At 41.5% G+C, this 59,228-nt stretch overlaps 1 protein-coding gene and 1 pseudogene across 2 annotated transcripts; both read left to right on the top strand.

Annotated features, from left to right (window-relative positions):
• Positions 1-6,879: 6,879 nt before the first annotated feature.
• On the top strand, positions 6,880-48,777 carry LOC121449487 (Bloom syndrome protein homolog). 2 transcript variants are annotated; one of them, XR_005974532.1, is made up of 12 exons: positions 6,880-6,974; positions 27,922-28,022; positions 29,144-29,823; positions 33,936-34,098; positions 37,145-37,272; positions 40,531-40,663; positions 40,956-41,599; positions 43,664-43,855; positions 45,670-45,788; positions 47,089-47,202; positions 47,366-47,514; positions 47,644-48,777. XR_005974532.1 is itself a non-coding variant. In XM_041653958.1 (11 exons), exons 2-11 carry the CDS (start codon positions 27,925-27,927, stop codon positions 47,381-47,383), a joined length of 2,289 nt encoding a protein of 762 aa, XP_041509892.1. In that variant the 5' UTR covers positions 6,880-6,974; positions 27,922-27,924; the 3' UTR covers positions 47,384-48,777. The 2 variants fall into 2 exon arrangements, 1 of the variants encoding a protein (XP_041509892.1); XM_041653958.1 differs by having other exon boundaries at positions 47,366-48,777.
• On the top strand, positions 14,923-15,064 carry LOC121454963 (annotated as a pseudogene).
• Positions 48,778-59,228: the final 10,451 nt, after the last annotated feature.

The following is a 59,228-nucleotide window of genomic DNA, read 5'->3' as shown; positions in this document are numbered from 1 at the left end:
AGACAGGACTGGACCTGAGGCCCACAGCCTGCTTTAGAGAGGGGTCAGAAGGATAAGGGAAGCAGCTTCACCAGGACGGAGTTCCCCCTGCATCAGATGCCACACACAGCTAGGAGGGCTTCGCTAGGCAATAGACAGATGCCCCATTAGTTTGGGCTTGCAGGATTACAGTTAAGTCTGTTTTTTTTTTTTTTTTTTAACGACTGAAGAGAGCAAAGTGCTTACTGTAATGGGGTAGCTACCAGGACTTGTTTAAAAAGGGGGAAAAACCTTTTAGGCTTTGAGACCAAGGTAATTATTTAATGGTGTTATCTTGGGTTAGCTCTAACAGCGGTTTTGTATTTAAAGCGTATTTTAACATTTCCTGCCAGCGAAGGCCAGATGTGGACAAGAAGGTATGCATTAAGGAAATGGCAGTGAGTTCAGGTCCCTGGAGAACAGCTACTGCTCCAGAACAGAGCGTGTCTGGTTTGCCGATACATCGTGTACACCCAAAGAGCTGGGGACAAGCATAATTGTAATTTATTTTAGCAGCCTCGTGGCCCTTAAGGACACAGAAGAAAGGAAGATTGAGAAATCTTTTTTGAGGCCCCTTAATGAGGAGAAGGCCAACAGAAGGCCACTAACATATTAGATAAGAACACAGTTTCCAGGAAATGCTATCTAAATCATTTTTAAGAAGCAGGGAGTACCGGAGTCCTGGCCAACTTGCAGATTAAATACGCACATCTGAGCTCATTCCTTCCGAGCCCTGCCTCGCTATAGGTAAAGGATGTTCTAGCTGCAACAAATCTACAAGGATAAGAGGAATACATGGGTGATGGGAGCAACGTTGTGGAGGCTCACAAACAGAGGATAGAGGCTGTTGGCAGTCAAGACATGACAGTTCTGGGGCCACGGGCAGGGTGAGGGGGAGCTAGGTCATACGATTACTGGACTGGTAAATTCAAAATCTGTAAAGTGGCCCGGTGGTACAGCAGACACTGAGAGAATAAGTATTCTGGTTTTTTTTTTAAATATTTATTTATTTATTATGTATACAATATTCTATCTGTGTGTATGTCTGCAGGCCAGAAGAGGGCACCAGACCTCATTCCAGATGGTTGTGAGCCACCATGTGGTTGCTGGGAATTGAACTCAGGACCTTTGGAAGAGCAGGCAATGCTCTTAACCACTGAGCCATCTCTCCAGTCCCTGGTTTGTTTTTTTTTTAAGATTTATTTTTATTTGTGTGTGTGTGCGCCTGCACACACGTGAATGTTTATATGAGCATGCACCATATAAATGTACGCCACATGTGTAGGTGTCCACAGAAGCCAGAGAGGGTGTCGGATACCCTGGAGTTAGAGTTACAGTTGACCATAAGCTGCCTGACGGTGGTGCTGGGAACCAAACTGGGGTTCTCTGGGACAGCAGCCAGCACTCAGTCTTTAAGTCTCTATGGCCAGCATTCTGATTCAAAGACCACCGCGAGGGTGGGGATGGAATTCAGTTATTAGACTGCTTGCCTAGGGTCCACAAGGCCAAGGGTTAAATCTCCAGTGTTGCACTAACTAAGCGTGGTAGCAAAAGCCTCTCGCCCCAGCAAAAGTTCAAGGTCATTCTCATCTACACAGTGACTTTAAGACTAGCCTGGGATACATGACCTCTTGTCTATAAGTAAATAGGTAAATAAATTAATGAATACACAAATGTCATCAGGAAAGAAGACCCAGCATGCTTAGTAAAATTTAAGATGGTCTGCTGTAAACTTCCTCTTGTATGAGAGAAAAGCCAATCTTTGGTTCTGACCTGGCTTTCGACTGCTTAGACAAAGCCTGCCCGTGTTTTGGGGATGTTATGGCCCAGGGTTTATGTGTTGAAGCCTCCCCCACAACACACACAGCATAATGACTTTTTCAGGAGGGTATGAGGGATAACTGAATCCCGAGGGAGCCTTCAGGCTGTCTATGTCATAACACACACACACACACACACACACACACACACACACACACACAAAACCAGGTGTGGCAGTCTGCTCCTATAATCCCTGCACCTGAGTCGTGGACACAGGAGCAAAAGAAGTTCAAGGTCACTCTCAGTTATATATAGAGAGTTTGAGACTAGCTTGGGCTACGTGAAACCTTGTCTCAAAAAAAAAAAACAACAAAAAACAAAAAAAATCAAACTTCCTAAGTGTGGGGTTTCAGGCATGAGACACCATACCCAGCTCCATCACCCTCTTTCCAGGATTTCATGTAGTGCAGGATGGCCCCAAACTTACTATGTAGCCAAGGATGACCTCGATCTTCTGAATCTTCTGCCTTTACCTCTCACTCTACTGAGATTACAGACATGAGCCTCCATAATTGGTTTATATGGTGCTGGGGACCAAACCCAGGGTTTAGGGCACACCAGCAAGCACTTTACCAGCTGAGCACCATCCTTAGCCTCAACTTTCTCTTTAAAAATGTTAGGCTTGCCAGGCGGTGGTGGCACACGCCTTTAATCCCAGCACTCCGGAGGCAGAGGCAGGCAGATCTCTGTGAGTTTGAGGCCAGCCTACTCTACAAGAGCTAGTTCTAGGACAGGCTCCAAAGCTACAGAGAAATGCTGTCTCGAAAATAAAACAAAACATCAAGCAAAAAATGTTAGGCTTGCCTAAATTCTGTATTTGTTTCCTTTGCCCTAAAGCTAGCCAATGCCGAACTGGGGTTGTAGCTCAGTGATATAGCACTGGCCTATCACGAGCAAGGCCTTGGGTTCCGTCCCTAGTATTCAGGCGTTTCCCATAAGGGCACAGGTTCTCCAACGCATTGCAATACAGTGCATAGGAAATTCAAATTCTTTGTGTGTTCCTAGAAACAGATATCTCCCCTGAGAGGACTATAATCCTATCAGTTGGGGTCCCACCTTCATCCTCATGTAATCTAGTCTTCTCCCTAAACTCCCAAAACATATAAAATCTCCAAATACAGTCACAATAGAGGTAAGGTCTTCAACACAGGTGGGCTTTGTTTGTTTGGTTTTGGTTTTGGCAGGGATGGAGTGGGGAGATGAACACTCAGTCCAGAGCAAGAATCTCTTTGTGGAAAAACTACAGTATTGGTGGTCCGCTTCCATTCATTAGCATGTCTCCCACCCACTACCCCGAATATTGACTATTCTGTCGGTGGCAAGCACACCGCACCCCTGTTAGCACTTGGCCTCTTGTGCCATGTTCAGTGTCTATTTTTCAACACTTTGCTCCCATCTCTCCAGGGACACAATACACCTTTCCCAGGCAGTGTGGTATGTTATCTCATCAGCTTTGTTAGTGTACACACAATATATTTCTGCATCCACCATTCTGGGTTCCTTTTTGGGTCCTGTCTCTTAATTCCTTTACAAACCAACAAGCCGGGCCTGGTGAGACACAGCTGCAATCCCAGTACTTGGAAGGTGGAGGCAGGAGGATTAAAAGTTCAAGTTTATCCTTAGCTACACAGCCAGTTTGATGCCAGTCTGGGATACGTGAGACCCTGTGTTGAACACACGCAGCGGTGACAGGCAATGCCATCAGTACCTTTAGAAACTGAAGAGGCTTTGGCAACTTCTTATGCCTCAGACTACTTCAGCCTCAGACTACTTACGAGGCTTCTGATGTGAGAGGTCTCATATTGTACATTCTTAAAATGGCCAGCAACTAGCTCCATTTTGGAGAATTCCAGGAAATAAGGGTTCTTATTATCCCCGAGCCTGGGACCTATACTGCCAGTATTGCCAACTATACTTTAGGTCATGAAAACTGCATCCCACAAGCTTGGCACAGTTATGAAGGCCTCCTTAAGTCAGTTCAGAGGACTGGAAATGCAGCCTAGTTGATAGAGCACTTGCCTAGCATGTGTGAGGGCCTGGATTTAGTCTCTAAACACTGCATATAAAAACTAGCCAGCTGGGCGGTGGTGGCACACGCCTTTAATCCCAGCACTCGAGAGGCAGAGGCAGGCGGATCTCTGTGAGTTCGAGGCCAGCCTGGTCTACAAGAGCTAGTTCCGGGACAGGCACCAAAGCTATAGAGAAACCCTGTCTCGAAAAACAAAAAAACAAAACAAAACAAAACAAAAAAACCAGCCACGATGGCCCATGCCCATAATCCCAGCAGTTAAGAGGCTGGGGTAGGAGAATTACAGATCTTGAATCTTGAGTTTAAGGCCCACCTATCCTGCCTTACAGGCCCCTGTCTCAAAGAAACAAAAAGCCAGTGTGGAACCTACCCTGGGCCCTCTGGTGTAAACCCACCTGCAGGTAGCTTTCACCATCCCCAGCTCCTAGGCAGACGCTATGGTGCTAGGCAAAGTCCATCCTTAGGCAAATGCAGCTCCTTGGGATGAATTGGGCAGTACTGGGCATCCATGGCTTATGGGAGGGGACTGCCAGTCACCAAGTGGGGTGAAGCTCAGCGAGTGCAGTGGCATTCCATTTAGTCAAGGTGTCTTCTAAAGGACGGGCTTGGAGGCTTATGCATGTGACCATCTTCTGGCGACCGCCTTAGCATAAGATGCTTTGGTTAACAGATATTTTCACTTTCATATTTATGAGGCAAAAGTGTTTTTTACCATTACTTAAATATTGTCCCCTCCAAGGTAAAGAACTTTTGCTCCCTGGAAGTACGAGATGTAAATGACGATCGCGACCATTTTTACGTATACCAGTCACAGTGCAAGGTTTGACAAACACCCCCTGTTCCCTTTATACCACAGGGTAGTGTTAATAAAGACATTCATTTCTCTTCTTAGAATACATAATATGGGGAGACTGGCGAGATGGCTCAGCAGTTAAGAGCACTGACTACTCTTCCAGAGGACCCAGGTTCAAGTCCCAGCACCCCACATGGCAGCTCACAACTCCAGTTCCAGAGACTCTGACACTGCTACACCAATACACATAAAAATAAAATTAATTTCAAAAAAAAGAATATACAATTATAATATGGGTGTTGCCAACCCCTACTTCCCCCCTCCCATACAAGACAGGCTTTTGAGCATTCTAGACAAGTGTTCTACCATTTAGCGACATTCCCAGCCCTACGGTATAATTTAAATCATCTCTAAATTACAATAAATAACACAACTGGGAGGGTTGGAGGCTTTGTTGTTGTTGTTGTGTAACCTGGTCTCTCTCTCTCTCTCTCTCTCTCTTTTTTTTTTTTTTTTGGATTTTCGAGACAGGGTTTCTCTGTAACTTTTGATTCCTGTCCTGGAACTAGCTCTTGTAGACCAGGCTGGCCTCGAACTCACAGAGATCCGCCTGCCTCTGCCTCCCGAGTGCTGGGATTAAAGGTGTGCGCCACCACCGCCCGGCTTCTTTTTTTTTTTTTTTTGAGACAGATTTTTTTTCTGCAGCTTTGGAGCCTGTCCTGGAACTAGCTCTTGTAGACCAGGCTGGCCTCGAGCTCACTCAAATTGTCAGCACGATGCCAGCAGATGCAGATACCTATATACATATAGATAGTAAGGTTACTATAATGAAACAAATGAATTTCGTCATCATCTGTAGTTCTCCTTTTTTGGTTTCTATAAAGCCTAATCAACAGACATGCAATATACTGGACTTGCATATTGTATACTGGATCTCTGAATATTTTCTCCTTTTATGTCCTTTCACCCACATCTCTCCACCAGTCTTCTTTAGATATGAATTTTGGATTCTTTTTTAAAGATTCCACATATAAGACCACGCAATAATTTTCTGTGCCTATCTTTTTTCACTTAGCACAATGCCTCTCGAGCGCATCCATTTTCTGGTAAGATCTGGTTCTCTTGACAGGACTGAGTCACATTCTTTTACGTGCTAGAGTTTCTCTTTCCACTCCTGACAGCTTATTTTCATAGCTTGGCTATTGTGGATCATAAGAATGAACAAGGAAAGCAGAGAGCTCTGCGAAGGTATCATTTATGTTAGAAAAAATATTGCTGGGTGGCTTAATTTTTAGTATCTCTGAAATCCTCTGTACTGTTTTCCGTATGACCAAAACAATTTGAATTTATTACTTCTTATAAGGGAGTAAGTACAGCAGAGAGGGTGGGAAGAGAAAGGGTTAAAAAGACGACCCCCCCCCCCCCAAGCCTGGTGGAATAAGGCTGTAATCCTAGTCCTTGGGAAATGGAAGTAGGTGGGTCAGAAGGTCAAGGTCATCCGCCTCACAGTTTGTAGGTTTGAGGTCAGCAGAGCTTGGTAAGGTCCCATCTCAGAAACAATAAAAATTATAAAACTAGAAGATCGAGCATCACCCAGGGCCACATCTCTTTCATCATTATTTTATTTGTATTTTTGCCTGTATGTATGTCTGTGTGAGGGTGTTGGATCCTGGAGTTACAGACAGTCGTGAGGTACCTTGTGGGGGATGGGAATTCAACCCCCGTCCTGGAAGAGCATTCAGTGCTCTTAACCGCTGAGCCATCTCTCCAGCCCCAAGGGCAACATTCTTAGTGGCAACTATCCGCTAGAACTGAAGCTTCACACTCAGGCACTGTACAACCCCCCTGAAGCATCTGGGTTTGCGACTCCAGTTCCCCACCAGTGACAGCAGCGGATGACCACCGAAATCTCACAAGAGCAGAGTATCAGATCCAAGAACACAGACACTTCAAGTCTCGGTTGCCTCCAAACACCAGAAAATTCCTATCATGTCAGAGCCTGGGCTTCAGGAACCTTTCCCAACACTAGGAAGAAAAAAAAAAAAAAAAAAAAAAAAAAAACAAAAACAAAAGCCTTACTAGCGCCGGAAGCTCGGTACGTTTGCCATGATCACCTGACCCACCAGCTGGCTTCTGATTGGAGCTACTGGGGTGGGACCGAGTCCCAGAGGCTACGGTATTGGTTAGTCCCCCAGGGCTCGTCCAATCAGAACTCTTCTTCTTGCGGCGCGAAGCGAGCGAAGCGGGGCGCCGGAGGGCCTCGTCGGCGCGCGGAGTTTGGATTTAGGTTGGCGCGGCGTGAGCCTGAGTGAGGTGAGTTCGGCGAACTCGGGGCTGCGGCGACTCTGCCAGGTACTCGGCTCTCCCCGGGCCTGCCCGGAGTCCCAGGCCTCGGCCATTCCCCTAGTCGTCCGCCCCTATTCTCGCTTGTGGCCAGTAGCCCTGGCGGGAGAAAAGCCCCAGAGCCCCAGAAAAGGCCCAGTCGGGCGGCCGATGCTTGAGTCTTGCTGTCCACACATTCCTTAAGGTCCAGGATCTTGCTTTTTGTCTGTCACACGCGAGAAATGGTCTCATCTGTTCCCCGGCGTTTAAGGCTGCAACGACCCCTTATCAACACACAAATTGCCCTGGTTTTAGACGGCTAGAATCCAAAGCTCCGGCCTCATTTGCCTAAAGGGCACGTGGGCTTGGATGCCAGAGAGAAAATCTGAGGAAGACCTGCCCAACTCGGAAGCGTGTCCCACTGCCAACCTATCCATCGGTCACTTGCTGGCTGAGATGAACCCGCCTCCCACTTGACAGCTCCCGGCGCCGTCAGCCACACAGCGCTCCTGTGCCTACCCCATTAAGGGGCAGGGGTAGGAAAGACTGATTGAGAGGTCCCGAGGTGGAGCAGCGGAGAGGCAGAAGCCTGGGGAGTGGAAAATCCATTGGATCTGTAGTGGAACTTGGAAGACTATTCTTCCTCAGTGCTGACTAGCTGAACACCACGCCCAGATTGAATCAACAGTCTGTTAGCCTGGCTGCTATTCTGTCAGAAGGTCGCTTTAAATTTACTTGGAGGAAATGGAGTTTCTAGGTGTCAAATCACTTTTGGGGTTGGGGACGAGGTTTTGAGACAGGGTTTCTCCGTGTAGCCCTGGCTGTCCTGGAACTCACCCTGTAGACCAGGCTGTCCTCAAACTCGGGGATCTGCCTGCCTCTGCTTCCCATGTTGGGGGAGGAGGCAAAGGTGTGCGTCACCCCCACTGCCCCATCACTTTCAATGCTAGTTCCCAAGGCAGGGAGTGGCTATCAATATTTTTTGTTGTTGTTTTGGCTCTTGTCGTCCAGGGTGGCCCTCAAACTTGTGTAGCTGAGGTTGACCTTAGACTCCTGATCTTACAGCCTCACCTCACAAGTGCTGGGGTTACAGGCTCGTGCCACCAACCCAGATATTTTAAATTGTATGTTTTGAAATGTATACCCTTAAATTAAGAGAGCCTAGCATAGAATGTAACATCTTAAGCTTGGTTGATGGGCATATAACTGTCTGTCTGTTTTCTGTACGTTTCCTTTGTCTTTTGTGGGGAGTGGGGATATGAGTGTGTCCTTGTTTATATTCATGCAGGTGTGTGTGTGTGTGTGTGTGTGTGTGTGTGTGTGTGTGTAAGCAGGCCAGATACATCTTCCTCGGTTGTTTTCCACCTTAGTGTTTGGGACAGTCTCACAGTAAACCTGGAACTTACTGATTTAACTAGCAGGCCTCCCAGAGCTGGCATTATAGGTACATGTTACCACACCTGACTTTTTAGGTGAGTTCCAAAGGTCTGAAATCAGATCCTCATGTTTGCACTTAGACTAACTGAACCATTTCATAGGTCTTTTCTGTCTCACTGGGTTCAAAGGGATTGCGAGCCGATGTGTACAATTTAGTGTCTAAAAGCCTCTGAGTGTAGAGTTAAGATCAGCTTCCACAGGAGTGGTGGTTCACACCCGTATAATTCCAGCGCTTTGAGTAAGACAGGAGAATGGAGAGTGAGCAGCTGTATGGAGACTACATGTCAGAAACAAGCTACCTGTGGCAGCTCAAGCCTGTGTCCACACACATGGAAGGGGAGGCAGAAGGGTCAGGAGTTAATTCTACCTCGGGTACATAGTGAATTTGAGACCAGTCCGGAATATATGATGAGACCCTGTCTCCAAATCCCAAAGCAAACATAAAAATGCCCATTGCTTTTTTTTGGGGGAGGGGGTTCGAGACAGGGTTCTCTGTATCTTTGGAGCCTGTCCTGGAACTAGCTCTTGTAGACCAGGCGGGTCTCGAACTCACAGAGATCCGCCTGCCTCTGCCTCCCAAGTGCTGGGATTAAAGGCGTGCGCCATCACCGCCCGGCTGGTTCAGAGATTTTTAATTGAGTGTTATTCTGTATAGCATACAAGGGCTCTAACAATGAACTCTGCTACCAGCTCTTGGTGTTTGAGACAGGTCTTGTTATATAACTCTGGCTGGCCATGATCTGGCTATCCTTGTCTCTGACTCCTGAGTGCTGGGATTATAGTTGTGTGTCACCATGACCAGCTCTATGTGTTTTGCTAGTATTTGTTGTTAATTTTCTGTCTCCTTTTGCTCTGTGTCATGGTAGGAGTTGCGCCTAGGGCTGGTGCTCACCAGGCAGGTGTTTCACCACCACTGAGTCACACTCTAGCAGTTGATGTTTCTAAAATGCGTCTGGTCGAGAGCAGTGGTTCTTTTGGGAAAGTGCCTACTGCACAAGCATGAAGACCTAAGTTCAGATCCCCAGAACCCACATAAAAAAGCCAGTCCAGCAGCACAAACCTGTAATCTCATCACAAAGATGAGACAGGAGCTTGTTGACCAGCAAGTCTAGTCAGACTGACAAACTCCAGGTTCAGTGGAAAGACACCTAATTGGCTCTGGCCTCCACACGCAAACTCACACACTTGCACTTGTGAGTATAACACACACATTGACACACCCACACACCCTATCATGGAAATCTGATTTGCAGCAGGTTGGAGAGAAGTTGTGGATAATATTGGGGTCCCCTATTAGAGTCTGAAACAGATGAAAGAAAGGCATGGGGCCAGGCATGGTGGTGTGCAACTATAACCCTAGTGCTCAAGAGCCTCCACAGTAGGATCACTGGGAGTATAGGCAGTGGTGGCACACGCCTTTAATCCCAGCACTCGGGAGGCAGAGGCAGGCAGATCTCTGTGAGTTCGAGACCAGCCTGGTCTACAAGAGCTAGTTCCAGGACAGGCTCCAAAACCACAGAGAAACCCTGTCTCGAAAAACCAAACCAAAACTAAACAAAACAAAACCACAGAGAAACCCTATCTCAAAAGAAAAATACAAAACCAAAAAAGATGACAGTCCCACCATACAGATGAACCTCGAAGACATTCTAGTAAGCAGAATTGTCAGTTACAGAGGAACAAATACAACATAACTCCACTTACAGTAGGGAAGGTGCTATGTGTAGGGAGATAAGCAAATTCTATTTGATTAGCTTTAGGAGTGAAAGACGAAGATGCCTGGAGAGCTGCAGGACAGCACTCTGCCTATATTGTATTATTCACCTAAAGAAATTTGAGACAAGCCGGGCGGTGGTGGCGCACGCCTTTAATCCCAGCACTCGGGAGGCAGAGGCAGGCGGATCTCTGTGAGTTTGAGGCCAGCCTGGTCTACAAGAGCTAGTTCCAGGACAGGAACCAAAAGCTACGGAGAAACCCTGTCTCGAAAAATCAAAAAAAAAAAAAAAAAAGAAAAGAAAAAGAAAATTGAGACAGCAAGCAAGAGTTCAAAACCAGCCTGGGCTATACAGTAACACCCTGTCTCAAAACCAAAAATGAAACAAATTCATTCAGAGGGTAGATTTCAGGTGTTCTTATCACAATAAAATGAAAACAACTGGTATAATGAAAACAACATTTCAATTTATTAGCAATATATATTTAAATATTTCATGGGCATTGGTGTTTTGCCTGCATATATGTCTCTGTGAGAGTGTTGGATTCCATGGACTTGGAGTTACAGTTGTGAGCTGCCATGTGGGTGCTGAAAATTGAACCTGGAAGAGCAGCAAGAGCTCTTAATCGCTGAGCCCCAATGAAATATATTTTTAAGGTATAAAAATTGGTGCTAAAAAGAACTCGGTAGTTAGAGCACTTTCTACTCTTCCAGAGTACCCAGGTTTGATTCCCAGCACCAACATTGCAGGTCACAACCATTTGTAACTCTAGTTTCAGGTGATCTAATGCCCTATTCTGTCACCCAAGGACACACAGACATGCATGCAGGCAAAATACTCATAAACAAAGTACTTTTTTTTTTTAATATAAAAAAGGGGCTGGAGAGGTGGTCCAGAGGTAACGAGAACTTGTTTCCCTTGCAGAGGATCCTTGCTTGTCATCATTCCGTAAGCCTGACAACCATGAGATCGGATGCAGACGTGTGGGTGTCTGTAACCCCAGTGCAATGATGGGAAGTGATGATGGAGGCAGGAGAGTCTCTAGAAGCTGTCAGCCAGCTAGCCTGGGTTGCACGGTGGTGGGGAAACCCCATCTTAAGAAGGGCAGAAAGTCTAGGAGCCAATAACTGAAGATTGTCCTCTCTATACCTGCCACGTGGCTGCATCCCAGTGTGCACACACTTACACAGTATCAGACTCGGCTATTGAGTTCCTCCAGAAAAACAAAAGTGAGAATTTTGATTGGAATTTTATCAGTTTGGGAAGAAGTAGCATCTTGAGAATAGTACCTTTTTGTCATGAATGTGGCTCATTCGTTCTTTAATTTTTATTTATTTATTTATTATGTATGCAATATTCTGTCTGTGTGTATGTCTGTAGGCCAGAAGAGGGCACCAGACCTCATTACAGATGGTTGTGAGCCACCATGTGGTTGCTGGGAATTGAACTCAGGACCTTTGGAAGAGCAGGCAATGCTCTTAACCACTGAGCCATCTCTCCAGCCCTCGTTCTTTAATTTTTTAAAGAACTTGGTTGTTTCTCATGAGCATGTGTATGTGTATAGACATAGTTTGTTGGATATTGATGTCACTGTACGTAAATCATAAGTTTTCTGGTTTTTTTTGTTTGTTTTTGTTTTTTCGAGATTGGATTTCTCTGTGTAACCCTAGCTGTCCTGGAACTAGCTGTAATCTAGTATTGTGGTGAGCTCTCTTAGTTGATTTTCTAGTGATGAACTAGCCTTGTATTCCCGAGACAACAGAATATGGCTCTGGTTTTATATATAGCTGGGTTTTGTCTGCTGTCATTTGGAATTTGTGCACCTACATCTGTGAATAAGAATTAAAGCCTGGGGTGTTTTCACTGTTGAGCTGGCTTGCAATGTTTGCTTTCAGAGGCAGATGTACATACAGTAAGAGAAGTGAGAAGCTGGTCTGTGCTCTGGGGTTGTCTATGTGAAATCGGAGTGCTTTTTACTGTAAATGTTCAGAACACTTTCTGTTTGCTACTTCCTTCCTCTCGCCTCCCCCCTCAAAAAAAAGACAGGGTCTTATGTGATAGCCCAGACTACCCAGAACTCACTGTGTGGCCAAAGCTGGCCCTAAACTCACAGCAGTGCTCCTGATTTAGCCGCCTACGGCATCAGCCATCACACCTGGCACTCCTGATCTCAATTGCTCACCAATTCTAGGTATTCAATATTGCTTTGGCAGCTTAAGATAATAAAATCAGGTAAGAGAAATTATTCAGAGGCACAAAGTTTGGGGGGAAAAGGTATCACTGTTCTTACCTGCAGATAATAGAAGTGTCTAGAGCACAAATAATAATCAAAATAATTAAATTAAAAAAATTTAGCCTGACCTGATGGTACATGTCTATAATCCCAGCCCTCAAATTTGACTGCATTAGAATTGTATTCAAGGCTGTGCTAGCTGCTACTTGGTGAGTTTGGGGCCGATCTGGACTATGTGAGACTGTTTCCAAAACAGCACACACAGGAGAGAGAGTTTAGTAAGATGACAGTGTACAATTTACATGCAAAACCAATTGTTTAACAAATAAGTTAGACTATATAAGGAAGGGGATAGTCTCATTATAGTAAAAACAGAAAGATTAAAATGTTTCGGAATTTTAAGACATAAATGGAGAAATCTTTAAAGACTGCTAAATCTTACAAAAGTTGACTTAATCAAATGCAAAGTCTTTTCCCAAGATAGAATGACTTAACACCCTGAGAGCACTGGATCTTCATAAGTTGACACAGATTTAATGTAGTCTCAGTAAAGAGATCAGCAAGGTTTCTTTCTGGTGTTAGACATGTTGGTTCTAAAGTTCATGCAAACAAAGTACAAGACCATGAAGCCAGGTATGGTGTCCCACACCTGTAGTTTGAGCACCTAAATCCGTCACTGGAGGAAGGAAAGAAGTAATAAAGACCGCAACAGAGACCAGTGTAATAGAGAAAGTACCCTGGGTGTGGTGGTGCACGCCTTTAATCCCAGCACTCTGGAGGCAGAAGCAGGCGGATTCTGTGAGTTTGAGGCCAGCCTGGTCTATAAAGCGAGTTCCAGGACAGCCAAAGATAAACAGAGAAACCCTGCCTCACCCCCCCCCTCCCCAAAAGAAAGTAAAGCAATAAAGAAATAGACAAAAATCAAGAGTTGGTTCTTTGAAAAGATGTGGAGTTCAGAGGACAGCTTGAGGAAGTTGTTCTTTGTTTCCACTGCGTGGGTTCTGAGAATCTAACTAAGGCCATTGGACTTGGTGACAAGTGCTTTTAATTACTGAGCCATCATCACAGGCCCCTGAAAAGGTATTTTTAAATTGACCGTCTTTTAACTAGATGAACAAAGAAAGTGTCTTAGTTCCTTTTCTATTGCCGTGATGGAACATCACGCCCAAGGCAGCTTATAAAAGAAAGCATTTAGTGGGGGTTCATGGCTACTGAGGGCAGGAGAGCATGTGATTGTCCTGGCAGCAGGGAGGCAGGCAGTTATGGTGTTGGAGCAGTAGCTGAGAGCTTACATCTAACCTGCAAATTGGAGGCAGAGAGAGAGAGGAGAGAGAGCACCAGTTGGAATGATATAGGTTTGAAACCTGAGTCCCCCCAGTGACACATCTCCAACAAGACCACACCTCCTAAGTCTTCTCAAACAGTTCCACCAACTGTGGACTAAGATTCAAACATATGAGCCAATGTGAGGCCATTCTAATTCAAACCCCACAGAAAGAAAAGAGATTCCTATAATTAAGGAATGAAAGGACTGTTAGAACTGACTGTAGAAGTGAAAGGATTTTTATCTTTGTCTGGTAGAACAGGCCTATAACTTCAACTTCTCAGGAGACTGATGCAGGAAAATTGTAGGTCAGTGCCAACCTGGGCTACAGAGTATGTTTAAGGGAAGCCTGAATGACTTAATAAGACCTGTCTCAAGATAGAAAGTGAAAAGGTTGGTTGTAGTTCGGTGGCAATGCCGTACGTAGTTCTGTTCCCAGCATAAGATGAGACTCAAAGAAATAAAATGCCTTTTTATGAAAAAGCTATGAGCAGTTGTGTGTTGGCAACTATGATTTGAGGGCTGGAGAGTGACTCAGTGGTTAAGAGCACTGATTCCTCTCCAGGACCCAGGTTCAGTTCCCAGCACTTACATGAAGGCTCACAACAACCTGCAACTCCAGTTCCAGAGCATCTGCTGCCCTTTTCTGGCCTCTTTGGGCATCAGGCACGCACATGACAAAATACATGGAGACAAAATATTCGTATGCAGAAAACCTTTTTAAAAAACCTTCAAAGGGGTTCAGGTGTCGGCACTTCCATTCCTCAGTATGACTGTTGAGAGGCGGGACCTACTGGGAAATACTGAATCGTGGAAAGAGAGACCTCAGAGTTCATGAGTGTCTTTCTCATGGGAATGTGTCTGCCCCATCTCCTCTTTCCATCATGAAGGGCCCATCAGAAACCGACAGACCCTGGAGCCATGCTCTTTGACTTCCTGCTTTTTGTCACTGTAAGCTAAAATCAACCTTTCCTTTCTAAACTACCCAGTTTCAGGTATTCTGACACAACAGAAAAGCTGTAGCACACTTGATAATGTAGAGCAAATGTACACGCTCTAGAAATGTATAAGTACTGGATCATGAAAAAAAAGAAAAATTGAACAGAGCTAGAATTAGTAAGTAGATTGAATTAATCAGGAATGTTCTTAGACACCAAAAAAAAAAAAAAAAATCTCAGGACCAGATGGCTGCTGGTGATTTATACTGTAAGTTTAAAGAACTAACCCTCGGTACTGCCAATTTAGCTGGTCATGTTCCTTTCCTCATGAGAGGAGAGCCTTGTGTGCAGTGTCGCCAAGCTACTGCCCCTTCTTGGAAGTGTGTGCAGCCTGTTGCTTGAATGTGTTGCCCTCTGGGACCTTGGGGACAGTTTTCTGGTTAGTATTCATGTGTCTGATCTAATTTTGTCTCTGACCTAGGCTTCCGACATGTATGCAGGCTGCCTTAGGGCACATTGGTCAGGTCTTCATGTCCATCCTCACCAAGTTTCAGAATAAGGAACATGTGATTGAGACCTTGTGTGAGCCAAGTTCAAGTTCCCTGGCCACCAGAGATCCACATTGCAAAGAAGTGAGGCTTTACCAAGTTTAATGCAGGTTAATTTGAAGACATGGTAGCTGAGAAGTTGTTTATCCTTGGTGACTTTGGGATCAGGAATGTCCCCAGCTGTGGTCGCATGGACAAGGGATGGGCCCTGTATTCCTGAGAATCTCCTGTGCTGAGTCCACACCCTACCAAACCATGTTCACTAATTAATTTTGCATCCAGCTAAAAGATTAACACTAAAATCATCTTCATACTGTATAAACAAATCATGTATATAAAAACTATAGCTCAGCAAATTAGAAATACCCAGTTTGAAAGGGCATAGGTGAGTTGAGAATTTTATTAGTGGTTGTACCTTTTGAAAGGCCCTGACCTTGCTTCTAGCACACACACACACACACACACACACACACACACACACACACACAAAGCACAACATGGACGAAGGATTTTTCTCGAGAAGATACACAGTGGCCAGTAAACACATGAAAATGCTCATTTTCATAAATTGTTAGAGAAACGCAAATAACAATCAGGATAAAAGAAGACCTTACATCCATTAGAATGTGAAAAAAACAACAACAAAAAAGCCGGAAAATAGCACGTGTTGCTAAGAATGCTTAAAAATTGGAATCTATGCTCACTGTTGGTAGCAGTGTGAAAATGGTGTCATGGAGGGAAACAGTATGGTAGCTCCTCAGATGGTAAGAAGAGAACGGCCTTACGCTTCATTAAATTCACTTCTGGGTTGTATCCAGGACAACTGAAATCAAGATCTCAAATGTAATGGTTATAAATTTTTTAGATTTATTTATTTTATGTGTATGAGTATTTTGCCTGAATGTGTGTATGTGCACCATGTGCATGCCTGGTGCCTAAGAGCTGGAGTTCCAGAGGGTTGCGGAGCCACTGTGTGGGTCCTGGGAACCAAATTCAGGTCTTCTGCAAGAGCAACAAGTGCTCCTACCAGCCAAGCCATCTTTCCCGCCCTGTGGCAATTGGTTTAGTTGTTAGTTAGATTGGATTGGGGAAGGCCTCGGATACTGGTAAAGCACACTCTGGGCGAGTCTGTAATGGTGTTTCCTGAGATCCTGAGGTCTCTGGCCCAGTCAGTGGGTTAGCCAGCCCTTCGATGAATTCATGAGGTGATGGCCTGTTGCGAGGTGGTATCTAGTAGAAGAAGGGCTCACTGGTGGCTATATCTTCCTGCAGTCCCTCATAGGCCCTTTCCTCAGCTCCCAGGCCTATTCCTTCCCCACCATGATGGACACACACTAAAAAACCATAAACCAAACTAATGACAGCTCTTAAGTTGTTAAGGCATTTATTAGGACACAGCAACAAGAAGGTTAGCTAATTTGTCAAGTATTTCTATTCCCATGTTCATAGCAGGTTTATAGTAACTGTGATATAATCCTTGACTGTCAACTTGACTGGAAGTAAGTAAAACCCAAATGGCTGCACACACCTGTGAGGGGTTTTTTCTTAATTAAATCACTTGAAGTGGGAAGATACACTTTAAATCTAGGCCAACCCTTCTGCTGGAAGCCTGGAAGACTATGTAAAGGACATGGAAGAAGGAAACTTTGTTTCCTTGGTTTCTTTATCTGCTTGGTTTCATGGCAAGGCCATTCCTTCACTGGCATTAGAGCCTGCTTTGGAATTCTGGCTTATACAGAAACCAGCTGAGACAACCAGCCTTGTGGACTGAACAACTGCTGGATTCTTGGGCCTTCTGCTGGTAGACAGCCATTGTTGGATTAGCTGGACCACAGCCTGTAGGTCATTCTAACAAATCCCTTTATATGTGCATATCGGTTCATTCTGTAGTTCTCTTCCTCTAGGGAACTCTAATGCAATAACCAACAAGTGGAAGCAATCCAGATGTCCATCATGAGATAAACATAAGCAAAATGTAGTATATACATATTTTAGAACATTGTCTAGCTTTAAAAATGAAGTTCTCACTCATGCTACTTGAGTGAAGATGTTATATTCAGTAAATAAGCCAACTGCAAAGAGCAGGGTCCCTGTGATTCCACTTAACTGAAGAATTAGACACAGCAGACTCTAGTGCAGTGGGTGCTGGTGTCAGAGGAGGGAGAAATCAGGAGATTGTATTAGTAATGGATAAGTGCTGGTGTTATAAAAACCTGAGGAGGTTAGTTGTACAGCGGTGCCACGCTCATGAACACTAACCATTCTAATTCACTTTTTTTTGTTGCCATGATGCACATGTGAATTTTTAGAGTTGGTTTTCTCCTACCTTGGGTTCCAGGGGTTGAAATCAAGTCGTAGGGCTTGATCAGCAGGGACTTTTACCTGTTGCCTGCCTTGACTGCCTTACAGAACACTAAACATTGATGATGGTAATCATGTGTTATATGTAGTTTCATGCAATATCCAAGTTTAAAAAGACAGCTTGAAGCAGTACTTCTCTCATTGGTCAAGTGTGAAATAATTTGTGTGTCATCATTCCTCTATCTATGAGGGATTGGTTTTGAGACACTCTGGATGTAAAGACCATATGTAAAATGACCTCATTTGCTCTTGGCAGGTTACTGAATGTTTATCATTTAGAATCTCTTTATTTCTAATTACTTAAAAAGAAAAAGAAGGCCTTATTTGCTGTATAGCCCTGGCTTACCTGGATCTTTTGAGGGCCTTCTTGCTTCTGCTGCTGAGTGTTCAGATTATAGGTGTGTGCCACTGAGCCTGGCATTTCCTCCTCTTCTTTCTCCTAATCCAGGATCCTTGCGCATGTTTGATAACTCCTTGTTACAAAAAAAAAATACATTTTAATTTATTTATTGTGTACATGTGTGGGAACTTTTTTTGTTTTTGTTTTTGGAGATAGGGTTTTTCTATGTAGCCCTGGCTGTCCTGAGACTCACTCCATAGGTCATATTCCTGCCTCTTGGCAGGGACACCTTTGTTTTTTAAGTAACAGCTTTATTGAGATAGAGTCACATAAAATCCAGTTGTTTGATGTGAACAGTTCATTGACTTTTAGTATACTCATCAAGGTGTGTGCTTATTAGCACAGTCAAGGTTAGACGGTTTTCATAAGCCCAAAAAGTAACCCTAGGCCCTTGTCATTATCCCTAAGTCCTGTCATCCTCCCAACCCTAGACTGTCTGAGACTTGCTATGTAGCTCGAGGGTGTGCTGGTACTTGTTCTGTTGGCCAGGCTGGCCTTACATTTGCAGCACTTTTCCCAAGTGCTGGGACTAGAGGCGTGCACCACAATACCTGGCTAGTATCCTTGACTTTTAGTTATGTTTGTTGTCAGAGCAGGTAGAGTTTCTTCATATTGAAGATAACTATGTTGTTGTTGTTGTTGTTGAAATAAGGTTTTGCTTCAACCCGGGCTGGACTTGAACTCTCAATCTTCCAATCTCAGGCTTCTTCTGAATTACAGATACACACCATACTACCCCCTCTACTGGTGCTTATTGTCCCATTTACATGTTGTGTCTTACAGATACTGCCAAATGTGCCTTTTATTTCTCAAAATCAAATATCTTGTTGTCTGTCCTCAGGTCTGATAGTGTTATCAGTTCACTAGTTATTTCCATGCCTTGTTGTGTGGCTATTGCTGTGCCTGTCCTTGTAAGTTGTTTTTGGAATTATTTAAGGTCTAGAATAAAGGTGTATTTTTCCAGACAGGGTTTTGTGCTTGCCAAGTGACTTGGTGTTAGACTTTAAATTCATACCTTCAAATTTTTTTTTTAAATTAGGTAGTGAAAGTTGCTTAGGTTTGTGGTTTCAGTGTTTTCCTTAGTTAATCCTTTAGAAACAGGTAACTTTACTTTTTCTGTAGATTCTTGGGGAGTGGGACTTAATTAATGTTTTGTTTTGTTTCTTCTTCCCCAAAGAACATAGTTTGTGGGAATGCTCACAACCTTCATGGGCCTTCACCTTGACTTCCTCCAGTCTTTTCCTCCAAAGTGTAAATTGGTGATGCAGTTCTCAAATTAGACAGACATCCTCTGCTCTCATCACCTTTCTGGGTGCCCAGTGCCGTTGAGATTATGGCTTCAAGAATTTTGAAGAGAAAATATAAAAGATTGGATAGATGTACTTCAGATTTTTTTTTTTATCCAGCAATAATCTAGGGCATAAGGCTTTTCTACAAATTACCAGATAGTGAAATTTTAGGCTTTGCGTGGCTGGTGGTCTATGCAGTTCTCCTGTGCATGCAGAAGCAGCCATAGGTCATATAGATTAGATATAGTTTGGGCAGTTTTTAAACTTTTTAATTCCTAAATTCTCCTTTGAACATGTAGATTCTTTATATATTTCTTATCAATTTTTTTGCTTAATTTTGTTAACTAGACATTATTGAAACATAACCTATTTGTAAAAGGCTGAGAATTACTTAACTCTATTTTTAATGTTTTTTTTTTTTACTCTTCCACAGTTTTTCCTCCCTCTTCTCTTCCCAGTTGCTCCCCTCTCTCCCAGATCCACCCTCCCTATTTCCCCTTCCAGAGATATTAACGAAACACAGCATCGTATACTATTATAAGACCAGGCATATACTATCACATAAAGGCTGGCTAAGGCAACCCAGTAGTCAGAAAAGGGTTCCACAAGTAGGCAAAAGAGGCAGCAACCCCCTCCCCCCAATTAGGAATAGCATAAGAACTCCCTGAGCTCTGCCTGTGTTTGACTGTGGGACCCTGCATCATTCGTCAGCTGCTGGATGGAATCTCTCAGGTCTCTTTGATGAGGATTGTGCTAGGCTCTGGTCCAGAACACTCTGCAGGTAGGGCAAGCTGTAGGTATGTGGCTGGTATCCCAGTCCCTCTACTTGAGGCCTTGCTTAGTTACAGAAGATGACCAGTTCAGGTTCCATGTTCCCCATCACTAGGAGTCTTTGCTAGGGTTACTCTTGTAGATTCCATGGAATTCCTTTGCACTAGGTTTTCACCTCACCCCAAAAATGCCCCCCAATTCCATTCATTTCTCTTAGTATTCCACATGCACACACTTGATCCCCTGCCTGTTTCCAGTGCCACCACCCCCAGTCCATCCCCAAAATCTATTCTGTTTCCCCTTCCCAGGGAGATCCATGTGTCCCTCTTAAGCCCTCCTTTGCCCCTCTGGGTCTGTGGACCGTAGCATGATTATCTTTTACTTTACAGCTACTACCCACTTGTGAGTGAGTATACACCATGTTCATTTCTGGGTCTGGGTCACCTCACTCAGGAGGATTATTTTCTAGTTCCCTCCATTTGCTTGCATATTTCCTGGTGTCATTGTTTTTAACAGCTGAGCAGTACTCCACTGTGTAAATGTACCGCATTTTCTTTATCCATTCTTGGTTGAGGGACATCTAGTTTGTTTCCAGGCTCTGGCTATTATAAATACAGCTGCTATGAACATAGTTGAGCAAGTGTTAGGATCGGGCATCCTTTGGGTGTTTGTCCAGAGGTGGTATAGGTGGATCTTGAAGTAGGTCGATTCCCAATTTTCTGAGAAAGCACCATACTGATTTCCAGAGTGTCTGTACAAGTTTGCATTCCCACCAGCAATGGAGGAGTTTTCCCCTTGTTTTCTATCCTCGTCAGTATAAGTTGTCATTAGTGTTTTTGGTCTTAGCAATTCTGACAGCTGTAAGAGAGAATCCCAGAATCATTTTGCTTTACATTTCCCTTATAGCTAAGGATGTTGAATGTTTCTTTAAGTGTTTCTTGACCATTTGAGTTTCCTCTGTTGATAATTTTCTGTTTAGATCTGTACTTCATTTTTAAAATTGTATTATTTAATTTTTTGATATCTAATTTCTTTTTTTCTTTATATTTTTTGGATATTAGCTCTATGTCAGATGTGGAGTTGGTGAAAATCTTTTCCCATTCTGTAGGCTGCCTTTTATCCTCATGATGGTGCCCTTTGCCTTACAGAAGCTTTTCAGTTTCATGAGGTGTCATTTATTAATTGTTGATCTTAATATCTGCACTATTGGTGTTCTATTCAAGCTATCTCCTGTTCCAGTGAGTTCAAGACTACTCCCCACTTTATCTTCTATCAGGTCCAGTGTGTCTGGTTTATGTTGAGGTCTTTGATCCACTTTGACTTGCATTTTGTGCATGGTGATAGATATGGATCTGTTTGCAGTCTTTTACATGCTGGCATCTGATTAAGCCAACACTATTTGTTGAAGATGCTTTTTTTCCTGTTGTATAATTTTGACTTTTTTGTCAAATCAGGTGCCATAGGTATGTAGATTTGTGTCTGAGTCTTCGATTCAATTTTGTTGATTAGTGTGTCTGTTTTTATGCCAATACCATGTGGTTTCTATTACTACAGCTCTACAGGACAACTTGATGTCAAGGATGGTGATTCCTCTGGAAGTTCTTTTATTGTGCAGGATTGTTTAGGCTATCCTGGTTTTTTTTTTTTCCATATGAAGTTGAGTATTATTCTTTCAAGGTCTGTAAGGAATTGTGTTAGAATTTTGAAGGCTCTCCTGCAGCCCAATGGGCTCGTACTTCAGCGACTATTGGCTGAAGAAGTGGAAGGTCCGCCTGCAGCATACTATGCTAGTCCTACTGATCCATTAGTATGAGAGGTCTTTCCATCTTCTGATAATCTTCTTCAATTTCCTTCTTCAAAGACTTGAAGGTTTTTTTTTAATCATGCAGGTCTTTCACTTACTTGGTTAGAGTAATGCCAAGATATTTTATATTACTTGTGGCTATGTGAAGGGTGTTGTTTCCCTGATTTCTTTCTCAGACCATTTGTCATTTGTATATAGGAGGGCTCCCAATTTTTTTTTCAATTAATCTTGTATCCAGCCACTTTGCTGAAGGTATTTATTAGCTGCAGGAGTTCTCTGATAGAATTTTGGGGTCACTTGTATATACTATATCTTAATCTGCAAATAGCAATACCTTGACTTCTTCCTTTCCAATTTGTATCCCCTTGATCTCCTTCAGTTTTCTTATTGCTCTGGCTAAGTTTTCAAGTACTATATTGAATAGATATGGAAAGAGTGGACAGCCTTGTCTTGTTTCTGATTTTAGTGGAATTCATTTGAGTTTCTCTCTATTTAATGTGATGTTGGCTATAGACTTGCTGTAAGTTGCCTTTATTATGTTTAGATATGTTTCTTACTTACCTCTGATCTCTCCAATACTTTTATCATGAAGGATTGTTGGATTTTGTCAAAGGCTTTTTCAGCATGTGATGATATGATCATGTGGTAGGTTTTAAAAAAATGAAATAAATCTATATTTTTAAACAACTGTAAATGAGAAGATTCTTGGGAAAATGGGCTTTGAAGCTCTGATAAGTATAATTAATTCAGGAATACATTTGGACAGCTGTTTTTCTACTTTAGGTTAGAGAGAGTGTTACATGTCTTGTCCCAGTTTCCTTGCTGTTGCTATGATAAAATACCCTGACAAAGCACCACCAGGGAGAAAGGATTTATTTTAACTTGTAGTTCAATGTACAGTCCATCATGTCAGGGAGGTCAAGGCAGCAGGAGCTTGAACTGGTCACGTGGTATCCACAGTCGGAAAGCAGAGGGATGGATGAGCGTTCATGGCTGCTCAGCTGCCCTCTCCACTCACGGCCCGGCCTCCCCAGCCAGGGAAGGTCCCACACATAAGTAGGATGTCTCTTCCTGTTTCACGTGATGTAATGAGTCCATTTTCTCACAACACACCTACAGGCTCATTTCCCAAATGATTCTAGATTCTATCAAGTTGATAATCAAAACTAGCCCTATTAAAGAGACATAGGACATTAATGAAGGTCCTATCTAATGTTTCTGTTCAGAAATTGTTTACTTGATGTTTGGTTTGCTAGACAGCCTCTTATTTCTAGGGTCCCAGTTGAGCTTTATGAAGTTATGATTGTTCACATGTTGAGGCTTACCACTTTTGCCCCAGGGAAGATCACCTTTCCCCACTGGCAAGTCACCTGGTGAGGCTTGCTGAGCTTGGCTGTATTTTCAGCAGAGAACTAGAGTAAGGAATAGTCTTTTTGGCAGTCTACCTCTTGATATTCTGAAGTAGCTCTTGTTGCAACGAAAGGAATAAAAGCAAAGTTTGACCTAGAAAAAGAAGTTGTCCTAATTTTGAGAAATCTAAAAATTGCTCATTTATTTGAAAGAAATGGAATCCTCCACCCCCCAAAAAACTTTTCTTTGTCACGTCTCTGTGTTATTAAAGAGGTTTATTTATTTATCTATCGTTTACAACTTGATTTGATTTGATTTTACTACAGTCTGTGTAATCTGTCCTGGAACTCACTTTGTAGACTGGCCTTAAAGTCACAGAGATCCGCCTGTCTCTGCCTCTGAGTGCTGTTGTGCCACCATGCTTGGCTCATTTTTTGTTCTGTTTTTCAAGACAGGGTTTCACTGTGTAGCTGATTGTCCTGGAACTCACTCTGTACACCATGCTGGTTTCAAACCCAGAGATCCATCTGCCTCTGCCTCCCAAGTGCTGGGATTAAAGGTGTATGCCACCTCTGACTGGCAATACTTATTAAAGGTTTTTTTAAAAATATCTTTCTTTTGTTTTAATAATTATATATTTTCTAGCAGTAGCCCTTTTCTTATTACTCTTTCTTTGTTATTGTTTATAATTTTGTATTATATGGCATGCATGTATAGCATATGGTCTCATGTATACATGCATGAGCCTGTGTGTGCTCACATGTATGGGAGCCAGAAGAAATTGGATGTTTTTCTGTATATCACTCTCTGCCTTATTCCTTTGCGACAGGGTCTTTCACTGATCCTGAAGGTGGGCTGGTGGCCAGCAAGCCCTAGTGATTTTCCTGCCTCTCCCCATTCTCCAGCACTGCTTGTAGGCATGTAGCCACACCTGGCTTTTTATATGGGTGCTGGGATCTGAACTTAGGTCCTCATGCAGACAGTGCCCTTGCCCACTGAGCCATCTTTTCCAGCTCCGTCTTAGTATTTTTAGGATATTTAATATACTTGGCTAACTTAGATAATCAGTTCCTTCTGTTTTATTGGTCGATTGATTGATTTTGGTTTTTCAAGACAGGGTTTCTCTGTAGCTTTGGAGCCTGTTCTGGAAGTAGCTCTTGTAGACCAGGCTGGTCTTGAATTTACAGAGATTCGCCTGCCTCTGCCTCCTGAGTACTGAGATTAAAGGTGTGCACCACCGCCACCCAGTTTAGTTTTTATTTTTTAATTTTTATGTGTATAGATGTTTTGCCATGGGTGTCGAGTTTTCTGGAACTGTAATTACAGACATTTGTGAGCTGCCATGTCAGTACTGGGAATTGAACCCAGATCCTCTGGAAGAGCAGTCAGTGCTCTTAACCACTGAGCCATCCCTTTTTATTTATTTTTATGATCATTGTTGCTTAAATTATTTGGATAATTTTAAATAGCTAGTTTTAAAGATAAGCCTTGAAGTGACCAATGGTTAAAGTCCTTTTCTGCTACTTTAAAACTCCATAAATAGGGCTGATGAGATGGTTTAGTGGATAAAGGCACCTGCTGCCAAAACTGACGACTTGAACTTTATTCCCAGAGCTGGTGTGGTGAAAGGAGAGAACTGATGTTTTTTATAAGTTATCTTTTGAGTTCCCCACACTCAATGAACAGACAAATAGTAAAAAGGCAAAGGGGATGTGATGTCACAGGTCTTGAATCCCAGGAGCCTGTAAACCCAGCACTGTGAGGCAGAAGTAGGCATATCTCTGTGAGTCAAAGACAGCTAGGATTACATAGAAAGACCCTGCCTCAAAACAACAAAATTAGAACAAACAAAAAAGTTAAAGTGTGTGTGTGGGGACTCTTTAGAAGATATTTTCCTTAGAGCCCTGGCTGGTAGCAGAGGCCTGTAGTCCAACTACTGGGGAGGCTTAAGGCAGGAGGATCTTGGTTTCAAGGTCAATCTGGAAAACTTTTTTAGTGCGACCCTGTCTCAAAGTCAACGTTTTTATTTTTATTTTTTATTTATTTATTTATTTATTATGTATACAACATTCCTTCCATGTATGCTTGCATGCCAGAAGATGGCACCAGATCTCACTATAGATGGTTGTGAGCCACCATGTGGTTGCTGGGAACTCAGGACTTCTGGAAAAGAAGTCAGTGCTCTTAACTTCTGAGCCATCTCTCCAGCCCCAAGTCAAAGTTTTTAAAGGGGTAAGAATGTACCTTAGTGAGAGTTCACTTGCCTAGGGTGTTTGAAGCCCTAACTAAATTCAATCGTCAGTACCACCAAAAATTAAAAAAAAAAAAAAAAAAAGACTACCTCTGAATATTATGATCTGGCTGTTAAATAATATAGGCTCCCTCGATTTCTGGTCTGAAATCTTATTAATTTAAGACATAGTTCAAATTAGATTCCTTTATTCATCTATTGTGGGATAATGCCTGTACCCTGTAAAGATTTGTCACTTGTATTGGTTTAATAAAATGGTGGTTCATCAGTAGATAGGAAGGAAGTATAGGCAGGGCTACCAGACTAGGAGAATTCTGGGAAGAGGAAAGGCTGAGTCTGCAGTCACCACCCAGATGTAGAGGAAGCAAGATGAAAATGCTGCACTGAGCTGGGCAGTGGTGGCGTGTGCTTTTAATCCCAGCAATTAGGGAGACAGAGGCAGATGGATCTCTGTGAGTTCAAGGCCAGCCTTGTCTACAGAGTGAGTTCCAGGACAGCCAGAGATACACAGAGAAACCCTTTCTCGAAAAACAAAAAACAAAACAACAAAAAAAGAAAATGTTACAATGGGAAAAGTTACCCAGCCACATGGCTAAACATATATAAGAATTATGGATTAATTTAAGTTGTAAGAACTAGTTAATAATGAGCCTAAGCTAATAAGCCAAACAGCTTATAAGCCTCTGTGTGTTTCTTTGGGGCCAGGCAGGACAGAAACCTCCGTCTACAATCGTGTATTCTTTTCATCATTTGTTTTTGGGGATAGGTGTAGACCATGCTGACTTTGAGCTTACTGTGTACCTCAGGCTGGCCTCAAACTCTGATTCTCCCAAGTGTTGGAATTACAGGTAGGAGCCACCATGCTTGGCTTGGATATGGTTTTCCAGTTTGTTTGACCCTCTATTTTGTTTAAGAAAAAAAAAAAATCACTCACAGGTATGCCCGCCCAGATGTAGTCAAGTTGACAACCAAGAGTTGTCACCATAAGTCTACCACTTGTCAACTTAACACAATCATATCTCCTTATGTCATGCTTAATTTCCAAATAAAAACAATCAGGTCATAATTACATCTAACATGTTATAACTATTCTACATAGAATCACAAAATACATTATATATTTAACCAGGTTATTATTACATGTAACATGATAGAACTATCTATCCCTCCTGAAACAGCAAACACTTCTATCTTAGTCATTGTTCTGTTGCACGAAGAGCCACCATAACCACAACTCTTATAAAAAGAAAGAATTAGGGCTTGCTTAGGTTTCAGAGGCTTAGTTCATTGTCGTCATGGTGGGGAGCATGGCAGCATGCAGAGAGACATGGTGTTGGAGAAGGAGCTGAGAGTTCTACATCTGGATCTGCAGACGGGAAGGAGGGAGGAAGAGAGGGAGGGAAGGAAGTGGGGAAGAGACACTGGGCCTGGCTGGAGCTTCTGAAACCTCAAAGCCTACCCCCAGTGATATACTTCCTTCAACAAGGCCACACCTCCTAATCCTTCTAATCCTATCAAAGAGTTCCCCTACCTGGTGACTAAGCATTCAAATATATGAGTCTATGAGAGTCATTCTTAATTAAAGCACCACACCTAGTGTCAGGAAGAAATGGGGCCTGTAAAGTGGTTCAGTGGGTAAAGGTGCTTGCTCTGTAAACCAAGGACCAGGTTCGATCCCTGGAACCAACATAAAGGTGGAAAGAAAGAAGCAGCTGCACAAAGTTGTCCTCTGACCTCCACAAGTGTGGCAGGTGCCCCTCCATCATGCATGCGTGCAGCTGTACACATATACACTAACTGTAAATGCTGTTTAAATCCAGGTAGAGTGGGAAAGGGGGGTATAGCTTATCTGAAATAACCTCCTTTTAAACTCTTCATAGATGACCACTGTCTTTCTTTAGCTCAGTGATATCCAGGTGGTTTGAGCTGTGCAGTGCAGCGCTTGTTACACAAGGGATATACATGGATGTGACACACTGTTCTAGGCTGCAGCCAGCTGATTATGCAGCACTCTCTCTTGCTGGTCACCCTTTGCACTCACTGCAGATGCTCTTCTATCTTTACCAGATTTTTACCTTTGGACAGAGAATTCACTCACTGGGTGTTCTTGCTAGTTTGCTTTGATTATTCTTCCCCCTCCCTTCTTGTCCTCTTCCTTTTTACTCTCCAAGCCTAGGCCAGACCCCTTTTTTCTTCAGCCCTTTTCTAATCATTGCTTCTCTAACATCTATTGTGTTGATTTTAGCATCTGTTGAGGAAAGGGGGGAAACCAGGCTATTTGTTATTCAAGTAAATCTTTAGCTAGTTAAAAATTATGTTTTAAATGTCACCAGATGTAAATGGTAAAGCAATCTGTTGACCAGAAAAACAAAAAAGAAAAGTAAAAGAAGTAATGAAAGCATGTTACTCTGGGCACGTTTGGAACAGTGACTGAGTCCAGTCCTTTACTGCCTCAATAAATATGTTGAATGGTACAGATTACCTAACTCCACTAATGGTTGCCTTTTTCCTCTTTAGATCATGGCTGCTGTTCCTCTGAACAATCTACAGGAGCAACTGCAGCGCCACTCAGCCAGAAAACTTAATAATAAATTGAATCTTACAAAACCCAAATCTTCGTAAGTATATTTATTAGCATGTGGACAATAACTCGTGTCATACAAATGGAGCTCTTGTCTCTCAGCTCTGTCTAAAGGAGGATCCTATCTATATCTCCCAGTGGCCTAGAACTTACTGTGGTTCAGGCTAGCTTCCCTCACACCTGCAGCAGCCTGCCCTAGCCTCCTGTGTGCTAGGACCCTCTCCACACCTGCTTCTTTCGGCTCGGCCATTTTACAGAGGAGGTGAGGGGCTCGTTGGTTTTCTAACTTTGCACATTGCTAGCAGAGCGTATTCAGGCAGATCTGGGTAGTGATTGCTCTGCAGCTTTACACGGCTCCTGGCACATACTTACTTATTCAGCAAAGTTGGATGAACAAGTAATGAATTTTCTTGAAAATATGAGCAGATATTATACTTGAATATAATCTCATATGATCTGCCAAACTTTGTAGGGAAATGACCACTTTTGTTCTGATGTCTCCTGCAAGCTATATCCCAAGTTTCTAATGGCGCCTAATAATAATTTGTATTTGTTGTGCCCCTAGGGTGCAGGCACTGCTCCAGGTGCACCATGACCTTCGTGCCATTAATTTCAGCACCTAGCCAGGACTCCTGCCTCCCCTATGTCCTTCAGATCTCAGCAGTTTCTTTGCTTTCTTTCTTTTTTAACTCTTTTGTCTCTTAAAAAAAATATATTTTTTATCAGAATAACTAAAGCCAGTTAGAGTACCAACCTTTTTTTTTTCTTCCCACACAGTCTGTCTCTTCCTTCTGAAGGTGTTATTAAGGATTGGCAGCCTGAAAAATAAAGTGTGGGCCTGGCCTAGGAACTCTGAGCCTCAGTAGTTAGCCTCTGAATGGGAAGGATCAGAGAAGCCAGATGCATTTGTTACCTGGGAAAATTTCAAAGCCACAGAGGGAGATGGATTCTGTGCTTATTTGTAATAAAACTAATGCAATTTGCATTTGAAAATATGCTTTATAGGTGAGTGAGTTAAGTAAAATGGAAATGGATCTATCTAGGGGCTGGGATTGTAGCTTATGTTAGAACACTTAGCATAAATGAGGCCCTGGGTTCAGTCCCCAGCATCAGAAACAAATGAATTAATCTAATTTCAGCTTTGTCATTGTTTTTCAGAGGTTTTACTTTTAAAAAGAAAACATCAGAGGGCGATGTGTCTGTAACCAGTGTGTCAGTGGTAAAAACCCCCGCGCTAAGTGATAAAGATGTGAATGTGTCTGAGGCCTTTCCAGTCACGGAGCCTCTGCTGCACACACCAAAGCAGCAGCCTGGGACTGGTGACTCCTTCAAAAACTCCCCAGGAGGACAGCAAACCAAGGGGCCCTGTCCTGAACCGCCACTGCTGGACTTGGCACAGACTCCTCAGGAAGTCTCAGCTATAAAAACCCCAGCTGTAAAGAAACCCCACATTGCTGTTTTCAAGAAATTAGAATTTAGTTCTTCACCAGAGTCCCTCAATGACTGGGCTGATATGGATGACTTTGATATTTCAGCATCCGATGCATTTGTTTCTCGGACCAAAAATCCTGCCGTAAGAGCAAGCACCGCTCAGAAATCAAAAAAGACTAAGAGAAACTTTTTTAAACCACTATCTCATAAAGCAAGTACAGTAAAGGCTTATTTGACACCTTCCCCGGAAAACCCACAAGTGGATTTAACCAAGGACCAGAAGGATGAGTCAGAATGCCTGAGCAGTGATGTGATTGTCATCGACAATGACCCTTGTTCTGAAGAGCTCATGAAGAAAGATACTCAGGAAAGTCAGTCTTTGGAAGCTCATTTGGGAGCTGAAAAAGGTAGCCATCATCTCATCTTCATTTCAGTATGTTTACAGTACTTTTTTAACTGAAAGCTAAGCATTGGGAACAGTGGAAAGCAGGTTTGTTCTTTTTTTTTTTTATTTTTTATTTTTTTTAATTTATTTATTTATTAAGGATTTCTGCCTCGTCCCCACAACCGCTTCCCATTTCCCTCCCCCTCCCCCCGATCAAGTCCCCCTCCCTCATCTGCTCGAAGAGCAATCAGGGTTCCCTGACCTGTGGGAAGCCCAAGGACTGCCCACCTCTATCCAGGTCTCGTACGGTGAGCATTCAAACTGCCTAGGCTCCCACAAAGCCAGTACGTGCAGTAGGATCAAAAACCCACTGCAATTGTTCTTGAATTCTCTTGAGGGTCTTAATATCTGCTATGTCGGGGTTAGCTCTGTGGTTTTATACATGAAGAAAGTAAGGTCTGCATTAATGGTAATATCTAATCATTCTGTTTATTACAGTCACGTATCACTTAGTGACAAGGATATGTTTTGTTTTTTTTTAATTTGTTATGTGTACAGTGTTCTGCCTGCATGTACAGCTGCAGGCCAGAAGAAGGCACCAGATCTCATTACAGATGGTTGTGAGCCACCATGTGGTTGCTGGGAATTGAACTCAAGACCTTTGGAAGAACAGTCAGTGATCTTAACCTCTGAGCCATCTCTCCAGCTCAAAGGATATGTTCTGAAAACACATTATGCCATGTCATCTTGCCAGTACCATAGTGCACTTTAACCTAGATGGCAGAGCCTACTTTACACCTAGGCTATATGGTTTGCCTCTTGATCAGAGGCTCCAAAAACATACGTCTGTGAATACTGTAGGTGTTTGTACACAACGGAATATATCTGTGTATCCAAACATTTCTAAGTATGCAAAAAGTGGGGGCTGGAGAGATGGCTCAGCGGTTAAGAGCATTGCCTGCTCTTCCAAAGGTCCTGAGTTCAATTCCCAGCAACCACATGGTGGCTGACAACCATCTGTAATGAGGTCTGGTGCCCTCTTCAGGCTTGCACCCAGAGAGAATATTGTATGCATAATAAATAAATAAATAAATATTTAAAAAAAAATAAGTATGCAAAAAGTATAGTAAATATAAATATTGTACTGAATAGAGTACATACCACGAATGGAGCTGAGAACAAGAAGCTTTTCTGAGCGAGTGGAAGTGAATGTGGAGGCATAGGATGTTGCTATCCATTTCCGTACATTGTAAACACTGCACTTAGCTTAGAGCAAATTCATTAAACATTTACACTTCCTCAATAATTACTTTTAGCTTGTTGTTATTTTTTTTTTTTGATTTTTCGAGACAGGGTTTCTCTGTAGCTTTATAGCCTGTCCTGGAACTAGCTCTTGTAGACCAGGCTGGCCTCGAACTCACAGAGATCCGCCTGCCTCTGCCTCCTGAGTGCTGGGATTAAAGGCGTGCGCCACCACCGCCCGGCTTCATTGTAATTTTTAAGCTTTAATTTTTGTAGTCATGTTTACCTTAAATAATAAAAAAAATTTGATTATAGAACTATGCAAAATATTACCCAGCTCACTAGGCAGTGCAACCCCTGGGCTGATAGTGCTGGGTGCTATAAGAAAACAGGATGGGCAAGCTAATAAACAGTGTTCCATGGCCTCTGCAACAATTCTTGCCTCCTAATCCCAGCACTCGGGAGGCAGAGGCAGGCGGATCTCTGTGAGTTCGAGACCAGCCTGGTCTACAAGAGCTAGTTCCAGGACAGGCTCCAAAACCACAGAGAAACCCTGTCTCGAAAAACCAAAAAAAAAACAAAAACAAAAAACAATTCTTGCCTCCAGATTCCTTCTGAGTCTCTACTCTGACTACCTGGATAGTGGAGAACATGATGAAAAAAACCTTTCCTCCCTAAATTGCTTTTGGTCATGGTGTTTTATCACAGCAATAGAAACCATAACTAAGAAATAATGTGTATGAGTGTTTTACCTGATTTTGTGTGTGTATGTATGCATTGTGTGTGTGCTTTGTGCCTTCAAAGACCAGAAGGCGTCAGATCCCTCGGAATTGGAGTTACAGATGGTTATAAGCCATCTTATGGGTGCTGGGAACCCAACCCAAATCCTGTGCATGAATTGCAAGTATTTTAAAGTTGTTAAGCCATCTCTTCAGTCCCTGCTCTTGATTCTTGCTACTCCTTCCTCAGTCTCCTGAGTGTTGAAATTAAGGTTATAAGATACCAGACCCATTTCATCCTTTGCTTTTCCTTTCTTTCTTTCCCTGTCCTTTTTCTCCCTCACTCTTTTCTCTCCCTCCCTCCCTTCCATCTTCCATTTCTTTACCAATGTTCTTTTAAACTGGGACATGAACATTAACTTAACACAGGGTCAAGATCGTGAGCATCGTTGCCTTCTCCCATCACATCTCTCCCCTAGAAGGTCTTTAGGGGTCTATAACAGGAAATAATTCTCATCTTCTGTGCATTCTGTTTGTTTTGCCTGCATCTGTGTGAGAGTGTCAGAAGTCCTGGAACTGGAGTCACATGTTAGCTGCCGTGTCGGTGTTAGGAAGTGACCCCGGGTTCTCTGGAAGAGCAGCCAGTCCTCTGATCCACTGATCTATCTCTCTAGTTCCTTGATTGTTTTCTTTTGTTTGTTTTTTGAGACGCGCTCTCTCTACATAGCCCTAGGTGTCCTGGGATTCACTAGTAGACCCAGATGACCTCCAGCTCACGGAGCGGCACCTGCCTCTGCCTTAGGAGAACTGGGGTGGAAGGCGTGCACGACCACACCTGGTTCTTCTGTGCATTCTTATAGAATATCACTTATTCTTTGGTTTTGTTTGAGACAGATCTCACTGTATTGCCCTGTCTGACCAGCAGCTCACTTGCCTCTGTCTCCTAGGAGCCACTACACCCAGTTTAGAACACCTCTTGAAAGGCCTATATGAGAATATTCTCCAGTAGATGGAATGCATTGGTAAATATATGCTCAATATAATATACTGTAAGTAATTATATTACCAGACAGAAGAGTAGGGCATTGCACTATTATTATTATATATATTTTTTTGTTTGATTTTTTTTTTGTTTTTGTTTTTTTGTTTTTTAAGACAGAGTTTCTCTGTGAAATAATCCTGGCTGTCCTGGAACTCACTCAGGCTGGCCTTAAGCTCACTGACTTTAAAATTCTTTTAAGAGTTGGGTCTTGCTTTGTGTTCAGACTTGTCCTGATCTCCTGGACTCAAGGTATTACCACCACCACTCTTCCCTTATATTTTAGGAATTGAATCTAGGAATGTGCGTAGTAGATAAACACTATCACTGACATATATTCTCAGCTTTTTATTTACTGTTTATTTGTGACAGGATCTCACCACATTCTCTACATACACCTTAAGCTTGCAGTCTTCCTAGCCTAGCCTTATAGACCATTCTTCTGCCTCAGCCTCCTTAGCAGCTTAGACCGCAGGTACATGCAACATCCTGAGACTAAAATTGTAAACACCAGTTCTATTAAAATTGCTATACAATGAGAAAGTGCTGAAAAGTAATTGATTTAAAAAAAGAAAACAGCAAAACTCAAGTTTAATCTCCTGTGTTGCTGTTTCTCAAGAGAATACTAAGTGGATGGTAAACGGCAAAACCAGAGAGCACCAGAGAGATGCTTCTATAGCTAAACACCTCTGTGGTGGAGATGGTTTGTCTGTATAGCAGCAGTGTGTGTGCCAGCTCTGGGTGTATGCCACGCCTGTGATCTTGGATGAGGACGTGAGGCTGGAAGATAAAGAGTTCAAAAATGTAGGCTGTATAGCAAGACCCTGTCTCAAAACAAGCCCACAGTGTTTGTGCTGCTGCAAATTACTGAAGTGAAACAAGAGTTTCGTAATTTAACTAGAAATAGGTCTTGAATTCCTAAGCAGATCTCTGGCTTTAGTCCAGCTTTGGACTTCTTCCAGTTGATTCCCTTATTCGTGAAGAAATCAGCCAACATTAACCTGCAGGAGACTCCCATACAAAATGTTCTGATTGTTTCTGACTTGCCCAAAAAAAAGCCTTCATAAGAGCTCATGCATGTTCTGTCTCGTTAATTATTAAAATAATCTGTGTTTACCAACTCTTTTTCTTTAGATAATAGTGAAAAGAAGAATCACGTAGACGAAGTTCATTTACAGTCAACTGAGAAACCTCTATACTTTCAACTTGATGATGATGACTATGATATAGATTTTGTTCCACCTTCTCCCGAAGAAGAAATTATTTCTACAGCTTCTTCCTCTTTGAAATGTTCCAGGTAAAATAGTTAATAATAAATATTATTGTTTGTTTTTAAGATGCCTTAAGTATATAGCTTAGGTATATAATATCATTTCTATGTAAGTATTCTTTGTGCTTCTGTGATTTATTTTGTATTCAAATGAAAGTGTCCAGAACATTGCTATTATTTATTTGGTTGTTTAGAAACCATTCTTTGCTGGGCTTGGTGAGTCATGTCTTTAGTCCCAGCACTGGGAGGCAGTGCAGAAAAATCTCTGTATTTGAGACTAGCCTGGTCTACACAGTGAAACTCTTCAAAGACAAAAACAAGAACAAAACTCTTACTGTGTTACTCAGGCTGGCCTTGAGTTCAGGATCCTCCTGCCTTAGTCTCCCAAGTACCAAGATTACAGGTGGGAGCTATCATAATTGGAGGGAAACAGGGGGGGCTACTATTTTATTTTACTGGTCATATTTTAAAGACCTGCATTGGTGTTTTGCCTGCATGGATATCTGTGTAAGGATGCCAGATCTCTTGGAACTGGAGTTACAGACAATTATGAGCTGCCATATGCGTATGGGAATTGAACCCTGGTTCACTGGAAGAGCAGCCAGTGCTCTTAACTGCTGAGCCATTTCTCCAGCCCCGTTTAAGTCACTGTTTTGACAGAAACAGATCCCTGTAGTCTATCATCTTGATTAGGAAGAGAAGGAAATGTTTTATATGTAATTTCTGGTTTGTGCTTTAAAATTTTTATTATTAGACTTACTCATTTATGATGTGTGTTTTGCCTGCGTTTAAATATATGCACTACCATGTATGCTTTGTGCCCAAGGAGATCAGAATGGGGTATCAGATCTTCTGGAACTGGAGTTATGGGTGGTTGTAAACCATCATGTGAGTGCTAGGAGCTCAACCTGGAATCTCCTCAAGAGCAACAAATGCCCTTAAGCTCTGAGCTTTGTCTCCAGCGCCTGGCTTGTGCTATAACAGCTGTATTGTGATGTCTGAGGAAGTGGTGAAGGTTGAAGTATGATTACTGTTCGCTACAAAACTGAAGAGCCGTACCCGCTCACCTGTCTCCTCCTTTCCTTACAGACAAAGAACCAGACCAGCATAGAAAGTTAACCACTGGAGTGAAAGGTCACGTGTGCCAAGACTCTAAGTTGGTGTTCTCTAACAGCTGAGGCCAGGGAGGAGCAGGAACTCACCAGGGTCAAACAGTTCATAGCATGTGGGCTAAGATCCAGTGTGGCGCTCTCTTCTTACCCTTCTGTTTCCATGTTGAATGCTTAGCTTTATTCTTTATTAAATATATGTATTGCACAAATGACATTGTAGCCACCTTAACTAGAATTTTAATTAAGTGGGAAGAAATATTTTTAGTTCTAAAACCCTAGCAAACTATTTCTTGTTTTTGCTTGGTTCATGTTGTGACTGATAACAGGTATAATTTCAGACTTTGATTCTTTTCTCTTAGCATTATTCTCCATATTGTTGCTTTTAAAATGTGTCCTTTCCTAACTTACTGAGTTCTTCTGCCATGGGTACCTTTGCATAGCATGTCACTTTGCTTATGCTGTGACAGACACTGTGTGAAGAAGGATTTGCTTTGGCTTGCAGTTTCAGAGGGTGCGATCCAGCATGGTAGGGCAGGCATGTGGAGCAGGAGCGTATGATGTTCACTCTCCTAGGGTGGTGGATCAGGATGTAAAAATGAAACTGGAAGTAAGGCTAGCCAAATTCTCAAGATCCACCTCTGGTGACCTCTATCTGCCAGCTAGGCCCTACATCCCAGGAATTTCTACAACCTCTCAAAACAGTGTTGCCAGGTGTTCAAACATGAATCTTTCATACCCAAAGCATAATATTTAGATTTTTAGCAATTGGAAATGATTATTTACAAGGTTGATTATTTTTCCATTATCGCCTAATGTGAATAACTGTATATATTTATTGTGTCTTAATTAGGAATTTTATTGCTGTGAAGAGACACCATGATCAAGGCGATGCTTATAAAGGAAAACATTGAATTGGGGCTGGCTTTCAGTTCAGAGGTTTAGTCCATTATCATTATGGTGGGGAACATGGCAGCATGCAGGCAGACATGGTGCTGGAGAGGTAGCTGAGAGTTCTACATCTAGGTCGAAAGACAGAAAGACTGGGCCCGGTTTGAGCTTCTGAAACCTCAAAGCCTACCCCTAATGATACACTTCCTCTAACAAAGCACACTTGCTAATAGTGCCACCCCCTGATATGAGAAGAACTATTCCAAGGTAAAGCTGCTTGGAATCTCAGAAAACAGTGTCATTAATAACTGCTTTCCAGGGAGAGCAGTGAAGACATGCTTGAGACTCTAAGAACATGTATAGTTTGGGTACAGAGAGCTTGGGATCTAAGAACATGTATAGTTTGGGTACAGAGAGCTTAGGACTCTAAGAACATGTATAGTTTGGGTACAGAGAGCTTGGGATCTAAGAACATGTATAGTTTGGGTACAGAGAGCTTGGGATCTAAGAACATGTATAGTTTGGGTACAGAGAGCTTGGGATCTAAGAACATGTATAGTTTGGGTACAGAGAGCTTGGGATCTAAGAACATGTATAGATTGGGTACAGAGAGCTTGAGACTCTAAGAACATGTATAGTTTGGGTACAGAGAGCTTGGGACAGCAAGTTTTCCAAATTGAGAGAACAGAATCCATGACCCTAGACAACATAGAGCTCATGAGGCATGTCAGTGGTACAGTTTGATTGGAGTCTAGTGTAACTGAAAGGATATACTTGGAGACAGGAGTTGAAAGGGTCTCTTGGGACCAGAAGATAGAAGATGTGAGGCTTAGCTAAAGAGAGATACAAATGTGTTTCCCAGCTAGATATGCAAGACTCTAATCTCAGCAGTTGGAAGCCTTGGGCATAGAGCAAGTTCCTGGTCATCCTGTGCTTCTTGACCCTGTCTCAAAACAAACAAAAGAAAGCCTTTCCTTTGTCTGTTAAATATTTATTGAAAAAGATTGGGAGACAAGGTTTGCATTCATTCTGCCTATAGCATGATTGATTTAGCACTTTTTTTTTTCTTGTAGTATGCTAAAGGATCTTGATGACTTGGATAAAGAGAAAGGCATTCTTAGTACCTCAAAAGACCCTTTGTTGAAATCAGAGAAAACAAATACCCAGGAGCCTGATCCAGGAGCCAGTACAGACTGTGACGGTATAAAAACCATATGTTTCAGTTACTTCTATAAATATAATAATTATATTTGCATACGATAGCTGCATAGTATAAAACGGTATATGTACTATATCCTTTGATCTGATACCATAAATCATCTTACTTCATTTGTTAGCTAGTGTTTTCTTGAACATCTCCTAAACTCAGCATCTCACAAGGTTCATTCTCTTTTGAAAATGCTGCTTGTTGACTTGTTTCTCAGGTAGAGCCAAAATTCGCCTCCCTGTAAGTTTAATCTTTGTTAGATGAATTAAAAACCCGTAGAAATTTTGTGAGTTTTGTTGGTTTTGTTTGTTTTGTTTTGAGACAGGGTTTTGTTATGTAGCCCAGGCAGGCCTTGAACTCATTGCAGTTCTCCTACTTTGGCTTCTTTAGTCCTGAAATTACAGGAAGTTCCTATAAGTTTTAAACACACACACACATACACACACACACACACACGCACACACACACACACCCCTCTAAACCTGTTGAGTCCTCGTCACAGACACATTGATTTCTGTAGATCATTCAGCTCCTCCCTTGTACATATTCTGATCTGGGTCTTGTATTCATTGTAAGTTAATTATTTTTTTGCCTGCTAACTCATTCCTTTCTTCTCTTCCTTTATTGCTGGGGATTGGACCCAGGACATTTGTCTGTATCTCCAGCCCTGTTTCGGTTCTTTCTGCTTCTCTTGTTTTTTCTTTCTGCCCAAGTATCTAGTGTAAATAAGCCAATAGCTCTGGAAGACTTTGAAAAAGAGCAGTCCTTTGGAACACCTTTGATTTCAGCTTCTAGACACACATGCCAGAAATGTGTGTTTTCATTTGGGGAATTTATCTGGTAGTGGTTTTTTTTGTTTGTTTGTTTGTTTTTTGTTTTTTCTGTCTCTACTCTATCTAGAACCTATGCTATTTGGATGTTAGACACACACCCCTCTTTAATTTTCTCATCTATTTCTTATTTTTCTATGAAAAATAAGGTTATTTTAGACTAAGTCTTACTATGTAGATGGGGCTGGCTTCACACTCAGAGCTGCCTGTCTCTACCTTCTGAGTGCCAGGATAAACGGTCAGCACCACCACACCTGGCCAACTCTCTCCGTTTTATCAATAACTTTCTTTAATTGATTTTTTTTTTTATCTATTCAGCTCCTGGAAACCCAGGAGCTCTTTTCTACTCTCTGATCATGTCATGAGAATCTCCTTAGACACATCTATACTCTTCCTGTGTAGTGCATGCGCTTTCGTGTAGATAGTCTTCTCTGTTGGTTTTGTTTTCTCCAAGTTTATTGTATTTCATTTCAGTCTTTGCTTTTCTTGCTGGAAATGTTCCTAAAATATCTTTCTCTCACTCTAAGTCCTACAATACAAACTGTTTAATCTCCATCCCATCACCTTATGGTAGTTGCTCTTACCTTTTACCACAGGCACAAGGAAACTAACATACAGAAGAATTAATAATTAAATGGTTGCAGAATTAAGGCGGCAGCAGAGCTAGACTTTGAACCAGCAGCGTGGAGGCTCTTGAATTCACCCTGACAACTATGGTGCTAGTCAGCTTCTCCATCTCTAAGTTTCCCTGTTATAACGGCTGCACTTACAAGAATGTGGACAGAGTCCTTCAGTGTCACAAGAGACGTCCCTCTTAGCTGACATCAGTTAATTTGTCACCTAATTATGAACCTTTCTTCAAGATACTTCTCTTCCTTCTCCATGGAATTACAAAAGGCTAGGTTATAGGACTCCAGAAAAGTCAGTCTGAGGCAGGAAGAATGAAGGATTGAGCAAGCTGCAGACGGATCTCCTGCTCCTGACAGTGACAGCATTTCAACTAAACCTCTTTGGACCTTACTGAATTTTGGGTTTTTGTTGAATTAGGGTCTAATGCTATAGCCTAAGCAGCTTCTAACTCATAATCCTACTTCTGCTTCCTGAGACTTGGGATTATAGGCATGCAGCACCACCCTGCTCTCAGGTTTTCTTGTAGAAAATGAAGAGAATAATACCTGCCTTGCTGAATAGTTATTAGATTTCAAGTTGTACTGTAGGCCATCAGGAAATGTGAGCTATTCTTGTCTGCTAGTCTAGTAATCCTTCCAAAGAAGGAGCATTAAGATGGCTGTTTTGTTTTTAGGAACGTTCCGTAACTCCATAATTGTTTCCTCTTGGAGAGCTACAAAGCAGCGTTTTGATAGTGTGTTCTAGAGTTTTGCCTTGAGTCAACACCAAGGTCACTAGTTTGTAGCTTTTGGCAATCACTTTTTTCTTCTTTTTCTTTTTTTTTAAATCAGAACAATGTCTTCACTTTTCTTGAAAGCCTTGACCAGGTTTTTCCTTGGAGGCCGAGATGGGATGTGGTCTGTCTAGTAAGGTGCCACTGTGTAGGTATGGTATTTCTGAGCCTGCTTCAGCTTCAATTTTTTAGACCATTGTGAAATCCCTTCTTTTAAGACTGAGACTCCTTATATAGAGAACCAAAATGGCATAGGAATTCAGCAGCTCTCCAATCAATACCTCCCACCAGCGGGTATCTTTCCTGAGTCTTTCTTATGAAGATGCTTGTCCCTACGCTGTTTTGTTTTGTTTGTATTTGAGTTTTTTTGTTTTGTTTTGTTTTGGTTTTGGTTTTCAAGACAGGGTTTCTCTGTGTAACAGTCCTAGCTGTCCTGGAACTCGTTCAGTAGATCAAAGTGTCCTCTAACTCACAGAGATCCGCCTGCCTCTGCCTCCTGAATGCTGGGAATAAAGGCGTGCGCCACCACCTCCCGGCTCCCTCACTGTTTTTGTATGGCCCTGTCTTTCCTTCTTTGTCTTCTTTCTACCCCTTAAACCCATCAGCTGACTGTTTTCTTCTTAGCATTTTTTTTTGTCTGTTCTGATCCCCCTGCCTCCAGAGAGTGCTGTCTCACCAGACCCCGTGTACACTGGCATCTCCTCCTTCATACCATGTGGAGTTGAGTGGGCGTTTTGGTTTTTTTTAATTTATTTATTTATTAAAGATTTCTGTCTCTTCCCCGCCACCGCCTCCCATTTCCTTCCCGTTTTTTTTTTTTTTTTTACTTATATTGCCTCCCCAAATCATTCGCTTTCTTTCCTTCATCGGAAACATCAGCTCCTTTGAAATCCTATCTCTTGTTGTGTGGCTTGATAAAGAAGTCAGGGTGGTTTGTGAGGCAGCACACGGGCAGAGTGCTTGCTGGGCATTTGGGGTTCTGGGTTTCACCCTCATTCTTTATTTCTAATTGCTTCCTAGACAAACAGATGAGTGTACAAGAGCGACTTATTTGTGTGATGGAGCACATCTGTAAACTAGTTGATGCAGTTCCTACTGATGAACTGAAAGCTTTGAGTTGTGGGGATGAGCTGCTTCAACAACTGAACCTAAGGTATCTTGATTGTCCTCCTTGTGGGAGATAACTGATCACAGTTTCACTACTCCAAGTCAAGAAATGGCAAAATGTCCAGGCTTTCTGGCCTAGACAGAAGGATGGTAGTCACATCACTAAATTTTAAATTTATTTAATTTTCAAACCATTTGTTTAATAATTGTCTTCAAATTTTTTAGACTAGAAAAAAATGACATTTTTTCCTATAGTTTCTGTTAGGGTTAAAAATGAAAGTAAACTTTGCGGCTACTATTAACAAACTAGTCACGTTTAATATGTTCTCTTTCTTCAGAAGGAAGCTCTTGGCTGAAGCTGATTTTAACGGAAAGGGTGTCAGTATTCTGGGTTCACTGTGGAGATGCAGGCCTGAATCACCTGGTAACACTGCACAGGGCGATCCCTGCCCTGTGGGGCGTCCTACTAAGGAGTGCAGTTCTTCATCCTTTCCTTCACATTCCCTTTCCACCAAGGAATGTTTACCAACCACCACTCCAGGAAAGACAGGGTTCTTAGCCACCACGAAGGACCTCCTTGAAAGGCCGTTATTGAATTCCCATTTACAGAAGTCCTTTGTAAGTAGCAACTGGGCTGAAACACTAAGGACAGAAGAAAGAAATGAAAGCTCTTATTTCCCGGGAAATGTTCTCACCAGCACCACTGTGAAAGATCAGAACAAACACGCTGCCTTGGGAAATAACTTAGAGAGAGACGTCGAGGCTTCCTTTGATATTGATAACTTTAACATTGATGACTTTGATGATGATGATGATGATGACTGGGAAAACATAATGCACAGTATTTCCGCCAGCAAGCCCTCCACAGCTGCCTACCCACCTATCAAGGAAGGTAGGCCAGTTAAATCTCTGTCAGAGAGGATTTCCTCAGCCAAGACACAGTCTCTTCTAGTGGCATCAACTGCTCAGAAGAGTTACACTGGTAAGTCTAGAGTAAATTGGATGCTTAAATATTATGGGACAACAAAACCATCCAAAATAGGAATTGTATGGTAACAGGCCCAGCAGCAAACCATTGCCCGAAAGCAACGTTGTTTCTGCAAATTTCTACTGATGATGTGAGTTACAAATCACAGTTTGAAGAGCAAGTTGCTCCTTTGTGTCTGTAGCAGCTGTAGGTTTATAAATGTGTAATTAAAACTATTGTAGTAGAGCTCTGAAGTCATCACCGCGCGCTTTGCCTTCAGACTAGCATCTTCTAGTCCCTAAAACAAGGCGCACAAGTGCCAGATTCTTAGTGATGGGGGAAGGCCAAGTAGAAAAGTGAATTCATATGCTCGAAATATGCATAGTTTTAGAATTCTGGATGATGAGAAGTAATTCATTTATAAAGTAGAAAACTGTGTCATGTCTCACAGCATTAAAATGTGAGGCATCATAAGAAGGATATGAAATCTGAAATTCAGCAAATATAAATTAATCATGGTGGGTCTCACCTGTAATACCAACACTTGGGAGGCTAAGGTAGGAGGAAGACAGTGAGTTTGAGGCTGGCCTGGACTATAAAGTGAGACCTTGTCTCAGAACAGATGTCTCTTAAAAGCTCAGAAAAGGCTTACGATGTGTCATGTCCTGAGTTGGGCTCTGGGAAGATTTCAGAGACACTGTATTGGAGCTACAGTTTAATGAGGAATGAACTAAGCTACTGCAGAAGCTCGGGAAAGCCTAAATAAATGTGGAGCCTTATGTCAGCCCTGTAAAGTTATCTCAGAGTGCTTTTACTGAAACAAGAATGCGTGTGCAAAGTTTTAGGAAGTACAACCCTCCCTATTTTTACCATTGATGACTTAATAGCTCCAAGTTTGTTCTTACAGTGATGCAGCTGACCTTTAAAATAGCCACTAATGGATTTATTTTGGTATGCTAGAATGTGTCACACTTGATGTTTGCAATTATCTCTGAGACAGTTGAGTGTTGGAGAGGAGCTGCTAGAGCTGATGTGTGAGAACCTCTTGTTCTCTTGAACCAGAACTGCCCCTGTAAGAATGCAGCGCAGAAAGAGATGCGAGAGAGAGTGAAGAAAGTATCTGAGAAGTTCAGGTGACACTGAGGTCTCAAACCCAGGCGGCTGTGACACCATCCACAGAAGTAGGGAGGTCAGAAGGCAGAGTTGGATATAGAACACAGCTGAGCAGGGCTATTTCAGACTGTTGAACTTGAAACTGGAAGTCATTCCAGTAGATGTGTGTAGAGATGGGCTGTCAGTTTAGAGCATTGGCTGTTCTTCTGAGAACTTGGGTTAGGTTCCCAGCACTCCCATGGCAGCTCACAACTGCCTGTAACTCCAGCTCTAGGGGAGCCAACACCCTCTTTTGGCCTCCTCAGGCGCCAGGCATACATGTGGTGCACAGACATACATGCAGACAAAACTCTCATACCCGTAGAATAAAAATTATATAAATTTTTAAAATGTTTTAAAAAGAAAGCAGTATTGTACAGGCAGTAGGATGTGTGTAGGTTGGGAGCTTAGGAGGACATCAGGAAACAGCTAATCTTTCTCTGCACACAGATTATGTTGACTAGAAAAACTCTAAATCAGAATGTGCCAAGAGCCTAGTCCTAGGTATTTGAAAGACTCCCAAAGTTAAGGAGAAGTGGAGCCAAGGAAGGGAATTGAAAGCCAGTAGAGTAACTGGGGTGTGGTCACTGTGTCCCGATGATGGTGCACTGCAGCCTAGCGTGTGCAAATCATAGGCTTGCTTGCTAGCACAGAAGAAAAAATAAAACAAATAGAAAAGATATGATTATCTTGAAACCAGGGGAGGAGAGGAAGGATAAAGAAATTGTGTTGATGGGAACTACAGAAGAATCAAGGAGAGACTAGATGTGGGCCCCGAGGAATGTCTGGGACTAATTGGGAAGGAAGCCATGTAAACAGTTAAAGTGTGCTGTGGGAAAGTGTGCCGTTGATCCTGCAGGGTAAAGGTGAATGTTAAACTATGTAACTATATTAATGCACTGTTTTTAAACATTGATTGTTTTGTAGATAAGATGGAACAAAATTTATCATCAAAAAATCTGAAACATGAACATTTCCAAAGTCTTAATTTTCCTCATACAAAAGAAATGATGAAGATTTTTCATAAGAAATTTGGCTTACATAATTTTAGAACTAATCAGCTAGAGGCGATCAATGCTGCACTGCTTGGTGAAGATTGTTTTATCCTAATGCCCACTGGTATGTATTTTTAGATATGAATTGGCAGGAGTCCATCGGCAGATGTTAAATGAAAACTCTTTAATGAAATAAAAAGAACACCTCCCATTATTCTTATTGTTTAGAAACTCTTTAAAACCTGCAAACCTCAGTAAAAAAGCCTGTCCCCTCAGCCTCTGTTCAGGTTGACACAAGGTTTCTACTCCTTAAGGAAGTGAACACACAGCTCATTGGGTTGACCTGATGGAGAGCTTTTCTTTGAACAATTTTCTTTATTCTAATCTAAACAAACCTAGAAGGGAGCAGAAGATGGGTATGAGAGCATGGCCATTTCTGGCTAGTGTTAGTGCTGCCTGTGGTTCTGACCATCCATTCTGGACTGAAGGCCCAGGCTTCCAGTGTCGCTCCACCCCCTGCCAGGGAGGGGTGTACCTGTGGACAGACGAGCCACTTGACTCTTTGTGGGTATGGTCAGGACAGTATGCGGTATAGTGCCCACTTCACAGGTAAGGCTCAAGTGAAAAGGATGCAGCGTGATTCTTTCTCAGCCTAAGTTTGGAAGAGACCAGGACTGTGCATTGTTGTAAACGCCTGTAAGAGCGGCTCAGTGTTTTGAAATCAAACACATAAGATGTTAGCTATGTGGTTAGGCTAGGAAGCAGGTTCGGTGTCTCCATGTAGACCTCTTGTGTGTTGCTTGCCTTGTTCCGGCTCTAGCAAGTCCCAGTGTTGCTGCTGCTATCACATGCTATTGACTTGACACCTGAATTCTTTCAAACCGCTTTAAATCTTTTTTCTTTAATTATCACGTAGCTGTAGATGTGATGTGGTTGGGAGAGCTATGTACAAGCCAAGGCATACATGTGAAGGTCAGAGGACAACCTCTCGCCTTGACATGTCCATGTGTGTGCCACGATGAAATTTGCTCACTGTGGAAAAGAAGGAATGTAGGATATAGGTTTAGAACACATTGAAGTCCTCAAAACTACCTCACCATTAGTAGAGGGTGAGATTGCAAACTAACTAGAATATAATCGTGCAGTTATTTTAAAATATGTTCTTGGGGGCTGGAGGCATAAGTCCATGGTAGAGTACTTGCCTGCCCTGCACAGAGCCCTGGGTTTGAGCCCCAGTGGGGCCAGGCAGAGAGAGAAATAAATATGCACTTAACATCTTGCTATTTTGTATTGGAGTAAATAGCAAAATTGTGTTAGATTTTCAAGTTCTCTTTTTCATTATCTTCTGTTAATATGCACACATGCAGTTTTGCCCTTTTATTTCAAAGGAAGATTGGGACTGTTACCTTAGAAATCAGAGTACCGGTAGTTAGAGCTGTATTAGAAGACTCTGCCTATGGGTTTTAAAATCCTGAGGTCTGTGCTGGGTATGTAACTCAGTGGGAAAGCTCTTGCCCAAGTGTGCAAGACCCCCAGCAGGGGTTGGGGTAGGGAGGTACGGCTGAGGGGTGTCTTAAGCCAAAATCTTTGTTTTTACTATTGTATATTTTACTGTATTATATAAAAAGCAATTATGTTAATCCTAGACTTAAGATTTTTTAGAGATGGCTTTTATTTCGAGAAGCAAAAAAAAGTTTATTCTATTTGGATTTCTCTGGTAGACTTTGTTACCAGTTCCTTGGTTCCAGGTTCTTGCCTTTACTGTTGCATGTGCCTACACAAGGTGTCCTGAAGAATCCGTCTCGTGTGTTATGGCAGATTGCTGGCCCCATCCCTGGACGATACCATTTGATTTCCTGTTAATTATTATATTTGGTCTCCTTTCTCCTTCACACTCAAGATGGAAGCTGACAGTTTTTTTCATTATTTGTCTTTTAGGAGGTGGTAAGAGCTTGTGCTACCAGCTGCCTGCCTGTGTTTCTCCTGGAGTCACTATTGTCATTTCTCCCTTGAGATCACTAATAGTAGATCAAGTCCAAAAGCTGACTTCCTTTGATGTAAGTTATTACTTAAAGTTTTAATGGAAATGTGCCTCAGAAACACATTTCAGGGTGCCAAGAAATCTTACTAACTGCTATTTGAATTACGAGAATAATTCTCAAATTATTCTGGATATATAGCTCTATGGCAGAGTGTTTGCCTAGCATATTGCAAAAAAAAATAAAATAAAAAATAAGATTAAATAAATGAAACATATAGTTAAATTAAGCTCTAGAGTTAAGCACATGTGTTAAATCATTTTGATTCAAATAACCATCTGTACTTCAATCTGATTTTATTCTTCTACGAGAATGTATTTCAGTGAGAGCTCTTAACCTATATTTTGCTGATGTAATTTTTTTACTGATAGAAAGGGGTTTCTTTTTTGGCTAGTGTGAGATCATCATAGTTCTCTATCCCTGTGCACATGTGTGTGCTTGTGCACCTGTTTTATTTTCCTCATTTCTGAACTGAAGGAATTATGTCTGCATTTTGTTAAGTTCTTCACATTGCAAAAGGATTGGTTACACTGTTGATGTTGGTTTGATTTTCCTTCCAGAGAATGTCAGTGCAGTGATGGTAACACTGCCCAGCATCAGCACACACTGAAACCTTGGAGATGCATCAGAACCTTTAAAGTAGCCAGACTAACCATGGTGATGCACACCTTTAATCCCAGCGCTTGGGAGGCAGAGCCAGGACCCTCTGTGTCAGTTAGAAGCAAACCTGGCCTTCTAGCAAGTTTCGGGCTAGCCAGGGTTATATTGAGACCCTGTCACACGGAGACACACATACACCATCCTCTTGTTTACAGATAGAAGAGATAAGGCAATATAGAAAATGAAAGGAACAGTGGGGAGTTTTTGCAGTTTTTCCTGAAATAGAAGCATCTTGCCATACCACAGGTTAGCTTCAGATTTGCTGTGGTGCGAAGGCTAGCCTTGGACTCTTTATCCTCTTTTCTCAGCCTCCCAAGTGCAGGGATCCCTCATGTGTGCCACCACACCTAGGTGGGAAGGCTATTTTGAGTTGTGTTTAATATGAATTTTTAAAAATATGTGTACTAGCTAAGTATGGCACACAACTATAATCTGCTCTTCAGAAACTGATGATGCAGGAGAATCACAAGTTTGAGTCTCAAAGTAAGATTCTGACTTTCAAAAAACAAACCTTAAAAATTGGTGCGCTGATTTGTTATGGTAAGCTATTTGTTTCTTTTAGCAGGTGTGATATGTGACTTATATAAAATCTAAAAACGTAATCATGTCTGAATAATATATAAATAAAATGAAATTCAAATTATTGCTTTCAACTTAGATTCCTGCTACATATCTGACAGGGGATAAGACTGACTCAGAAGCTGCAAATATTTACCTCCAGTTATCAAAAAAAGACCCAATTATCAAGCTCTTGTATGTCACACCAGAGAAGGTTTGTATCAGCCTCACTGTTTTCACAGTAACGTTACAACACACTAAAATACATCTGTGTTAAAGACTTGGTCATAACTTTTTATATACATTTCAAGAATTTCACCCCAGACCACAAATGGTAAAATTTTCTCCATCTCCTTTATGATTCATTCTTTCTCCAGTTTGTTCTGAACATTTGAGAGTGTGTTCAGGCCTACCGTTTCGACCCTAATGACTTGAGTGTGCGTCTCCTGACCATCTAGCTTCCCTTAGTGATTTCCTCAGGAAATGTGCAGCGGCTCATACTGTTCCTTACCCTGTTAACCTTACGGTAAGGACCTTTCTAAAAGAGAATTTTCTTTTCTCTAAACGGTTTTATGGGTTTGACAGTTTAGAAGCCTGTGGGCCAGTTTGGAAGACTGTACCTCAACTTGAGTTTGTCTTGTTTCTTGCTGATTAGATTCAGGGCTGTGGCAGATGTGGTGGCCTGTTCCCACAAGAGCTATCAGAAGACGCTGGTATTGACTCATCCGATTACCAGTGATGTTCGTTAACCAGTCACTTGATTAAAATAGTACTGCGGCTGTTTCTCCTTCGTACTTTTTTGTTCCCCTTGTATCTTTGGAGTTAGTAGAAACCCAGTGGTAGGAGTTCCCGGGACTGTAGAGCTACCCTGTCAGACAGCAGAGTCCCCAACAAGTTTTAATTTCCATTAATGATTCGTTCCCAGTTATTACTTTAATGAATGCCAAGTTCTGATTTTACTAATATAGCCCATCCTGGCATAATGAGAGTTAAGTGTTTATCAGTGTGAACTTGTGGATTGTTTATTTAGTAAGTTTCAATCAGTTACCACTATGTATTTTGATGTTCCAATTGCCTAGATTTGACGGTGAGGAAATGTCATCAACTTGGCTTGTGTCCTTTACATATGTCCCTGTCAAGACATGCTTGGGATGTCATTGCTTACAGACAAAGCTAGAGTGCAAGCATGTAACTCTCTATATGTGTAATACATAGAGTTTCCCCAAATAGCACACACATACCAAACACACATCTCAAATACTGTTATCAAGCTGGCAGGGTGGCCCAGTGGGTAAGTGTGCTGGCCGTATAATCCAATGACTTGAGTTTGATCTTGGGGACCTACATGATGGAACCAAACACATTAAGTCTTCTGACCTACACACATGTACACGCACCCACTCCACACATGCACACACATAAAATAAATAAGTGTAAAAAAATTAAGTTCCATTACCAAAGTAAATAAATATATAGTTACCTTCAGATACGCTGAGGCAGACAAAAGTTTGAGCCACTAACCTGTAAGTAAAACTGTTGAATGTGAGTAAGCATACTAAAATGTCCCCTTTGCTATTTACTTCTGTTCTCTTCATAGATAAGGGCTAGTTTAATAGGGTGTGCTTGTATGGTGGTGACAGTGTCATTCAGATGCGCATTCAGAACTCTCCCATGTCTCTGATCCAGGTCTGTGCAAGTAACAGGCTGATTTCCACTCTGGAGAATCTGTATGAGCAGAAGCGTCGGGGGCGGGGCTGGAGACAGCGCCTGCTCCTGGGAAAGAGGCTCAGTGGTGACAGAGGGCGCACGGTGGTGCGGGAGGGCGGGGCTGGAGCGAGGGCGGGGCTGGGCGACGTCACCTTGTGTCTGTGGGCGGGGCCGGGGATGGTGGGGCCGGCCTCCTGGGAACAAGGCTCAGCGATGACATAGCGCAAACAGCGGTGCGGGAGGGCGGGGCTGGGCGACGTAACTTTGCGTCGGTGGGCGGGGCCGGGGACGGGCCTGGGTCCTGGGAACGAGGCTGAGCGATGACGTAGCGCGAACGGTGGTGCGGGAGGGCGGGGCTGGGGGGAGGGCGGGGCTGGGCGACGTCACCTTGCGTCGGTGGGCGGGGCCGGGCTCCCGGGAACGAGGCTCAGGGATGACATAGCGCGAACCACAGTGCGGGGTCGGCTGCGCCTGCATAAAGGAGCCCAGATGGTGGCGCGGATCGTTGATGGTTTTTTATTTTATTTTTATTTAATTTAACTTTTATTGATTGATTTATTGATTTTGGTTTTCCGAGACAGGGTTTCCCTGCCCGCCCCGGAAGGAAGGAAGGCCGGTTTGAACCGGTCCCAACCCTCAATAACGACGTCGGATCCTAGGACGAGGGGGGAAAAAATAAAATAAAATAAATAAATGCGATTTTTATAAAACGTCAGGGTTCTTGCTCGTGATTTCTTTCGCTGTGAATTGCCTTGGGGAGGAAAAAAATGAAAATAAAACCGGTGGGTAAAAACAAAAAAAATGTGAACGTAGAAATTAAATTTGTAATAAAATAAGGATAATTAATAATAAAAAAATCATTGAATTTGTAATGAAATCATTGACGATAAAAAGAAATCATTATGTGATAAAAATTAAATTTATAATGATCACCGTCGTAGATGAAAGTATGGGATAAAAATTAATAAGAATGCCAATGGAGTCCTTAGTTGAAGTAGAAATGACCAAAAATAAAGTGATATAAAATTGATTATCAATGAATTATTAATTATTATCATTAATTATTATTAAAAATAAGATGAATTATTAATTATTATTAAAAATAAGAAACCGATAAACTGTGTTCAATTTGGGGGGGAAATCTCAGGGCGAACAGAGATGTCTTTGTGTTATTTTTATCATTATTATTTTATTTTTATTATTATTATTTATTACTTCTGTTTTATTTTAGGCCGAGTCTTCAGGGAACTCGGAAATCTTATGAGCTTATTTTTTATTTATTTATTTATTTATTTATTTATTTATTTATTATTCATTCATTTCCAGGAGTTTATTTCAAAGGAAAAAAATTTGCACATTACCGTAAAAAAAATAAAATAAAATCTAAAGTATGCATTATCATATTTATTTACTTTTTATTTTATTTTTCTTTTTTCCATTATCATATTTATTTTTTTTCTTTTTTTATTTTCAAATTTATTTATTTATTTTTTGTTTTTTATTATCATATTTATTTATTTTATTTTTCTTTCTTTCCATTATCATATTTATGTTTTTCGTTTTTTCTTTTTTATTATCATATTTATTTATTTATTTTTTCTTTTTTTCCATTATCATATTTATTTTTTCGTTTTTTTCTCTTTTTTTATTATCATATTTATTTATTTTTTCTTTTTTTATTTTATTTATTTATTTATTTATTTTTCGTTTTTTTATTATCATATTTATATGTATATATATCTATCTCTATATATATAGAGATAGGGCCTTTTCTCGATTTTCCCCACTTTACCGAGGTCCCGAAGAACAGGGCCAGGGGCGTGGGTCTGCGTGGTCGAGGAGACAGATTACAGTTCCAAAATCAAGGATAGAATGATTTTTTTTAAAATATTTTTTATTTATTAGGCATACAATACTCTAATTTTATATTTATCTATTATGTATACAATATTCTAATTTTATATTTATCTATTATGTACACAATATTCTAATTTTTATATTTATTTATTATGTACACAATACTCTAATTTTTATATTTATTATGTACACAATATTCAAATTTTATATTTACTTATGTATACAATATTCTGTGTGTATGCCCTCACGCCAGCAGAGGGCACCAGACCCCATTACAGACGGCTCTGAGCCACCATGGGGTGGCCGGGACTCGAACTCGGGACTTCGGAAGAGCAGGCCGCGCCCTAACTGCTGAGCCGCCTCCCCAGCCCAGGATATGCTGATTTTATGCCATTCGATCATAGTTCTCCAAAAAAAGAAACAGCCTCGATCCATTCTGAAAATAAACAGGAAGCAGACTGGTTTTGTTTATTTTAATTTTCTATTTATTTTTATTTTTTTTAATTTTTATTATTTTTTTTTTAATTTTTTTATTTGGTTTTTTTAAAATTTTTTATTTATTTTTATTTTTTTAATTTTTATTATTTTTTTTAATTTGGTTTTTTTAAATTTTTTTATTTATTTTTATTTTTAATTTTTCTTATTTTTTATTTTTATTTTTTTAATTTTTCTTATTTTTTATTTTTATTATTATTTTTTTAATTTTTATTTTTTTTTCAGACTGTTTTATTTATTTATTTTTTTGTCACTCTTGTGGAGGTGTCCACAAGGAGAGGTGGCGGAGACACGGAAGATCGGGGACGGACTAAGGGTCGATGGATCGTTCGTTTTAAAAAAAATGGGTTTTTTTTTCTTTATGTCGATGTCACATCGTTAAAAAATAAAAATGACCACACCAGTGTGATCCTGTTTCTAAGCGGTCTACACTGGTTTGATCCAGTTTTAACCAGTTTGATCCGGTTTAGAAGCTTTCTACACTGGTTTGATCCAGTCTGAACCAGTTTGATCCGGTTTTGAAGCGGTCTACACTGATTTGATCCAGTTTGATCCCGTCTGATCCAGTTTGATCCAGTTTTGAACCTGTCTACACTGGTCTGATCCAGTTTGAACCAGTTTGATCGTGTCTGATCCAGTTTGATCCGGTTTAGAAGCGGTCTACAGTGGTTTGATCCAATTTGAGTCAGTTTGACCCAGTCTGAACCAGTTTGATCTGGTCTAGAAGCGGTATACACTGGTTTGATCCAGTTTAAACCAGTTTGATCTGGTCTGATCCAGTTTTGAACCTGTCCACAGTGGTTTGACCCAGTCTGATTCGGTTTGATCCGGTTTAGAAGCGGTCTACAGTGGTTTGATCCAGTTTGAATCAGTTTGACGCAGTCTGAACCAGTTTGATCTGGTCTAGAAGCAGTCTACACTGGTTTGATCCAGTTTAAACCAGTTTGATCTAGTCTGATCTAGTTTTGAACCTCTCTACACTGGTTTGATCCAGTCTGAACCAGTTTGATCCCGTCTGGTCCAGTTTGATCCAGTTTTGAACCTGTCCACAATGGTTTGACCCAGTCTGAACCAGTTTGATCCGGTTTAGAAGCGGTCCACACTGGTTTGATCCAGTTTGAATCAGTTTAATCAGGTCTGATCCAGTTTGATACAGTTTTGAAGCGGTCTACACTGGTTTGATCCAGTTTCAACCAGTGTGATCCGGTCTGATCCAGTTTGATCCAGTGTGGACAGGTTCAAAACCGATCAAACCAGATCAGACCAGATCAAACTGGTTTAAACTGGATCAAACCAGTGTAGACGGCTTCAAAACTGGATCAAACTGGATCAAACCAGTGTAGACCGCTTCCAAACTGGTTCAAACCAGATGAAACTGGATCAGATCAGTGTAGACCACTTCCAAACCGGATCCAAGTGGATCAAACCAGTGTAGACCGCTTCCAAACAGGACGGTTCTTCGGTCGCCGATAAACTCTAATTTTCTCTGAGGTGCCGTGGATAAAACAGGAGACGGGAAGCGCGGGTTCGAGTCCCGGCCACTGCAGGCGTACAGGTATCCAGAATAAATAAATATAAAAATTATGATATTATATAAATAATGAATAAATAAATAAATAAAAATTATGATATTGTATCCATCATAAATAAATATAAAAATTAGAATATTGTATACATAATAAATAAATATAAAATTAGAAAATTGTATACATAATAAATAAATATAAAAATTAGAATATTGTGTACATGATACATAAATAAATAAAAATTATGAAATTGTATGCATAATAAATGAATAAAAAATTAGAATATTGTATTCATGATAAAAAATATAAAATTAGAATATTGCATACATAATAAATAAATACAAAAAACAGAATATTGTATATGTAATGAATAAATATGAAAAATTAGAATATTGTACACATGATAAATAAATATAAAGATTAGAATGTTGTATACATGATAAATAAATATAAAAATTACAGAATATTGTATATGTAATGAATAAATATAAAAATTAGAATATTGTATACATGATAAATAAATAAATAAATATAAAAAACAGAATATTGTATAAACAATAAATAAATAAAATTATAATATTGGATACATAATAAATGAATGTAAAAATTAGAATATTGTATATATGATACATCAATAAATAAAAACTATGATATTGTATGCATAAAAAATGAATATGAAAATCAGAAACTGTATCCATGATAAATAAAAAAATATAAAATTAGACTCCCGGGGTCACGGGGTCGGGGTTCACAGGTCACGCCCCCCCCCCCCCCCCCCCCCCCCCCCCCCGAGGGACAAGATGGCGTCTGCGGCCTCGCGAAAATCACGCCCCCCCAAGGACAAGATGGAGGACGAGGACTCCCGGGGTCACGGGGCCGGGGTTCACAGGTCACGCCCCCCCCAGGGACAAGATGGAGGACGAGGACTCCCGGGGTCATGGGGTTGATGTTCACAGGTCACGTCCCCCAGGGACAAGATGGAGGACTAGGACTCCCGGGGTCACGGGGTCGGGGTTCACAGGTCACCCCACCCAGGGACAAGATGGAGGACGAGGACTCCCGGGGTCACGGGGTCGGGGTTCACAGGTCACGCCCCCCCCAGGGACAAGATGGAGGACGAGGACTCCCGGGGTCATGGGGTCGATGTTCACAGGTCACGTCCCCCAGGGACAAGATGGAGGACTAGGACTCCCGGGGTCACGGGGTCGGGGTTCACAGGTCACCCCCCCCAGGGACAAGATGGAGGACGAGGACTCCCCGGGGTCACGGGGTCGGGGTTCACAGGTCACCCCCCCCAGGGACAATATGGAGGACGAGGACTCCCGGCGTCCCGGGGTCGGGGTTCACAGGTCACCCCCCCCAGGAACAAGATGGAGGACGAGGACTCCCGGGGTCACGGGGTCAGGGTTCACAGGTCACGCTTCCCCCCAGGGACAAGATGGCGTCTGCGGCCTCGCGAACCTGGGCCACACCTACCGCAGGAACTCGGCCTGCAGGTCAGTCGGAGCCGGTTTGATCCGGTTTTGATGCGGTTTACACTTGTCTGATCCAGTTTGATCCAGTTGGATCCGGTCTGAGCCAGTTGAATCTGGTTTTGAACCTGTTTGCACTTGTTTGATCCGGTTTGATCCAGTCTGATCCAGTTGAATCCGGTTTGGATCCTCTCTACACTGGTGTGATCTGGTTTGAACCAGTTTGATCCGGTTTTGAACCTGTCTACACTGGTGTGATCCGGTCTGAGCCAGTTTGATCCGGTCTGAGCCAGGCGGATCTGGTTTTGTTCCTCTCTGCACTGGTCTGATCCAGTTTGAACCAGTTTGACCCGGTTTTGATGCGGTTTACACTGGTGTGATCCAGTTTGAACCAGTTTGATCCGGTCTGAGCCAGTCGGATCCAGTTTAGATCCTGTCTACACCGGTTTGATCTGGTTTGAACCCGTTTGATCCAGTTGAATTCGGTTTTTGAACCTGTCTGCACTGGTTTGATCCGGTTTGATCCAGTCTGATCCGGTTTGATCCTGTTTGATCCATTTTTTGATCCTGTCTACACTGGTTTGATCCAGTTTGAACCAGTTTGATCCGGTCAGATGTAGTTTTGAACCTGTCTACACAGGTCTGATCCGGTTTGAACTGGTTTTAACCCTGTCTACACTGGTTTGACCCTGCTTTTGGGGACGGCGGGCTCGGGTTCAAAGCCAGGGATCCACAGAGCGGAAATGGTGTGAGCCGCTGTGCTTTAAAGATTTATTTATTATGTATACAATATTCTAATTTTATATTTATTTATTATGTATACAATATTCTGATTTTATATTTATTCATTGTGTCTACAATATAGTAATTTTTATATTTATTGTGTATACAAGATTCTAATTTTCACATTTATTTATTTATTATGTATACAATATTCTAATTTTATATTTATCATGTATACAATATTCTGATTTTGAAATTTATTTATTATTCACACAATATTCAAATTTTGAAATTTATTTATTATGCATACTATATTCTGATTTTATATTTATTTAGTATGTGTACAATATTCTAATTTTTCAATATTTATTCATTATGTCTACCATATTCTAATTTTTATATTTATTTATCATGTATACAATATTCTAATTTTATATTTATTGTATATACAATATTGTAATTTTTTATATTCATTTATTATGTATACATTATTCTGTTTTTTATATTTATTATGTATATGATAGTCTAATTTTTATATTTATTTATTATATATACGATATTCTAATTTTTATAATTATTATATATGTATACATAATAAATAAATAATTATAAAAATTAGACTATTGTATACATAATAAATAAATATAAAAATCAGGATATTGAATACATAATAAATAAATGTGAAATTAGAATATTGTGTATATAATAAATAAATAGATATAAAAATTAGACTATTGTATATATAATAAATAAATAAATGTGAAATTAGAATATAGTGTACATAATAAATAAATAGATATAAAATTAGAATATTGCATACATAATAAATGTGAAATTAGAATATGGTATACATAATAAATAAATATAAAAATTAGAATATTGTACACATAATAAATAAATAGATATAAAAATTACAATATTGTACTCCTAATAAATAAATATAAAAATTAGAATATTGTACACATAATAAATAGATATAAAAACTAGAATATTGTACACATAATAAATAAATGTGAAATTAGAATATTGTACACATAATAAATAAATAAATAAATATAAAAATTAGAATATTGTACACATAATAAATAAATAAATAAATAAATAAATAAATAAATATTTAAGAGCCGGTAACCCTGTACTCCTAGCATTTGAAAGGCTACGGCAGGAGGACCGCCATGAATTCAAGGCCGACCTGAGCTTCATTTTCAGAATGGGAGCTGATCAACTGTTTGAATTTGAGTTAAAATAAGAAAATGAAATGTGTAATCATCGTCCTAATTAAGTTCATAGTTAAAACAGAAATAACCAAAATAAAATAATTATAATTAATAATTAAAAATAATTATGTTATCAAAATTTAATTTATAATAATAATAATAATAATAATAATAATAATAATAGAAGGAACTATTGCATAAAAATGAAATGTGTAATCATCGTCCTAATTAAGTCCATAGTTAAAATAGAAATAACCAAAAAAAATAATTATAATTAATAATAAAAAATAATTATGTTATAAACCAGAAATCACCAATAGGCTCTGGGGTTGTGGGTTCCATCCCCCGGCAAGGGAAAACACAAGGTGGGGGGAGCTTCCAACCAGATCAGACCGGTTCCAAACCGGATCAAACCGATCAAACCTGTGTAGACAGGTTCTAAACCGGATCCAACTGGATCAGACTGGTTCAAAACTTAATCAAACTGGATCAAACCAGTGTAGACAGGTTCTAAACCGGATCCAACTGGATCAGACAAGATCAAACTGGATCAAACTAGTGTAGACAGGTTCTAAACCGGATCCAACTGGATCAGACCAGATCAGACCAGATGAAACTGGATCAAACCAGGGTAGACAGGTTCTAAACGGCATCCAACCGGATCAGACCGGATCAAACCCGTCCGCTTCAGCCGCGCGGACTCCGTGGGTGAGGCTCGTGTGCGCAGGCATGGCCGGGACTCGAACTCGGGACCTCGGGGACGGGGACGTGTGTTACATCTACACCGGTCTGATCTGGTTGGATCCGATTTCGAACCTGTCTACACCGGTTTGATCCGGTTTGAATCGGTTTTTAACCTCTCTACCCTGGTCTGATCCAGTTTGATCCGCTTTGATCCGGTCTGATCCACTTGGATCTCGTTTTGAAGCAGTCTACCCATGTTTGATCCAGTTTGAACCAGTTTGATCCAGTCTGAGCCAGTTGGATCCGGTTTTGAACCTGTCTATTCTGGTCTGATCCGGTTTGAACCGGTTTTGAACCTCTCTACCCTGGTCTGATCCAGTTTGAACCAGTTTGATCTAGTCTGATCCAGTTGGATCCGGTTTTGAAGCAGTCTACACTGATTTGATCCAGTTTGAGCCAGTTTGATCAGGTCTGATCCGGTTTGATCCGGTTTTGAACCTGTCTACACTGGTTAGATCCAGTCTGATCCAGTTTGATCCCGTTTTGAAGCAGTCTACACCAGTTTGATCCGGTTTAAATCGGTTTTTAACCTCTCTACCCTGGTCTGATCCAGTTTGAACCAGTTTGATACGGTCTGGTCCAGTCTGATCCGGTTTGATCCGGTTTTGAAGTAGTCTACACTGGTTTGAACCAGTTTGAACCAGTTTGATCCGGTCCGATCCAGTTTGATCCCGTTTTGAAGCAGTCTACACTGGTCTGATCCAGTTTGAACCAGTTTGATCCGGTCTGAGCCAGTTGGATCCGGTTTTGAACCTGTCTACACTGGTCTGATCCAGTTTGGTCCAGTTTGATCCGGTCTGAACAGGACAGGAAGTTCCAGATCCCCGGGAACAGGACAGGAAGTTCCAGATCCCCGGGAACAGGACAGGAAGTTCCAGATCCCCGGGACACAGGACAGGAAGTTCCAGATCCCCGGGAACAGGAAGTTCCAGATCCCAGGGAACAGAACAGGAAATACCAGATATCCGAAAACAAGACAGGAAGTTCCAGATCCCCGGGAACAGGACAGGAAGTTCCAGATCCCCGGGAACAGGAAGTTCCAGATCCCAGGGAACAGAACAGGAAATACCAGATATCCGAAAACAAGACAGGAAGTTCCAGATCCCCGGGAACAGGACAGGAAGTTCCAGATCCCCGGGAACAGGACAGGAAGTTCCAGATCCCCAGGAACAGGACAGGAAGTTCCAGAACCCCAGGAACAGGACAGGAAGTTCCAGATCCCCGGGACACAGGACAGGAAGTTCCAGATCCCCGGAAACAGGACAGGAAGTTCCAGATCCCCAGGAACAGGACAGGAAATACCAGATATCCGGGAACAGGACAGGAAGTTCCAGATCCCCAGGAACAAGAAGTTCCAGATCCCAGGGAACAGGACAGGAAATACCAGATATCCGGGAACAGGACAGAAAGTTCCAGATCCCCGGGAACAGGACAGGACGTTCCAGATCCCCGGGAACAGGACAGGAAGTTCCAGATCCCCAGGAACAGGACAGGAAGTTCCAGAACCCCGGGAACAGGAAAGGAAGTTCCAGATCCCTGGGAACAGGACAGGAAGTTCCAGATCCCCGGGAACAGGACAGGAAGTTCCAGATGCCCGGGAAGAGGAAGTTCCAGATCCCCGGGAACAGGACAGGAAGTTCCAGATACCCGGGAACAGGACAGGAAGTTCCAGATCCCCGGGAACAGGACAGGAAGTTCCAGATCCCCGGGAACAGGACAGGAAGTTCCAGATCCCCGGGAACAGGACAGGAAGTTCCAGTTCCCCGGGAACAGGACAGGAAGTTCCAGATCCCCGGGAACAGGACAGGAAGTTCCAGATCCCCGGGAACAGGAAGTTCCAGATCCCCGGGACACAGGACAGGAAGTTCCAGATCCCCGGGAACAGGACAGGAATTTCCAGCTCCCCGGGAACAGGACAGGAAGTTCCAGATCCCCAGGAACAGGACAGGAAGTTCCAGAACCCCGGGAACAGTACAGGAAGTTCGAGTCCCGGCAACCCCAGGGCGGCTCAGAACCAAGGTCTGGCACCCTCTGCTGGCCATCAGGCATACGCACAGAGGGAGTATTGTATCCATAATAAATAAATATAAAAATCAGAATATTGTATACATAATAAATAGATATAAAAATTAGAATATTGTATACATAATAAATAAATATAAAATTAGAATATAGTATACATAATAAATAAATATAAAATTAGAATATGCTACATGTAATAAATATAAAAATTAGAATATTGTACACATAATAAATAAATATAAAAATTGGAATATTGTACACATAATAAATAAATGTGAAATTAGAATATGGTGTACATAATAAATAAATAGATGTAAAAATTAGAATATTGTATACATAATAAAGGTGAAATTAGAATATGGTATACATAATAAATAAATATAAAATTAGAATATTGTACACATAATAAATAAATGTGAAATTAGAATATGGTGTACATAATAATAGATATAAAATTAGAATATTGTACACATAATA

Source organism: Microtus oregoni, unplaced genomic scaffold (assembly GCF_018167655.1).
Source record: "Microtus oregoni isolate MIOR12 unplaced genomic scaffold, Mior012 000000F_ref0000247, whole genome shotgun sequence".
Lineage (NCBI taxonomy): Eukaryota > Metazoa > Chordata > Mammalia > Rodentia > Cricetidae > Microtus > Microtus oregoni.
This window is presented reverse-complemented; position numbering and strand designations above follow the sequence as displayed.

What these genes read in the sequence shown, in the direction of transcription:
- LOC121449487 (XM_041653958.1), top strand. Translation starts at nt 27,925, where the DNA reads ATGGCTGCTGTTCCTCTGAACAATCTACAGGAGCAACTGCAGCGCCAC. An exon ending in TCATTTGGGAGCTGAAAAAG is followed by an intron (nt 29,824 to 33,935) that starts GTAGCCATCATC and finishes CTTTTTCTTTAG; the next exon opens with ATAATAGTGAAAAGAAGAAT. An exon ending in TCCTCTTTGAAATGTTCCAG is followed by an intron (nt 34,099 to 37,144) that starts GTAAAATAGTTA and finishes TTTTTCTTGTAG; the next exon opens with TATGCTAAAGGATCTTGATG.